This window comes from Coregonus lavaretus (genome assembly GCF_964263955.1).
Source record: "Coregonus lavaretus genome assembly, chromosome: 1".
Taxonomy (NCBI): domain Eukaryota; kingdom Metazoa; phylum Chordata; class Actinopteri; order Salmoniformes; family Salmonidae; genus Coregonus; species Coregonus lavaretus.
In genome coordinates this window covers 68,274,438-68,346,526 of record NC_139988.1, presented here as the reverse complement: position 1 = coordinate 68,346,526, position 72,089 = coordinate 68,274,438, and the positions used below count along the sequence as shown (strand labels likewise).

Below are 72,089 nucleotides of genomic sequence, written 5' to 3'. Positions count from 1 at the left end.
AACCTAGGCTCACCTTCAAATCGTGTCTGCAGTCCATAAAAAAGTAGGCCTAGGCTACATTATAGCATAATGCTAAAATAATGTTGCCTTTCAGATGAATTGACATGGAAAGTTTGAAGGGGGGAGATAGAGGCTATAGTAGAGATGTTGGTTATGTAATTATTATTCAAGCATTTGCCTTATTCCAGAGGAAGAGTTGCACGGGATTCATCTTTCTAAACTGTAATTCTTTATTATTTTCATTCAATTGAGTCCATGACGGAAACCTGGTGGTTTTTATTCTAGGCATGAAGATATTTCAACATCATGTCTAGATGAATAAAGGCTAATATTTAAATTGAGGACATGTGATCATAATCATTATTTTAGCGATCTACGTTAGATGTCCCTCCTAATTGAAGGGTCCCCCATCCTGCTGATGTGAGCTGCTGGGCAGAGCACTTGCACTTTATAGATGAGAAAGTTTTTTATTTATTTATTTCACCTGAAAAGTGAACTTCCCATTTGCAAAAATGAGCTCAGTGGGGAATGGGGATTCCCTTCTTTGCGATCTATTGCCTAGGCCAACAGCCAGGGTTTCATTAAATAGGCCTAGGCACTATAGGCCTACTTTTTTATTGCACATGTAATTAAACTGACGCATTTGGCGATGTTCAACTTCAATTAATTGGCACAAACCGTGCATCAGACAAAAATATGTTTTTGTCTGTGGCTTGCATAGCACAGGTGGTGGTCTCCTAAATTCCCTGTAGTAGGCTAGGCCTAATATATAGGCTAGAATACGAATGGTGGATTAATAGCCTGGCCTATGAATTAACTTTTAATTTACACATCTCTGTCTTCACTGTTCCTTTCTTGCACAATTCATGCATCTCCGCTGACATCTCCACTGGACTCTCTCTCTTCCATCCTCTGTTCCTCTCATTGCTCTTGAACCAGTATTCTAGCCCAATGCGTGTCCCAGAACTAGCTTTGCTTACTTTGCTCTTGCTTGCTGGATATAAAATAGGCTACAGTGTTCACAATGAACTGGCAGGGAAGTTTAAATGGTGAGAGCTTCTCTGGTATGGTGTGATCATATTGGCTGGTGGTAAAAATGCAATGAACGGGAATCCATTGTTCTCCCAGCACCCAATGTTTATGTTTACAATTAAATGTATTATGTCAGAATGCCCAATGTTAGAATGTTCCAATCAAATGTATGAATTAAGTTAGAACATTTTCCTATCAGTCTAATTTGCATAAACATTGTGATTGGATGATAGCTGTGAAGGTTATGGAATCAGGATCAAATCCCCTGATCTCCTCCAGCTCATTAATGATTTAATGTTCATATTTGAAGATTGCCAAAAGGCCAGTCTCTTTGGCAAGGAAAAGGAGAGGCAAGGAGTGGAACGTTAGCTAAAGAGACTGGTACCCAGGCCAATGCGGTGTCTAGTTGGAACAAAATCCTGCAGCACTCCAGGAACAGGGTTGCCTACCCTTGCAGCCTAGTCTCATAGACTAGAACTAAGATAGTAAAAGTAAATCCGGGACACTCAAATTAGTGTGATATGTTACGTTTGGTATGGTTACATAAGACAGATGGTTACTTAAGGCAAAAAGGAAAGTAGAGTGGATGGGTGGGCGTGTAACGCTAATGTCTAGCAACCCAAAGGTTGCGTGTTTGAATCTCATCACAGACAACTTTAGCTAATTAGCAACTACTTACTACTTTTTAACTATTTTGCAACTACTTAGCATGTTAAAGCGTAAAAGCGTGTCACAACGGATGCACGGTTCCATTTACGTTTGGATAAAAGAACATCAGAGTTGCTCTGCCTCTTGTAGAAAGCGCATTCTCTGATGTTTTCGGTGAATGAATAACCATGAATCGAGACTGCGTGAGAATAAAGTTAAAGATTGCAGAAGCGTTTAAGGTAAGAAGACTTTCAAATATTAAATTCCAATACTGTTATTGTTGAAGTGCAAAATTTGTAAACATATTTTACCCTTTGCCAAAATGCTGATTCATAATAACATTACCTCTAACTTCAGTTGATCCTCGGCAAGTTGTTATGGCTATAGACAAATCAGAGGTTTCTAATGATGTTTTGTGGTTTTAGCTCGGCTGCAACAGAAATAATCAGTTTCGTGCTTTGAAAGGAATTCGTACCAGGGCCCAGGAGTTACTGGTCCCCAGTATACTTTCTCATTCTCTCTGTTCTGACAGCGCACGCACACACAGACACACGCACGCACGCACACACACACACACACACACACACACACACACACACACACACACACACACACACACACACACACACACACACACACACACACACACACACACACACACACACACACACACACACACACACACACACACACACACACACACACACACACACACACACACACACACACACACACACACACACACACACACACACACACACACACACACACACTCATTTAGCTATAATATTCCCCAACAATTATCATTGTGGTGTGTTGCCCATAAATGAGAAATATGAACAGAGTGATGATGATGAGAGCTCAGCAGGTGACAACAACAGTGGCACCTCAGAGACCAACGACCAGGTAGAGACCTCCTGCTTGTTCAAGTTCAAGTTATACCCACGGGAAGTCTGTTTTAACTGTTTATGGGGGACTGGCTTACTGCCTGGTTGTGTGTAGGTGTGAGTCTCTGTTCATGAGTTGAAGATTCACACACTGGCATAGAAGTGTATTAGCTAAGCCTTTCCCTTCTCTATTTCTTAGCTGGATCAGAGAAAGAATTTTACTCTGGATGCCCAAAAAAAGGGGGTCTCGACATAAAGCGAGTGATTCCCGAGATGGCCTCTGGCGACTGGGCCACTGCAGCCAAGGAGGAGAGCCTGTGAATACTGAAGGAGGGTCTGAATCATCTGCAGAGAGAGATGGCCCTGGGCATGAAGGTTTTGACCGGTAGCCTGCGGAGAAGTATGGTGGAGAGAGACAGAGCCATGAGAAGTATGGCGGGAGAAGGAAGGAGGGAAGGAGAGAGTGGAGACGAAGAAGAAGAGGGACAAGAATCTGAAGGACTCGTGCCTTTCTCTCTCCCTGGCGATGATCGTTTTAGCGAAAACCTGCTGGATGCACGGAGGGAGATTCGCCTGATCATGGCGGGGGCAGAGTTCGCCAGGGAGAGGGACGAGCTGGACTGGAACGTGGGTGAGGCGGAACGAGATGTAGTGGAATGGGAGGACTGAGACGTGCGGATAGTCAGTATTGTAGAGGGGATTATCAAAAACAGCAGAGAGATGGAGGAAAGGATGAGGGAGGTGTGGGACTCCGTAGAGGAGAGGAGACAGACGGAAGAGATAGAGAGGAGAAGATTGATGGAATAATTGAAGTGGAGATCGAGGAGAGCAAAGAAGTGATGGAGGGAAAGCGAGAAAGGAAGATGAAGGGAAAGAGAGAACGAAAGATGGAGAAGAGCGCCAACCGACACACAGGGAGTTGAAGAGTGGGGAAGTTGAGAGGGGGTCTCCAGAATGAACTACTACAATGTTTTCATGTTATTTGCTTTGATTTCAATCATGTTATTGTGTCAATCATGTAAATCATGTTATTACAGTTTTTTTCAATTCCTAACAAGCATCGGTCAATACTGAAGCCACTTTTTCAAAACTCTTCACACAGTCTGCATTACCAACATGCATCTTGGCCAAACAGTTAACCTCACCTCCAAAACTCACTAAAACCACTTCATACGTCTCAAAATAAGCTAGTCGACCATAACACTGGCAACAATTCTCACTCAGAAAGCATACATTGTCACTCATAACACACTGACCTAAAAAACACTAACAACAGGGAGCGTTACATCAATTATGAACTTTCCTCTTTGAAGTTTGAATGATTTTTCACATAAATCAGAATTTCATTATAGAATAAGAATAACACCTTTTCACTTTATTTACCGTATTAAAGTATATGTAACAAGAATGATTCAGAAATGCAGCAATTTGCTTCAATAGCCTTTATTTGTTCTATATCTTTGCATATAGTAATTTACTTGTGAAAAATAAAAGGCTGAAACAAAAAACAAAATCCTGGAATTTCAGGATTTTGTTTTTTGTTTCAGCCTTTTATTTTTCACAATTGAAATTCCAGGGCTGCAATAATAATTTAAAAAAAACATCAACAACATGTATAGTATAATCACTCATACTGTACAGTACTGTGAGGGTTCTAGTTCTCTCCTGCATTTGGCCACAAGTTCTCATCAACATCACATCTTATTTCTTCTCTGGCGATGCATCACATTTACATTTTAGTCATTTAGCAGACGCTCTTATCCAGAGCGACTTACAGGAGCAATTAGGGTTAAGTGTCTTGCTTAAGGGCACATCGACAGATTTTTCACCTAGTCGGCTTGGGGATTAGAACCAGCGTCCTTGCGATTACTGGCACAACGCTCTTACCCACTAAGCTACCTGCCGCCCATGCATCATGGAAAGCATCTTCTGGAATGTCTAATCCAACCCTGGCAGTCTTCAGGAGAAGTGTCTCCACACCCCGCATTCATGGCCTCCAGTAAGGACATCTGGTCTTGTGGATAGTGGTCATAAACCTTCCACCTCCACGCAGAGAAAAACTCCTCTATGGAGGCAGGAATAGTACTGACATCCTGGGATGTGCAGCAAACCAGTCTGTGACTGCAGCAGAGTGGTGGAATGCCACATTCTCCCACACAACAACAAAGGTAGGGGAGTTTCTTGCCCCTCTCCTCCGCTGGCACAAGTCGATTATGCAGGTCATCCAGAAAATAAATGAGCCTCTCTGTATTGTAGGGGCCAATGAGTGGTTTGTGTAACAGCAAACCATCATTGGACAGTGCTGCACACATTGTGATGTTAGCTCCTCTCTGGCCTGGGACATCCACGATTGCTCTCTGTCCAATCACATTTCTTCCCCTGCGGCGTGTTTTTCCCAGGTTGAATCCAGCTTCATCCACAAAGATGAATGTATGTGCAGTTTACCTGGCTTCCATCTCCATTACTCTCAAAAATACAGTAAATCCACAGTTTTACAGTACTTTACATTATGCATAGCTGTGTATGTACCCTGTTTGGTTATTGAACAGACATCTTACCTGGACATATTGATACCGGAGTTCTTTCACACATTCACGGTTTCTCTCAAAGGGTACAGTGTACAACTGCTTCATCCTTATTTTATGTTTCTCTAGGACACTGGCAATTGTCGTTGGGCTGACCGTATTCACATTCCCAAAAGTGAAAGTCTACCAGCACTCTGTCCCGAATTTCCCGCAGTTTTATTGAATTGTAGCCAATTACCATGTCAACAATGGCAATTTCCTGCGCATCTGATAATATTATGTCTCTCCCTCCTGCGGGAGGCAACCTTTGGATCCTACTGAAAAACACAAAACAATCAATATATTTCAAAATGTCAGTACATGTAAAAATGTGAACATATTGTATTATACTGTAATATGTAGTTCAATCATCATTGAAGGATGCACATCTCACCTGTTGTTTTGCCGGAAAGTTCGTACTATTGATGCAACTGTTCAACGCTGCAGATTTGGTTGCACCCTTAAACCGGCCTCTCTCAAAGCGAGACCATGGTTTACAACATGGTCAATAATCGTGGCCCTTATCTCATCAGAGACCACCGCTCTTGGTCTCCCTCTCCCTGCCACTCTTCTTTCCCCACCAACCTGTCTTCCTTGATCCATGTTTCCAAACTAAATCATTCCGAAGCCGTCCTCTTTTGTCTGTTTGGTAACGAGACTAAAAACAGGACACTTGGGTACGCTTTCAGCTGAAATTGCAATCAGCTGTGTTTGGAATGAGTAAATATGCTGCTGAGATTTTCTATATGTTTCAATCTGGTTACTGCAGAAATGCACGACATTTGCCATCATTCTGTTTTGAATATGTTTTTAACAGATTTGGAAACAGTGTGTTAGCATTTGAAAACATGTGCTGCAAATATATAGTTTTGCAGGTGGTGGAGTATGAATGAGAAAAGAGCTAAATATAGATTATTTTCTGGCCTACACACAATACCCACTAATGTCAAAGTGGAATTATGTTTTTCTAAATTTTTACAAATTAATTGAAAAAGAAAAGCTGAAATGCCTTGAGTCAATAAGTATTCAACCCTTTGTTATGGCAAGCCTAAATAAGCTCAGGAGTAAACATTTGCTTAATAAGTTACATAATAAATTGCATGGACTAATAGTGTTTAACATGATTTTTGAATGACTACCTCATCTCTGTACCCCACAAATACACTACATGACCAAAAGTACAGTGCCTTCAGAAACCCCTTGACGTATTCCACATTTTGTTACGTTACAGCCTTATTCTAAAATGGAAAAATTATTTTTTCCCCTCATCAATCTACACACAATACCCAATAATGACAAAGCAAAAACAGGTTTTTAGAAATGTTTGCTAATTTATTAAAAATGAAAAACTGAAATATCTTATTAACATAAGTATTCAGACCCTTTACTCAGTACTTTGGTAGTGACTACAGCCTCAAGTCTTCTTGAGTATGACGCTACAAGCTTGGCACACCTATATTTGGGGAGTTTCTCTCATTCTTCTCTGCAGATCATCTCAAGCTCTGTCATCTTGGATGGGGAGCGTTGCTGCACAGCTATTTTCAGGTCTCTCCAGAGATGTTAGATCGGATTCAAGTCCGGGCTCTGGCTGGGCCACTCAAGGACATTCAGAGACTTGTCCCGAAGCCACTCCTGCATTGTCTTGGCTGTGCGCTTAGGGTCGTTGTCCTGTTGGAAGGTGAACCTAAGCCCTAGTCTGAGGTCCTGAGCACTCTGGAGCAGGTTTTCATCAAGGACCTCTCTGTACTTTGCTCCGTTCATCTTTCCCTCGATCCTGACTAGTCTCCAAGTCCCTGCGGCTGAAAGACATCCCCACAGCATGATGCTGCCACCACCATGCTTCACCATAGGGATGGTGCCAGGTTTCCTCCAGACGTGACGCTTGGCATTTAGGCCAAAGACTTCAATCTTGGTTTCATCAGACCAGATAATCTTGTTTCTCATGGTCTGAGAGTCTTTATGTGCTTTTTGGCAAACTCCAAGCGGGCTGTCATGTGCCTTTTACTGAGGAGTGGCTTCCGTCTGGCCACTCTACTACAGAGGCCTGATTGGTGGAGTGCTGCAGAGATGATTGTCCTTCTGGAAGGTTCTTCCATCTCCACAGAGGAACTCTAGAGCTCTGTTAGAGTGACCATCGGGTTCTTGGTCACCTCTCTGACCAAGGCCCTTCTCCCCCGATTGCTCAGTTTGGTCGGGCGGCCAGCTCTAGGAAGAGTCTTGGTGGTTCCAAACTTCTTCCATTTAAGAATGATGGAGGCAACTTTATTCAATGCAGCAGACATTTTTTGGTGCCGTTCTCTGAGCTCTACGGACAATTCCTTCAACCTCATGGCTTGGTTTTTGCTCTGACATGCACTGTCAACAGTGGGACCTTATATAGACAGGTGTGTGCAGTGGCGGTTCTAGACACATTTTACTAGGGGGGCCAAGGAGGGGCCAGTGTTTAATCAGGGGGGCACACATAAAAAAACTGGCAACACATGATATTCAAAGATTATAAACTTTATTTTACTTTAAAATCATATGACATTTATTATAACACGTATTTTGTACAAGAGTGCAGATGCAAGAGAGATAGTGCCATAAAAAAAAAAAAAAAAAAAAAAAAAAAAAAGTACAGGGTACAAATACAGGGTTCATATTCAATGTGAACAAAACTCCAGGATACAACAAAGGGTACAACAATGTGCCATTTCCTATTTATGGAAGCCCCACTACTGTGGACAGTTGATTCCACATTTTGTTTTAAGAAAGAAAACTTTCTGAGTGATTTATAAACAAAACACACTACCCTGTATCCATTTAGGTAAAATAAACCAAATCAGAAAAGAAATTCAATTCAAAGAGGCTTTACTAGCATGACCATATTGACATACAGTATTGCTAAAGCACATAAACAGGGAAACGTGTTACACATTAACATCCAGTAGTCCAATAGGATGCAGACAATAAACATTAAGTTAACATTCGTTTAAAAGCAACAATCATGTCAACACAATGTAGCAATATGAACAACACTGATGGATATCAGCAACAACATGAAAACAAGAATATTACAGGTGTCTGTGTGTGTGTGTGTGTGTGTCTGTGTCTTTGTGTACTTCACTGTCAGTTGATGAGCAGGTGTACAAAAAAAGGCTTTACAACATATATGGGCAAGTCCATTTAGGACAGCACATTTCCACCATAGTTCACATTAGGAAAAAATGACAGCATGAATGCTCACTAAACAAACATATACTACATATACCTTTTTATACACATTTTTTTTCAGTAATTTTTTAAGAGTGAAAGGGAAGTAAGCAATCGCTCATCATAGGATCATACATATTTCAGTTACAATATTAGTTACAATATCAGTGTTAGTTAGATCATCATGTCAAAGCTGGACCTGCAAAGTCTGAACGACACAAGTGTGCAATGATTGGAGTGATTTTGTTTCTTTTTTTTCTTGCTTTGCTTGTTTTCAAAAGGAAAAATCATAGTTGGTAAAAAATAAAATAAACTTTCGTTGAAAGGTATCACACTGTATAATTTACAAATATCTAAAGAGGTTTAGTGGATGCCATAAAACATCTGTGGAGCTTGAAGATTTGTAGTACATAGATGTTTGGCAGAGATAATTCAAAAGAATAAAATCATAAACTCTATCTATCTATCGAGAGAGAGAGAGAGAGAGAGAGAGAGAGAGAGAGAGAGAGAGAGAGAGAGAGAGAGAGAGAAGTGTTTCCTTAGAGCAGTACATGCAGCAATCACTTAATGGAGTGATGTCATAATGGGCCACAAAACTTTGGGGATGTGGATGGAAAGTTACAGGCAGGAGAGGGGAACCAACAGAAGCAGGTCTTGAGACATGAGTTTGCCCCTTTTTGAAAACCTCTTGAGAGAGGATTGGTGGGATATATATACATACATACAAACATACATACACTCTAGTAGTGTGTGGAACTACTGGTACTGTGAGGAAAAAAAGATAGATGATGTAAAATGAAAAATAAAACAAGCTTCAGCTTCTTAAGACACGGTGGGTTCATCTAAGTAGACACATGTAACTTCATGTGGACACCAGACTGTCTTTGTCTACACATCTAACTTCATATGGACCCCAGACCGTCTCTGTTTACACATGTAACTTCATATGGACACCAGACTCTTTGTCTACACATGTAACTTCATATGGGCACCAGACTGTCTCTGTCTACACATGTAACTTCATATGGACACCAGACTGTCTTTGTTTACACATTTAACTTCATATGGGCACCAGACTGTCTCTGTCTACACATGTAACTTCATATGGACACCAGACTGTCTTTGTTTACACATTTAACTTCATATGGGCACCAGACTGTCTCTGTCTACACATGTAACTTCATATGGACACCAGACTCTTTGTCTACACATCTAACTTCATATGGACACCAGACTGTCTCTGTCTACACATGTAACTTCATATGGACACCAGACTGTCTCTGTCTACACATGTAACTTCATGTGGACACCAGACTCTTTGTCTACACATGTAACTTCATATGTACACCAGACTCTTTGTCTACACACGTAACTTCATGTGGACACCAGACTCTTTGTCTACACACGTAACTTCATGTGGACACCAGACTCTTTGTCTACACATCTAACTTCATATGGACACCAGACTGTCTCTGTCTACACATGTAACTTCATATGGACACCAGACTGTCTCTGTCTACACATGTAACTTCATGTGGACACCAGACTCTTTGTCTACACATGTAACTTCATATGTACACCAGACTCTTTGTCTACACACATAACTTCATGTGGACACCAGACTCTTTGTCTACACATGTAACTTCATGTGGACACCAGACTCTTTTTCTACACATGTAACTTCATATGGACACCAGACTGTCTCTGTCTACACATGTAACTTCATATGGACACCAGACTGTCTCTGTCTACACATGTAACTTCATGTGGACACCAGACTGTCTCTGGAACATGTAGGCTATGTGCAAGAACAATAAGTCACTTATGATATTAAATCGTTTTGCTTACCTTCGACTCCTGCAAATCGTAGCTCCTCTCGCAAATAGTAGTTGCTGAGCTCTCATTCACCGAAGCAGCACCACACGTGGCAGGCAGGCAGATGGCAGGATACAGTTTTTGGGTGCGCCACTCTAATTTACCCGTGTAGAACGTTGCCGTGTAGAGCGTTGCATTAGTTCCGCTTTTGGCGCTCGCGTGTAAAATAGTTATAAATTCATAATTTTTTATTTGGTCAGCACGGGGGGGCCACAGGGGTGGCCAGGGACATTTCCAGGGAGGCATGGGCCTCCCCCGGCCTCCGTGTAAAACCGCCACTGGGTGTGTGCCTTTCCAAATATTGTCCAATCAATTGAATTTACCACAGGTGGACTCCAATCAAGTTGTAGAAAAATCTCAAGGATGATCAATGGAAACAGGATGCACCTGAGCTCAATTTCGAGTCTCATAGCAAAGGGTCTGAATACTTACAGTACCAGTCAACATTTTGGACACACCTACTCATTCAAGGTATTTTCTTAGTTTTTACATTGTAGAATAATAGTGAAGACATCAAAACTATTAAATAACACATATGGAATCATGCAGTAACCCAAAAAGTGTTAAAAATCAAAATGTATTTTATATTTGAGATTCTTCAAATAGCCATAAAACTTTGATGGTTTTCCATAGTTTGGGGGTATTGGAGTGAACAGATTCAACCCATAGAAGAAGAGAAGTAAGAATAGGAATGACAGAGGCAGGTCTTTATGGTGATGTACCATATTAAGTAGGTTTATATCATTTAGATAATATTTCTAGAGCAAGGTCTCAGAAACTCGGCCCTGCCCCCCGACAGACAAGTTCCTTACTTTCTCCCCCTTCCACTTTCCTCTTCCACTTTTGCGGTAAGGCTGCAATTATTTGGTCGTAATTTTGGTTAGAGCAGACAATTCCATATGTTTTTGTTAGCTGCATGTGCGACATAACTCCACCAGTCCTACCGATGATATCATTTACGAAGATTATACCTTTTTTAAACATTCTGTCAAAAAATAAAGGTTTTTTGTCAATTAGTATATTTGAATTTAACCACAATATTTGTTGCATTATTTGTTCTGTCGTTTCTGGAGGATTAAATTGAAATTGCAACCAACTTTCTATGGCTTGTTTTAGAAATAGTGATATTTGGGAGATTATTTCCTTTTCAAATAACTGAAAGTGAGAGGTTGTAATCTGAATAAAGGGAAAAAGGCCTTTCTTGAACATTGGGTGAGACAATCTTACTAATTTGCTTGAGAACCAGTTCGCATTTAAGTATAACTTTTGTATGACTGAAGCTTTTAGTGATAGGTCTAATGCTTTAATATTTAATAATTTCTGTCCTCCGAATTCATATTCATTATATAAATATGCCCTTTTAATTTTGTCTGGCTTACCGTTCCAAATAAAATTGAATATTTTTTTCTCATATAATTTAAAAAACTGTTCGCTAGGCGTAGGCAAGACCATAAGCAAATAGGTAAACTGGGATAATACTAAAGAGTTAATCAGGGTGATTTTTCCACAAATTGACAGGTATTTTCCTTTCCATGGTAGTAAGATCTTATCTATTTTTGCTAACTTTCTATAAAAATGTATTGAAGTGAGATCATTTATTTCCTTTGGGATATGTATTCCGAGTACATCCACATCACCATCAGACCATTTTATTGGTAAACTACATGGTAACGTAAAAATTGTATTTTTTAGTGATCCAATACGTAATATAGTACATTTGTCATAATTTGGTTGTAATCCAGAGAGGTTAGAAAATGTATCTAGATCCTCTATGAGGCTGTGGAGGGATTCTAGTTGTGGATTTAAAAGAAAACATGAATCATCAGCGTACAATGACACCTTTGTTTTTAAGCCCTGTATTTCTAATCCTCTGATATTATTATTGGATCTGATTTTAATAGCTAACATCTCGATGGCCACAATAAATAGATATGCCGATAGTGGACAACCTTGTTTCACTCCTCTTGACAGTTTAAAACTTTCGGAGAAATAGCCATTATTGACTATTTTACACCTAGGGTTACTATACATGATTTTGACCCATTTTATAAGAGATTCTCCAAAATTGAAATGCTCCAGGCATTTATATATAAACCCCAGTCGAACTTTATCAAATGCCTTTTCGAAGTCTGCTATGAATAGCAGGCCTGGTTTCCCATATTTTCCATAGTGTTCTATTGTTTCCAAGACTTGCCTTATATTATCTCCAATGTATCTTCCATGTAAAAAACCTACCTACCTACTTACTTTATTATGGTTTATGGCTTATAACGGCATAATACTTACATAAATATTTGAATTAAACTTCATTGTGTCTGTGTATTGAATTTGTAATGGAGTTTACGTTGACCTCTAAGGGCAATTTACTCGTTTCCTGTTCACTTGTAAAATAATGAAATTGAGAGAAAACACATGGTCATCATTTTCACCTCAATGTGAAATGTTGTGAAAAACGGGCCTATACCTACTCAGCTTAGGACCATGGACAGTTCTCAAGCATTCAGGCTGTAGTGCACTCTTCCTAAGCAGTCAGAAACTAAGGGGGAATCAGAACTCTGTGTAATAACGACAAAGGGAAACTAGAAGTCCACATTTGAAATTCTTTATTACATCAAATATTGTTATTTTAATGCTAGACTAATAGTGAGATTATCACACCATATCAACCAATTAGTTATAACTGTGTATCACTTATTAATTCACTATATACTGTATAATAAGCTCCTGAGTGGCGCAGTGGTCTAAGGCACTGCATCGCAGTGCTAACTGTGCCACTAGAGATCCTGGTTCGAATCCAGGCTCTGTCGCAGCCGTCCGCGACCGGGAGACTCATGGGCGGCGCACAATTGGCCCAGCGTTGTCCAGGGTAGGGGAGGGAATGGCTGGCAGGGATGTAGCTCAGTTGATAGAGCATGGCGTTTGCAACGCCAGGGTTGTGGGTTCGATTCCCACGGGGGGCCAGTATTAAATAAATATGTATTCACTAACTGTAAGTCGCTCTGGATAAGAGCGTCTGCTAAATGACTAAAATGTAAATGTATAATCTCAAGATGATTAACAGTCTATAAACTCATTTCAAAACATGAATAAAGTACATCTGTCTGTAAACATTTTATCCAAAGGTTTTGTATTGTCTGAACACATCCAGAATCCTGGTATATCAGGACATTTGGCCCTAAGTGGATATATTGTAGCAGCACCACAGGAGGTTGGTGGCACCTTAATTGGGGAGGACGGGCTTGTGGTAATGACTGGAGGGGAATGAGTGGAATGGTATCAAATACATCAAACACATGGTTTCCATGTGTTTGATGCCATTCCATTTACTCCGTTCCAGACATTATTATGAGACGTTCTCCCCTCAGCAGCCTCCACTGAGCTGCAGCACTCACGCTATTTCAACAGTGATAACCCGGCCTCGGACCCCAGTAATACCTCTCATTAAAGATAAATGGAGCTTTATTGTCCTTATAATCCCGATGGAGGGTGAGTCAGCGACTGACGGAACAAAACCCTCTTGGTATGTCCAATTCTTCCTCCCCCTCAATGTCATTCTGTCTGGTACGGTTTTCTCTCTATCTCACACACATCCTCTCTCTCTCCCTCTCTCTCTTTCTCCTTCTGTCTCTCTCTCACACACACACACACACAGACACAGACACACACACACACACAAAGCACAGTGTTCTAAAACTCACCCACTGACACAGAACCCAAAGCCCTGCGGGCCTATCTGGACTTCAGACCAGATTTTGTTTCAAAAATAGATTTTCACACATTGTTTCTTCCTCGCTTCAAAAGCATTTAAGGTGTAAATGGGGTTTCTGAATAATTCACACGAGGTGAGAGGGAGTTGCTGTAGCCAAGATAAGACAGATAGCTAAGCCAGAGAGACATTTCATAGAGTGAGCAGAATACGCAAGCATGCATGCAACACACACACATACACACAAACACACACACACTTGATTTGTATCCACAATGATACATTGTAGCACAGAGCAATTTTTAGAGGAGAACGCTGAGTCCCAATCCCAAGACAGCAGTATTATTCTCCCACTAACATCCGTAACCAGCAGAGAGCAGCCACATCGACGCGTACAACTAAGAATAGACTGGCTGTCAGATTTGTTGAGCAAACATATTTCCATGCTGGCTCTGCTATCTGGCTTCCTCTGTTTCCCTGGCACTATGGCTGGCTTTGTCATTGAAGGCCGCCCCCTCTCGCTCTCTCTTAATCACACATACTCTCTCTTTTATTCGATGATTCAATAAATGAAATCGAATCCCCAATTTTCAATTTTGAACTAAAAGTATAATCGTTTTTTCGTAATTGTTTATTTTTTAAATGAAGGATTAAATGGAGGATCTCTCTCGCTCTCTCCATCTCTCTTTCTCTCTCTTTCCCTGGGAAAGGAAAGGAAAGGGGGATACCTAGTCAGTTGTACAACTGAATGCATTCAACTGAAATGTGTCTTCCGCATTTAACCCAACCCCTCTGAATCAGAGGAGGTTATTACCAAGATATCACATCACTCCTTATTTTTAATTCACACTCAGCACAGATGTCAGTGGACACTGGAATGCTAATGTACTCATTGTCCAGGCTAAATATCTTTGTACATGCACATTTATACATATATTAAGTTATAAATATATCATACCAGAGTTATTACATTTACATTTACATTTACGTCATTTAGCAGACGCTCTTATCCAGAGCGACTTACAAATTGGTGCATTCACCTTATGATAGCCAGTGGGACAACCACTTTACAATGTATTTTTTTGTTAGTTTTTTAATATTCTTTTAATTTTTGAAATTTAATTTTTTGAAATTTATTTAATAATTTTTTTTTAGAGTATGTTTGTAATTTTCATTTGTTTTATATATATATACAGTGGGGAGAACAAGTATTTGATACACTGCCGATTTTGCAGGTTTTCCTACTTACAAAGCATGTAGAGGTCTGTAATTTTTATCATAGGTACACTTCAACTGTGAGAGACGGAATCTAAAACAAAATTCCAGAAAATCACATTGTATGATTTTTAAATAATTAATTTGCATTTTATTGCATGACAGAAGTATTTGATCACCTACCAACCAGTAAGAATTCCGGCTCTCACAGACCTGTTAGTTTTTATTTAAGAAGCCCTCCTGTTCTCCACTCATTACCTGTATTAACTGCACCTGTTTGAACTTGTTACCTGTATAAAAGACACCTGTCCACACACTCAATCAAACAGACTCCAACCTCTCCACAATGGCCAAGACCAGAGAGCTGTGTAAGGACATCAGGGATAAAATTGTAGACCTGCACAAGGCTGGGATGGGCTACAGGACAATAGGCAAGCAGCTTGGTGAGAAGGCAACAACTTTTGGTGCAATTATTAGAAAATGGAAGAAGTTCAAGATGACGGTCAATCACCCTCGGTCTGGGGCTCCATGCAAGATCTCACCTCGTGGGGCATCAATGATCATGAGGAAGGTGAGGGATCAGCCCAGAACTACACGGCAGGACCTGATCAATGACCTGAAGAGAGCTGGGACCACAGTCTCAAAGAAAACCATTAGTAACACACTACGCCGTCATGGATTAAAATCCTGCAGCGCACGCAAGGTCCCCCTGCTCAAGCCAGCACATGTCCAGGCCCGTCTAAAGTTTGCCAATGACCATCTGGATGATCCAGAGGAGGAATGGGAGAAGGTCATGTGGTCTGATGAGACAAAAATAGAGCTTTTTGGTCTATACTCCACTCGCCGTGTTTGGAGGAAGAAGAAGGATGAGTACAACCCCAAGAACACCATCCCAACCGTGAAGCATGGAGGTGGAAACATCATTCTTTGGGGATGCTTTTCTGCAAAGGGGACAGGACGACTGCACCGTATTGAGGGGAGGATGGATGGGGCCATGTATTGCGAGATCTTGGCCAACAACCTCCTTCCCTCAGTAAGAGCATTGAAGATGGGTCGTGGCTGGTTCTTCCAGCATGACAACGACCCGAAAATCACAGCCAGGGCAACTAAGGAGTGGCTCCGTAAGAAGCATCTCAAGGTCCTGGAGTGGCCTAGCCAGTCTCCAGACCTGAACCCAATAGAAAATCTTTGGAGGAAGCTGAAAGTCCGTATTACCCAGCGACAGCCCCGAAACCTGAAGGATCTGGAGAAGGTCTGTATGGAGGAGTGGGCCAAAATCCCTGCTGCAGTGTGTGCAAACCTGGTCAAGACCTACAGGAAACGTATGATCTCTGTAATTGGTTTCTGTACCAAATATTAAGTTCTGCTTTTCTGATGTATCAAATACTTATGTCATGCAATAAAATGATAATTAATTACTTAAAAATCATACAATGTGATTTTCTGGATTTTTGTTTTAGATTCCGTCTCTCACAGTTGAAGTGTACCTATGATAAAAATTACAGACCTCTACATGCTTTGTAAGTAGGAATACCTGCAAAATCGGCAGTGTATCAAATACTTGTTCTCCCCACTGTATATACATATATATATATATATATATAAATATATATATATACTTTTTTTATATGTGTTTTTTAATTTATTATTATTATTATTATTAATATTATTATTATTATTTTTATTTATTTTTTATATATATTTTTGGGTGGGGTAGGGGGGGGATAGAAGGATTACTTGTATACTATCCCAGGTATTCCTTAAAGAGGTAGGGTTTCAAGTGTCTCCGGAAGGTGGTCAGTGACTCCGCTATTGTAATGCATGTAGTGGTATAATTGACAATGTATAAACTCTCTAATCAAGACCCGTATATTATTCTAAATTCATGGTAATCCAATCAATATTCAGGGATTCAAATGAGAAATGCCACTTACGTGTTCATTTTGTGTGCCACATATGTGACTGCTTATATCAATCTGCAGTAGCTAAGCATTGACCTTTAGGTGTTTGGATTTTTCAACATCTGTTGTAAAAAAAAAAGTTTTCAAACGGATACACATACAGTACGTGAGTGCATACGCACACATACTTGATGTAAACAGAGGTCCAAACACGCACACTGCCTTTACCACACACACACACAGCACTTTTGCACACACACACGCACACGCACACACACACACACACACACACACACACACACACACACACACACACACACACACACACACACATACATACACACACTTCATGTCAACAGAGGTCCAAACACACAAACAGATATTTTGCACACACACACACACAAACCCACAGCTCTTTTGCACACACAATAGAAGTGGGACATGAAATCCCACCTGGAGAAAAACACTTCAAAGCAATAGAAGAAAGAAAATCGCCCACTTCGCACATGAACAAAGTCTGCGTGTGTGTGTGTTATATCATAAAAGGGATTTGTCTTATTTTATGTGTTAGTAGGTGAATCTTTGACCGAGATAGAGCAGGTAATTGGGGACTTTCGTAACAACAGAGGGTACAAATAAAGCTTTTCCACTGACTTCACTCCTCCTAAACTAACAATGGCCAAAAGCTGAAGGCTTGTATCTTAATGTGTTGTAAATACATATATACAGCAGTGGATGTAAGGACTGACCGTTTTACTTGGTTCATACGGAATTACAAGTTATATTATTCAAAATAGGAAAAGCGATCACACATTTGCGGTTGCTTGTTGCAGGGGATTGGTAATAATGAAATGATATCCCTCTTAGATGTAAAGTCCCCTCTTTTGGGGACCTGCGTGATTCTGGTACCGGTTCCGACCGACATTTTTGCTTATAAATCGTTATGTTGACACCATAGATTGAAATGGCTTGCATTGAGCGGTAGCCCTGATTCTCACGAACACAGGAGTATGTCTCTTATGCCTGTGTGAAGCAGGATGTGAAATCTGACACCACTTGAAGCTGGGATGTCCCTCCTACCATTTCATTTGCTCTTCTGACTGTCCATCAACTCCTGGCTGAACCCTACGTCACAGCCACTAACAACGCATATGCCTGGAATCCTTACATCGTAACACATCAGGAGAGAGTGGTTTCGTCGCTGTAGCACATTCAAATCGATTTATAGCCAGTAATAAAAAATAATTCATAGATTTTAAACAAAAAACACTTTCTGTTTGTCATAGACTGAAAATATTACTGTGAGATGAAAGGCGAGTTCCTAACGAGTTCAGGAAGCCAGGCTAGAGCTCTGTGAGATGTTCACAGCTGTGGGGGCAGACATTTCAATCAAGAGAGACCTTTAGAAAATATGCACTAAATATACAGATATGTATTTTACAGTTATAATAAGGAAGGTGAAATCTAATAGCTTATTCGTTTTATAAATTGATTATACTATATTTAGAAAAAATATAAGTAATTTCAAGCTTTATTGATACAGTTTTGTTGAATAGGAAATACATCATATAAAATATTTCATATTTTTACTGTGTACTTGAGCTTGTTTCCTCAAAAGGGACTATACCTTAGCAATTTATTTTTAAACAATACCAGAAAGGTGAGATTCTAACCTTTCTTGGAGTATGCAGCGTTACTAGTTATTGTTTATGGCCCTCTCATGATAAATAATTACTTTTGGGGATTACGTAGATTACATTTTCAATTACATTTAGTTACATTTAGGTTTTAAATGCTCTATATCAGCCTCATATTGTTCTCTTGGCCGCAGAGCTCTGATACGTAAGCTTAATAAACTAAAGTGATACTGACGAGCCGTGTGAGTTTTTCTTGTTATCAAGGTATATTCTTCAAGAATCAATTAGCTTTATCACATACAAATATAATAAGATGATTCTATTTAACCTCTTAAGGATCGGACCCCTTTTTTCAATTTTTGCCTAAAATGACATACCCAAATCTAACTGCATGTAGCTCAGGACTTGAAAGGAAACACTTTGAAGTTTGTGGAAATGTGAAATTAATGTAGGAGAATATAACACATTAGATCTGGTAAAAGATAATACAAACAAGAAAAGTTTTTGTTTTTGTTTCATCATCTTTGAAATGCAAGAGAAAGGCCACAATATAATATTGCAGTTTAGGCGCAATTTAGAGCAGTGTGTGCACATTTTCAGATTGATCCAGTGAAGCGTTGCAATACTGGACTATTTTGTATCAAGTCTGCCCAAATGTGCCGAATTGGTCAATTTATCTATTTAACTATAGTACGTAACTATAGAGAACATAGAAAAATGATATGGTAATACAAAATGTAAGTTCACACATTCCCAGGAATGTCATACATGATGGATCATTAGCTTATACACTAACCTTCACACATCTAGATGGCCGGGCGGGGTGGGTGTGGAGCCAGAGAAAGCAAGGGTTCAAACTGTAGAACCCAGTTCCTATATTTGAATATAAAAATTGATTTTATCAAACAAAACTATGCTACATTTTATCTCTGGAACCCTCAGGATGACAAATCAGAGCAAGATTACTGAATGTATTTACCTTCAGAGGTGAATGTATCAAACCAGTTGCCGTGATTCGTTTTTTGTTGTTGTGCACTCTCTTCAAACAATAGCATGGCATTTTTTTCACTGTAATAGCTACTGTAAATTGGACAGTGCAGTTAGATTAACAAGAATTTAAGTTTCTGCCCATATAAGACATGTCTATGTCCTGGAAAGTTTGCTGTTACTTACAACAGTCATGCTAATCACATTAGCGTACGTTAGCTCAACCGTCCCGTATACATGACACCGATCCCGTAGAGGTTAAAGTAACTTACGTGGCTCATGCACATCCTATCTAATGATGTGAGGAACCAATCACTCTCTGATTGCTACCGCCCAGCTGTTCTTGGCAATGTGGCGCATCATAACACACCCCACAGCGTTATCCTCAAAATCACGCCGAAAAGTTTGCTTTTTTTTTGCGATAATAATGAACACGGTGGTGAAATGAGGTCACTCATCAGAAGCGCTTGTAAATAACACGCCACAGAGCTGAGTCTAAAAAGACACCAGAGCAGACAGCCCCCCCACCCCCCCCCCTGCAGAGCGAGAAGGCTGAAAGCACTATTTGCTCGCAGGCCTCCAGTTACAAGACGGCTTCTTTTGTACCAAAATAGATTTAAGAAAGGAAAAGTTGGCACTCAGTAGAAAAGACTGAGCAGCAGAAGGGAATAAGTGTGAGAGAGAGAGAGAGAGAGAGAGAGAGAGAGAGAGAGAGAGAGAGAGAGAGAGAGAGAGAGAGAGAGAGAGAGAGAGAGAAGCTGTAAAGAACGAGGTGAAGACAAAGGGAGAGAGTGAAATAGAGAGGTGGAAAGAAAGAAAGGTGAAGAGAAGAGAAGGGGCGAGAGAGAGAGTGACAGTGCAGTGTTATGCTAATTAGGGGGGAGGAAGAGGAGGAGGCAGACTTTCAGCCTACTTATGTTCCTGAGCCAGGAGACTGATCCCCTTGCTCTCTCCCTACTGTGGAAGAGCTTCTGGATCTTATAAAGTGACACACACATACTCGGGAACACTCTAGCTTGCATGCACACATGCTCACATACACACACACACACACACGCTTGCCTCTAATGCTACTTCTGTGTCCCTGCTGTGTGCTATGAATGTTGTAACCTTTACACTGTGGGATGAATGTTTGTGGAGGCAGAGTCAGGAAACAAAAACACAGAGGAGAGGGTCGCACGTGCACTGTCAGGAGTGGAAGGGGAAGAGAGAGAAATAGATGTGGACATTTGTCCGAATTTTAGATGTCGCCCCCACCATGCCTGATAACAGCAAGAGCGTCTTTCTCTCAAGCCACATGTCTCCATTCTACCTGATTCCTCTGGATGAGGCAAAGAGACAGAGAAAGAGAAAGAGAGCGAGAAACACTATAGCAAGGATGAGTACGGGCTAAAAATGCTCTTACACACAATTGAGATGTTTCTACAACTTGATTGGAGTCCACCTGTGGTAAATCCAATTGATTGGACATGATTTGGAAAGGCACACACCTGTCTATATAAGGTCCCACAGTTGACAGTTCATGTCAGAGCAAAAACCAAGCCATGAGGTCAAAGGAATTGTCCGTAGAGCTCCGAGACAGGATTGTGTCAAGGCACAGGTTTGGGGAAGGGTACCAAAACATTTTTGCAGCATTGAAGGTCTCCAAGAACACAGTGGCCTCCATCATTCTTAAATGGAAGAAGTTTGGAACCACCAAGACTCTTCCTAGAGCTGTCCGCCCGGCCAAACTGACCAATCAGGGGAGAAGGGCCTTAGTCAGGGAGGTGAACAAGAACCCAATGGTCACCCTGACAGAGCTCTAGAGTTCCTCTGTGGAGATGGGAGAACCTTCCAGAAGGACAGCCATCTCTGTAGCACTCCACCAGCCGGAGCCCGGACTTGAACCCGATCAAACATCTCTGGAGAGACCTGAAAATAGCTGTGCAGCAACGCTCCCCATCCAACCTGACAGAGCTTGTGAGGATCTGCAGAGAAGAATGGGAGAAACTCCCCAAGAAGACTCAAGGCTGTAATCGCTGCCAATGGTGCTTCAACATAGTACTGAGTAAAGGGTAAATATGATATTTAAGTTTTTATTTTAAATAAATTAGCAAACATTTATAAAATCCTGTTTTTGCTTTGTCATTATTGGGTATTGTGTGCAGATTGATGGGGGGGGGGGGGGGGGGGGGGGGGGGGGGGGGGTTGGGGGGGGGGGGACAATTTAATACATTTTAGAATAAGGCTGTAACCTAACAAAATGTGGAAAAAGTCAAGGGGTCTGAATACTTTCCGTCGCTGGCCCAAATGGCACACTATTCCCTATATAGTGGACTTTCATTTCACCAGAGCCCTATGGGAACAGAGTGCCATTTGAGATGCAGCCTACATGATCATGGCAAACATAAATGCCCTGTATGAAGCTTAGGTTAGAGAGTGGCTAATATACTTTATATAAATTTTGTATGACACACACAATTAAGTTATACTATGCCACTCAAAAGCTAGGCTTCAATGTGCCTCTGGAATGTAATGTGGAAATGCAAGCTAGGTAGCGAAACAATCAACCAACCTTTGATCATGTATTATAGCCTAATATTTTCCCCTGTGATACTGTTTTTAGTCCTGTAACAGAATATGCAAGACGTGACTAAGAACCCATGGGAATGAGTAATGAATACATATGCATGAACTGCGGTGCCAATTACAACTTCAAGGACATTATCATAAAAGTGATCAGCTATTATCTGTGTTTTAGATAAATGAGGAATTGTTGTGGTTATGTAGCCATTGCCTGTACCATCTGAGTTTTCAGCATTGCAGTGTTATGAGTGAATAATATTATATGGCTCTCTATCTTCCTTGTTCAATTCAATAGCTTCTATACTTAGCTCGGCGTCATGGGGTGGGTGCATATTTAAAAACTCGATGAGGGGGGTCATGGGGTGGGTGCATATTTAAAAACTCGAAGAGGAGGGGATGCTTGCGTTTGCAAGTAAGAAGTACTGCTTTTTAACAACACCTGTGATTCTTACAGTAGATTGACTAGGTAAAGTTGACTATGAGAAAGTATATTTGATGTTTAAATAAAAAAATTGTGTTTCACCCCCTTTTAAAAGTGATTTGGCTATTCTAAGGATCAGGCTCTGTCCATGGCATATGGTGCTGAAACAGGTACCGGCACTGTTCAGGCCTTTTGTGCTGAAACATAGGGTCTGAGTGCTGTCAAAAGTATGGTTTTGAAACATGGAGAAAGAACCAGGCGCTGTCCAGACCAATGGTGCTGAAACATGAGACTGGGTGCCTTCAAGACTTACATTGGACTGAGCGCTGTCCAGCTATAATATGGTTCTGAACCGTGAGGAAAGAGTCAGGCCCTGTCCAGGCATATGGTGCTGAAACACAACGTTCCACCTTGCCTCCCTACGACACCTAGCCTCCCTACGACTGGTTGCATCTGCCACCAATATCTTCAGAGGTACACCTGCGCCCTGGCACCGCCCAGGTCTACTAACGTCATCAACTCCCAGCCAGTCCTGACGTGGTACTACACAAACATTTGCATAGTGTAAGGAGGTTAGGCCAATCAGGTTGAGCCAACCTTGTCACTAAATCAAAGTTTTAGTAAAGGCGCGTGTGGCAGAAGCAGAGAGAAACGGTGGACAGTGCTCATCAATAGATACACGGATAAAAACAAGGCTATATGTTATACGCTCTGGCTACTGGATATTTACAATTGTTTTAAAGTAGCCTAACGTGATACGAGGATTTTTTATTTGGAAGAGAGAGGATATTGTTTTTGCGACGGAGTGGCCTTGCGCATCAAGATACCATATCCACTGGAATGTTATCGAGTAAATGACTTCGATTTGACTTGTGAAAAAGTGAAAAGTATCAGCCTACATAGCCTACTTATGCTTTCAAGTGGATAGCCTACAAATAACGGTCGCGTTAGACGTTTGTCGTATTTCACTAGAGCGAATTTAACCACGTTATCCAATTTTGGCAGTATACTGTAAAAGCTGCTGTTTGTCTGCCAAAATATGACGGAAAACAGCGAGAAGGAGAATGAACCGCAACACCGGGACCTCCATCGTTGCCCGAGCACTGTGCCTATTCAGCCCGAATCAAAGGTAAGACATTCGACTTTACTTTGAAGCCTTGCAGGTGCGCACGCAAAGACTTTGATTCCAGTTGCCTGAATATTTGTTGTTGTCTCAATTTAACACTGTTTTGTTTTTATTGCCAAAACGATATTAGTTTAAATGCAATATATTTTAATGGTCTGAATCGAATGATGAGGACTTATAGCCATACCTATCAATTTTTAGACTACATTTTCCCTTTATATGCAAGGCATTTATATTTGTTTTTGATTGAGAAAAACTGGGATGTGACACCACATGCGGCAAAAGTGACAGTATGTATCGAAAGTGACAGCTAGCCTTAAATTACAGTGTTATGGTGCTTTCAAGACAACTGGGAACTCGGGGAAAAAACGAGGTAAAATCATGACATCATGTCGGAAAGGTGGAGCTCTAGAAAGAGGTCGAAGTTCCCGACTTGCAATTCCGAGTTGGATGACTGTTCAAAATAATCTTTACCAGTCAGAGCTCGTTTTTTTCCGAGTTCCCAGTTGTGTTGAACACACTGAAGTCGGAAGTCAGAGAGTTGTTTAGAAAATACTATAGCTTAAGGAGGGATGAACCTGCATGTCACCAGATGAAATCTACAAGATCCAAATTATACATTTTATTTATAAAGCAGCATTGTTTTTGTTATCCCAAAATGCATAGACATATTAAAACGTATTACAAAATGTTATTTCGTACGCCCATCTAGTATCGGGTTGGACCCCCCTTTGCCTCCAGAACCGCCTGAATTCTTCTGGTCATGGATTCTAAAACGTGTTGCTCAATTGGTATCAAGGGACCTAACGTGTGCCAGGAATACATTCCCCACACCAGTACACCACCGCCATGAGCCTGTACCATTGACACCAGGCAGGATGGGTCCATGGACTCATGCTGCTTACGCCAAATGCTGACTCTGCCATCAGCATGACGCAACAGCATTCGTCGGACCAGGCAATGTTTTTTCATTCCTCAATTGTCTAGTATTGGTGAATGCGCCCCCCACTAGAGCCGCTTCTTCTTGTTTTTAGCTGATAGGAGTGGAACCCGGTGTGGTCGTCTGATGTGCCATTCTGCACACCACTGTTCTACTGCGCCGTTATTTGTCTGTCTGTGGCCCGCCCGTTAGCGTGCATGATTCTTGCCATTTTCCTCCGAATTCTGTCATCAACAAGCTGTTTTCGCCCACAGGATTCCCACAGACTGGATGTTTTTTGTTTGCCGCACCATTCACGGTAAACCCTAGACACTGTCGTGCGTGAAAAGCCCAGGAGGGCGACCATTTCTGAGATATTGGATCCGACGTGCCTGGCGCCGACGATCATTCCACGCTCAAAGTCGCTTAGGTTACTTGTTTTGCGCATTCTAACGTTCAATCGAACAGTAACTGAATGCCTCGATGCCTGTGTGGTGTGTGTATGTGTGTGTATGTGTGTGAGTGTTGTTTGTCTGTTTCTGTATGTACACTGAGTGTACAAAACATTAGGAACTTTCCATGACATAGACTGATGAGTTGAATCCAGGTGAAAGCTATTTATTGATGTCACTTATTAAATCCACTTCAAGCAGTGTAGATGAAGGGGAGGAGACAGGTTAAATAAGGATTTTAAGCCTTGAGACAATTGAGAGATGGATTGTGTATGTGTGCCATTTAGAGGTTGTGTGGGCAAGACAAAATATTTAAGTGCCTTTGAACGGGGCATGGTAGTTGGTGCCAGGCGCACCGGTTTGAGTGTGTCAAGAACTGTAATGCTGCTGGGTTTTTCACGCTCAACAGTTTCTCTTGTGTATCAAGAATGGTCCACCACCCAAAGGACATCTATTTGTCAATAACAACTGGTGTGCGATGTCTAATATTAAGGTAGTCTCGAGGTATTGCTGGCCTAAGGCAGAGTACCTCATGATAAGCTGTGCACCACACAATCTACCAAGAGAGTTTTCATCTATATTTTCGTAGCCGTCTATTTACCAATACAAACCGACGCTGGCACTAAGAACGCACTCAACGAGCTGTATAAGGCCATACAAATTTTCATCCAGAAGTGGCGCTCCTAGTGGCTGGGGACTTTAATGCAAGCAAACTTAAATCCGTTTTACCTAATTTCTACCAGCATGTCACATGTTCAATTTGGCAAATCTGACCATAATTCTATCCTCCTGATTCCTGCTTACAAGCAAAAACTAAAGCAGGAAGTACCAGTGACTCACTCAATATGGAAGTGGTCAGATGACGCGCCTGCTACGCTACAGGACTGTTTTGCTAGCACAGACTGGAATATATTCCGGGATTCATCCAATGACATTGAGGAGTATACCACCTCAGTCACCGGCTTCATCAATAAGTGCACCAATGACGTCGTCCCCACAGTGACCGTATGTACATATCCCAACCAGAAGCCATGGATTATAGGCAACATCCACACCGAGCTAAAGGCTTGAGCTGCCGCTTTCAAGGAGCGGGACACTAATCCGGATGCTTATAAGAAATCCCACTATGCCCTCAGACGAACCATCAAACAGGCAATGCGTCAATACAGGACTAAGATTGAATCCTACTACACCGGCTCTGATGCTCGTCGGATGTGGCCGGGCTTGCAAACTATTACGGACTACAAGGGAAACCCAGCCGCGAGCTGCCAAGTTACGCGAGCCTCCCAGACGGGATAAATGCCTTTTATGCTTGCTTCGAGGCAAGCAACACTGAAGCATGCATGAGAGCACCAGCTGTTCCGGAGGACTGTGTGATCACGCTCTCCGTAGCCAATGTGAGCAAGACCTTTAAACAGGTCAACATTCACAAGGCCGTGGGGCCAGACAGATTACCAGGACATGTATTGGCAAGTGTCTTCACTGACATTTTCAACCTCTCCCTGACCGAGTCTGTAATACCTACATGTTTCAAGCAGACCACCATAGTCCCTGTGCCCAAGAAAGCAAAGGTAACCTGCCTAAATGACTACCGCCCTGTAGCACTCACGTCGGTAGCCATGAAGTGCATTGAAAGGCTGGTCATGGCTCACATCAACACCATCATCCCGGAAAGCCTAAACCCACTCCAATTCGCATACCGCCCCAACAGATCCACAGATGACACAATCTCAATCACACTCCACACTGCCCTTTCCCACCTGGACAAAGAAACACCTATGTGAGAATGGTGTTCATTGACTACAGCTCAGCGTTCAACACCATAGTGCCCACAAAGCTCATCACTAAGCTAAGGACCCTGGGACTAAACACCTCCCTCTGCAACTGGATCCTGGACTTCCTGACGGGCCGCCCCCAGGTGGTAAGGTTAGGCAACAACACATCTGCCACACTGATCCTCAACACGGGGGCCCCTCAGGGGTGCATGCTTAGTCCCCTCCTGTACTCCCTGTTCACCCATGACTGCATGGCAAGCGCGACCCCAACACCATCATTAAGTTTGCTGACGACACAATGGTGGTAGGCCTGATCACCGACAACGATGAGACAGCCAATAGGGAGGAGGTCAGAGACCTGGCAGTGTGGTGCCAGGACAACAACCTCTCCCTCAATGTGAGCAAGACAAATGAGATGATCGTGGAGTACATAAAAAGGAGGGCCGAACACACCTCCATTCACATCGACGGGGCTGGAGTGGAGCGGGTTGGGAGCTTCAAGTTCCTTGGTGTCCACATCACCAACAAACGATCATGGGCCAAACACACCAAGAAAGTTGTGAAGAAGGCACCACAACGCCTTTTCACCCTCAGGAGACTGAAAAGATTTGGCATGGGTCCCCAGATCCTCAAAATGTTCTACAGCTGCACCATCGATAGCATCCTGACCGGTTGCATCACTGCCTGGTATGGCAACTGCTCGGCATCCGACCGTAAGGCGCTACAGAGGGTAGTGCGTACGGCCAAGTACCTCACTGGGGCCAAACTTCCTGCCATCCATGACGTATATACTAGGCGGTGTCAGAGGAAGGCCCAGAAAATTGTCAAAGACTCCAGTCACCCAAGTTATAGACTGTTCTCTCTGCTACCGCACGGCAAGCGGTACCGGAGCGCCAAGTCTAGGTACAAAAGGCTCCTTAACATCTTCTACCCCTAAGCCATAAGACTCCTGAACAATTAATCAAATGGCCACCCCTTGTTTTTACCCTGCTGCTACTTGCTGTTTATAATCTATGCATAATCACTTTACCCCTACTTACATGGACAAATTACCTCAACTAACCTGTACCCCCGCACATTGACTCGGTACCGGTACCCCCTGTATATAGCCTAATTATTGTTATTTTATTGTGTAACCTTTTTATTTTCTTACTTTAGTTTACTTAGTAAATATTTTCTTAACTCTATTTCCTTAAAATTGCATTGTTGGTTAAGAAGTAAGCATTTCACGGTAAGGCGCATGTGACAAATAACATTTGAATTTATTTAACTTGACACAACTGTAGGAAGCATTGGAGTTAACGTGGGCCAGAATCCCTGTGGAACGCTTTCAACACCTTGTAGAGTCCATGCCCCGACGAATTTAGGCTGTTCTGAGGGCTAAAGGGGGTGCAACTCAATATTAGGAAGGTATTCCTAATGTTGTGTACACTCAGTGTATGTGTGTACAGTTGAAGTCGGGAGTTTACATACACCTTAGCCAAATACATTTAAACTCAGTTTTTCACAATTCCTGATGTTTAATCCTAGTAAAAATTCCCTGTCTTAGGTCAGTTAGGATCACCACTTTATTTTAAGAATGTGAAATGTCAGAATAATAGTAGAGAGCTTTTATTTCTTTCATCACATTCCCAGTGGGTCAGAAGTTTACATACAATCAATTAGTATTTTGTAGCATTGCCTTTAAATTGTTTAACTTGGGTCAAACGTTTCGGGTAGCCTTCCACAAGCTTCCCACAATAAGTTGGGTGAATTTTGTCCCATTCCTCCTGACAGAGTTGGTGTAACTGAGTCAGGTTTGTAGGCCTCCTTGCTCGCACACGCTTTTTCAGTTCTGCCCACACATTTTCTATAGGATTGAGGTCAGGGCTTAGTGATGGCCACTCCAATACCTTGACTTTGTTGTCCTTAAGCCATTTTGCCACAACTTTGGAAGTATTCTTGGAGTCATTGTCCATTTGGAAGACCCATTTGTGACCAAGCTTTAACTTCCTGACTGATGTCTTGAGATGTTGCTTCAATATATCCACATAATTTTCCTTCCTCATGATGCCATCTATTTTGTGAAGTGCACCAGTCCCTCCTGCAGCAAAGTACCACCACAGCATGATGCTGCCACCCCCGTGCTTCACGGTTGGGATGGTGTTCTTCGGCTTGCAAGCGTACCCCTTTTTCCTCCAACAGTAACAATGGTTATTATGGCCAAACAGTTCTATTTTTGTTTCATCAGACCAGAGGACATTTCTCCAAAAAGTATGATCTTTGTCCCCATGTGCAGATGCAAACCTTAGTCTGGCTTTTCTATGGCGGTTTTGGAGCAGTGGCTTCTTCCTTGCTGAGCGGCTTTTCAGTTTATGTCGATATAGGACTATTTTTACTGTGGATATAGATACTTTTGTACCTGTTTCCTCCAGCATCTTCACAAGGTCCTTTGCTGTTGTTCTGGGATTGATTTGCACTTTTCGCACCAAAGTACGTTCATCTCTAGGAGACAGAACGCGTCACCTTCCTGAGCGGTATGACGGCTGCCTGGTCCCATGGTGTTTATACTTGCGTACTATTGTTTGTACAGATGAACGTGGTACCTTCAGGCGTTTGGAAATTGCTCCCAAGGATGAACCAGGTCTTGGCTGATTTCTTTTGATTTTCCCATGATGTCAAGCAAAGAGGCACTGAGTTTGAAGATAGGCCTTGAAATACATCCACATGTACACCTCCAATTGACTCAAATTATGTCAATTAGCCTATCAGAATCTTCTAAAGCCATGACATCATTTTCTGGAATTTTCCGAACTGTTTAAAGGCACAGTCAACTTAGTGTATGTAAACTTCTGACCCACTGGAATTGTGATATAGTGAATTATAAGTGAAATAATCTGTCTCTAAACAGTTGTTGGGAAAATTACTTGTGTCATGCACAAAGTAGATATCCTAACCGACTTGCCAAAACTATAGTTTGTTAACAAGACATTTGTGGAGTGGTTGAAAAACGAGTTTTATTGACTCCAGCCTAAGTGTATGTACACTTCCGACTTCAACTGTATGTTGTGTTAGAATGTGTGTGTGTGTGTGTGTGTGTGTGTGTGATGGAATGTGCACTGACAGGGACAGAGCTCCAGAGACAGTCTGGGAATGGTTCCCTGAGAATCTGTTGTTAGCCTAGTGGAGGAACTTTGTGCCTGGGCACATGTGAGCACCAGCTCCCATTACTCTCCAGAACTCTAGACAGGCACCTCATGTACTGGAAGTTGTATGGATGGAGTGGTTTGCTGAATCCCACTTGTGTGATGAGTAACATTGTTTTATACTTGAATACTTGCGTAGGCTTTAGCTCAGTGGGTCACACCCAGGGTCACACCCAGCATTAGGTTGTCAATGAGCTATATACAAACTGAGACTGCCCTCAAAAAGTGTTTGTTAAACAAAATGTTAGTATTAAAGATGTTTTTGGACATCCGCTTTCCCATGGGCCCCAATTAATACAACCAAAAGTATCTTTGCGCAATGTACCTTTTTTGATTGATCATGGACACACACACACCAGTCACATAGCATACACACACAAGGGTTAAAAGGGATGAGCTACGCTACATTTCGACCAGGGAGGGCGGACTCGTCCTCGACCGTCACCTGAGAATTTATGACTCAATCAGGTAACAGATGTTTTCTTTGTCTTGCCACCAGCTGGGTCATAACTCAGTGGGTCGCTGGCTCAACAAGACATGGGGGAAACAAAGGGTGTCCCATGTTTCACTTCCCGCCAAGCCAAAGTCCCGGCCGGCAGCCACGGGCCCATTTCCAACCGGTTAGAGGAGTCTCAGCGAATCATCCCTCTTTCTCGTATTGCGTCTCTCTCTCTCTCTCTCTCTCTCTCTCTCTCTCTCTCTCTCTCTCTCTCTCTCTCTCTCTCTCTCTCTCTCTCTCTCTCTCTCTCTCTCTCTCTCTCTCTCTCTCTCTCTCTCTCCCTCTCTCTCCACTCTCGCTCTCGCTCTCCCTCTCCACTCCAAATTCAGAATTTGTCATAGTCTTAAGTGGGACTGCTGGCCTCAGCGCTCTGCTAAGTGACCCTCTCCTCCTGTGACAGCTATGTTCTCTGAAACAAATGATTTTGGCCCTTTTTACCCCCTCTACCTCCCTGCTGGGGGGAGGGTCTAACGGGGAGGTAAGACTAATTGGTGAGGTTGATAGTGATTCCACTCAAGGGGTTTGAGTTCTATTCAAAGGGGTATGGAGCAGTGATTCCCCTACCATTGTATAGGTGGGATGGGCAACCTTTGCCTACAGCTCGGAAATAGAACTCTGCCTAAATCACTTTTACATTGATCGGTTTCATTTGCCCCAAAAATTGTTAAAGAGCCCCTAGATGTTGATTTTGGGGGCCTTTGTGCTTCATCTTGGAAATGAATCAATAGGGAAAACACTGGATATAAAGAGGTGGTGTTGAATTAAAACTCCCCATCAGTTCTTCAACTGACACACAACCCACTGGGCACAGACGTCAATTCAACGTCTTTTCCACGTTGGTTCAACGTCATTTCATTTAAATGATGTCGAAACTACGTTGATTCAACCAGTGTGTGCCTAGTGGGAACGCACTTTTACGAGGGGGAAATTATGATACTGTGCTCTCTCTATCAGTGGAGGCTGCTGAGGGGAGGATGGCTCATAATAATGGCTGGAACGGCGCAAATGGAATGCATCAAACACATAGAAACCATGTGTTTGATACCATTCCACTTATTCTGCTCCAGCCATTATCAAGAGCCCATCCTCCCCAATTAAGGTGCCACCAACCTCCTGTGCTCTCTATCTCTATCCTGCACGCATGCTTCATCTGTCTCTCCCTTCGCTTCCTCTTTAATGTTGCACTCCTCTCTTTCCCTCTCTCCCTCTGTTCGCTTTCGTTTGAACATTTTCTCTGCACTCTCTCCTCACCCACTCTGTTTTCTCTTCGCTTCATTCTTGTCTCCTTCTCTATACACTTCTCCACATTTGATGTCCCCTCTCCTTTGAATGTCTCACTCCATCTCCATCCCCTCCCTCTCCCAATCCACCTTCTCTCTCTCACAATTTAATTTAATAAAAAAATGCTTTATAGGCATGATATAAGTATCCATATCTGTATTGCTATCCCCCCACCCCCGGGAAGGGTAGCATGCCAGGGGCAGTGCACGTGCCAAGATGGGGGGATAGAGAGAGAGAAGATAGCAAGGAAGCAAGAGGGACAAAAATAGAGAGATAGGACAGAGAGAGGAGAGTAAAGACTAGAGAGAGATGTAAGAGAGAGAAGAGAAGGAAGAGTGAAAGAAGAGAGCAAGGAAGTGAGGGAGACGTGTCATCTATGTGTTTTTGTTTCCTGACTCTGCCTCCACAAACAGTCATTATACAGTGTAAAGGTTACATAATTTACAGCAATGTATACTACTATAGAGACACTACAGAAGTAGCAATCAAAGCAAATGTGTGTGTGTTTGCATGTGTGTGTTTGTGTGTGTGTGTGTGTGTGTGCATGTCTGTCTGTGTGTGTGAGTGTGTGTTTCTGTGTGTGTGAGCATGACTGTATATATTTGTGTGTTAACTTTGGTTTGGGTAAGTGTTTGTGAGAGTATGTGCGTCCATGTTTGTTTACACACACACAGCTTGCCAAACTGAGTGACCTGCTGACCTTTAAATACAAATGTTGTCTGCACAGAGAACAGATGGAGAGAGAGAGAAAGCAAGGTTAGAGAAAGAGATGTAGAGAGAGAGAGCAAGGGTAGAAAGAGAAAGAAAGAGAGAGAGCAAGAGATGGAAAAGCGACAAGAGAAGACAGAGGGATGAAGGAGGAGGAGGCAACGCTAACCGTTAGCTATACCAACCCTGGGCCATGAACTGATCATTTATAATACTCTGAATGATGATCCTTCTAATAGCCTTGATTGAGCTCCACAAAGTGCTGACCCAGAAAAGTCAAAGTTGGAGAACAAGAGAAGATTGGGATAACATTGATGACCTTTTACTGTTGCAATTATATTCTTGATATATGAATCTTGATGTCATTTAGGATTACCACATGCACACGCACACACACATGCACACACACGCACACACACGTACACACACGTACACACACACACGTACACACACACACTCACACCCCTGATATTTGGAATATTTAAGAAATCAAGGCCTTTCTGAGATATGGGAGAGTAATTGCAAAGAGTTTGCTATGGATCAAGGTAAACTATGTATCTGCATAGCATAACATTATCAAGATAACCTATTAATAGTCTGCTTTAAGAACATATAATGGAATCTGATTCAAATGGATAGTTCACCCAAATTACAAACTGCCATATTGGTTTTCTTACCCTGTTAGCAGTCTATCGACAAGGTAATAGTAAGACAGCAATTCATCCTTTGATTTTGTTTAGCTGGACAACTTTTCTTGTCCAAAAAACAAGTCAAGTCAATATCCTTGATATAAGCATTTTTCGCACTTTATGTCCCAAAAACTTTAATTTGGGTGAAACTATCACTTTAAAGACACTAGAGCTGATGATGTTGTGATCTAAGAGGGTAGAGAGTAACCATGTGACTTTTCTGGGTCAGCACTTTGTGGAACTCAATCAAGGCTATTAGAAGGATCATCATTCAGAGTATTATAAATGATCAGTTCATGGCCCAGGGTTGGTATAGCTAACGGTGACTAATGATGTATGCTGATACAGTATTCTTATTAAATATGTGTTTTTTGTGCGTCAGGAATGCATAAACAGCCAAAGACCTTAAGGTGTGTGTGTGTGTGTGTGTGTATGTGTGTGTGTGTGTGTGTTTGTGTGTGTGTGTGTGTGTGTGTGTGTAAAATCACCTCCCTTCTAAAACAATACATTTTCAAGGTATTTGATCGTACAGTGTTTGGTGACATATGCATTTAGGGAAAGTAAAAGTGTCAGGTTGTCCATACAAAATATTTCTTAACCCAAACGTCAGTCTCACAAAGCCTCAGTGTGACCGCCGTAGATTGCCTCTAAGTTGTGTTTTGATTGGCTTACATATAACCATAGGACCAGGGTTGGTGTTGATCTTTTTTTCTCTGATAATGACAGGACAAACTTCTATAAACAAATGCTGTGATGCCCTTATACGTTAACTCCTCTCTTCCATATGGGTACAGTAGAAAGGGCCCATATAACAATCATCTCGTTTCACATAACAGTACAATAGAAATGTACAGTATAGCCTATGGGTCTAGGCTAGCCAACTTTCTCAATGACAGTGCATTTGCGAGCAGCTAACAGTCAGTAGAATATTGTCAAAATATCTTAAAAAACAAAACACATGACATACCTGATAATGACAGGAGAAACGTCCATGAACAAATGCTGTGATACCATTATACGCCAACTCCTGTGCAAAGTACAAATTAACAATGAAAGGGGACATGAATAGTAGTGATGGGGGAAAAAATTGCTACAGTTACATATCTAAATATTATTTTTGATTATATATCGTATTGTATCAGTTTGACCATTGCAATATTATTTTTGCACTAGTTGGTTGTACCTGCACCAAAACTCCAATATAAAATAGTTTTCGATCTTCTTTTTAAATAGGGAACCAATTTGTTTTCAGCACTTTTATTTCCCTGACTGATCAAAACTAGTTTTCTCATGGCTCTCTCTTGTCCCACTGCAGCAGACATATGGTGAGCAATATGTTTGGAACATCGAATCGCAATAAAATCACAGTATCGAATCTCAAAACATATAGAATAGTGAGAGTCGTGAGAATCACAGTACCTATCGTATCGGCACCTAAGTATCGTGATAATATAAAATCATGAGAGCCCTGGCAATTACCAGCCCTAATGAATAGACATGCTAGCCCAATGACGACATGTACAGACATCTAACACCTCATGTTAATTGCTAAAGCTGCTTAGGCAGGATTTAGAGATGCTACATATAGCTAGCTCCTCTTCACACATACTGGACATACACTCAGACCAAACCACGCAAGCACGTGGAATGTTGGCTAGTTAGGCTAAAATAGGCTAAAAATACCTACCACCCCCAGAAAAGCCAGACAGTTTACGCACAAAGCTAAAAGTGAGGCCTGAGAGAAACCGATTAAACTAAGACAGTGGGTGGCCATTGATTTCTTTCACTTCTATTGCAATGATATCTTCACCCTTAGCTCTTGTATAATACATACATTTGCATAATACATAATATGACAATATTCTCTCCCCTAAAATACGTATACGGCTCCAGTGTTACTAAACAACACCACTGTTGGCATTTTTTTGCCATGTTTTCTGTTTCTGTGAGAGTTTCTTGGTGCACTGTAAATACTGACAAGCGTCCTAACTTAAATGTATTGTGTACACTGTACTGAAATGTTTTACATTTGCTGACAGGACTATGGCTTAGTTCTCTGTACTTTTAGGATAAAACATTTAGTCAACTCAGTGTAATAAGTTGAGTGTACTTAAAGGGGCAATCTGCAGTTTGCACAATAAGGCTGGAGTTACACAAAGCAAACTTCACGCAATTTTAGTTGCAGGTTGCAAGTGACATCATCTCAAGCAATTTTGCTGTTACATAAAGCAACTCAATCGCGATTAGAATTGCATGCAACAGACAATCAAATGGAAGCAGATTCTGTCATATTGTTTGAGAATTCTATACCCCATGTCATCTGCTGCATTACATAATGGTTTTACAAATTCTTAGTTTTTCCAACCGTTTGGTTATTGTAACAGCATGGATATAAACACAATGCAGCCTGTACAATTTAGCTAGCTAGCCAAAATGACATAGCAAACACCAACACAGCAAGCTAGCTAGCAATGAGCTAACCAAGCTAGCAACTAATTAAGCTAGTTCATGGTGAATAATTTCAGTTGAAAGGTTTAGGTTCACTTCGAACATTACATTTATTGTCTGCCAAACCATGTACATTTAACGATTCTATCCATCATCGTGGTTTCCGCAGCACTGACAGCTGTGTTGACATGACAACTGGGTCTGAGATCTGAACCTTCAAATGGATCATGTGACAAAAGCATTAGTTTTGATTGGCTGTTGCTTGCAACTAATTGCACAAAGTTGACATTTTTGCAACTGGATGCAATCAAGTTGCAGATGAGTTGCTTATTAGTTGCTGTGGGTGTTCCAGGAAGCAATCAAGAAGCAACTCAGTTGCAAGCAACCAAGCTGTTTTGGGAAAAAGCTGAGAGATGGGGCAGGAGAAAAGTACCCACTCTCAAATTCATGGATAGAGCTATGGATACAAGGGGTGCATTCAGTTCGATTGAATGTTTGCTACATTGCGGAACGGTTTGTATGGAACTACATGTTTCCCCAAAACGTTCTAGTATGCTCTTGAACAGACTTTGAGGTACGTTTGATCAGTTTGGTGGTGTGGCTTGAAGCAATGAGTGACGCATTTAAAGGGCAGCGGCCATGCTGACAGCGTTCCACAACCCAACCCCTCCCCGTTTTTCAACTGGTCGTTCAGTACAACACTGTTTCTGTTTAATTTAACGTTCCAGTACGTTTTTTCGTACTGAACGCAGCCCAGGACTGACCATCCATGTCATCAAAATGATAGTTTAACCATGTTTTGAGGCCATACAGTGTTGGTTTACAATTGTATTGTTTACAAACAAAGGAGCAAAACAAACTTATATTTTGTGTTTTGATGGGTGTACGACAGTTGAACTAAGTAGTGTGAGAAACAAGAAGTAGACAAGAAAGCTGATATGTACTGTAGGCCTACCAGCAGCAGATTGTTTTTTTGTGCTCGATACCTTACCGTTCTTCCGAGGCATGCCGTGTGAACGCCTCCCTAAACCTAATCATTAATTTATCTACGCATCTCACAACATGCTATTTTTAGCTTGCCGCCAAACAACCCTCTGTGTACTGCTCATCTTCAAACAGCCGAAGAAGAACAAGGCCACAGCGCCTTCTCTGCCTCTGCCTCTGTCTTTACCGTCTGTCTATCTGCCTATCTGTCTATCTGTCTGTCAGAGGAAGGAAAAAAGGCTCTGTGCATTGTTTGCGGTTTCAAAAGCAAGGGTTTCTCTCTGTCTCTCCCTCCTCTCCGTCTCTCTCTCTCTCTCTCTCTCTCTCTCTCTCTCTCTCTCTCTCTCTCTCTCGCTCTCTCTCTCGCACTCTGTCCTGCGATCTCTATTTCTCTTTTTTCGCTCGCTGTCTCACTCTCACGCTGTCCTTCCTCTTTTGCTCCCTCTTTCTTTTTTTTACGCTAATTGAGTAGCCAGTTGTTCAGAGAGAGAGCGGTCTGTGTTTTTTGGAGCTATGAATAGATGCAACAGCACCTGAGGGAGAAACAGTGGAACAGGGGAGCGCTGCTATACGGGGGGCCAGTATGAAAATGTATGCACTCACTAACTGTAAGTCGCTCTGGATAAGAGCGTCTGCTAAATGACTAAAATGTAAAATGTAAATGTAAGAGGGTAGGCATCCCACAAGGGTCTGCTTTTGTTCCTTTTAAATTCGGGGAGACATGTGGTAAGAGACAAGGAGCAGAGGAGCACATTTGGGAAGTCGCCATTTACCCTCCTCGCATGTAAATAGGCTACTCACAAACACCCTCATATGCAAACAGTCACACACACACATACAGTGAGGGAAAAAAGTATTTGATCCCCTGCTGATTTTGTACATTTGCCCACTGACAAAGAAATTATCAGTCTATAATTTTAATGGTAGGTTTATTTGAACAGTGAGAGACAGAATAACAACAAAAAAATCCAGAAAAACGCATGTCAAAAATGTTATAAATTGATTTGCATTTTAATGAGGGAAATAAGTATTTGACCCCCTCTCAATCAGAAAGATTTATGGCTCCCAGGTGTCTTTTATACAGGTAATGAGCTGAGATTAGGAGCACACTCTTAAAGGGAGTGCTCCTAATCTCAACTTGTTAACTGTATAAAAGACACCTGTCCACAGAAGCAATCAATCAATCAGATTCCAAACTCTCCACCATGGCCAAGACCAAAGAGCTCTCCAAGGATGTCAGGGACAAGATTTTAGACCTACACAAGGTTGGAATGGGCTACAAGACCATCGCCAAGCAGCTTGGTGAGAAGGTGACAACAGTTGGTGCGATTATTCGCAAATGGAAGAAACACAAAATAACTGTCAATCTCCCTCTGTCTGGGGCTCCATGCAAGATCTCACCTCGTGCAATGATCATGAGAACAGTGAGGAATCAGCCCAAAACTACACGGGAGGATATTGTCAATGATTTTAAAGGCAGCTGGGACCATAGTCACCAAGAAAACAATTGGTAACACACTACGCCGGGAAGGACTGAAATCCTGCAGCGCCCGCAAGGTCCCCCTGCTCAAGAAAGCACATATACATGCCCGTCTGAAGTTTGCCAATGAACATCTGAATGTTTCAGAGGAGAACTGGGTGAAAGTGTTGTGGTCAGATGAGACCAAAATGGAGCTCTTTGGCATCAACTCAACTCGCCGTGTTTGGAGGAGGAGGAATGCTGCCTATGACCCCAAGAACACCATCCCCACCGTCAAACATGGAGGTGGAAACATTATGCTTTGGGGGTGTTTTTCTGCTAAGGGGACAGGACAACTTCACCGCATCAAAGGGACGATGGACGGGGCCATGTACCGTCAAATCTTGGGTGAGAACCTCCTTCCCTCAGCCAGGGCATTGAAAATGGGTCGTGGATGGGTATTCCAGCATGACAATGACCCAAAACACACGGCCAAGGCAACAAAGGAGTGGCTCAAGAAGAAGCACATTAAGGTCCTGGAGTGGCCTAGCCAGTCTCCAGACCTTAATCCCATAGAAAATCTGTGGAGGGAGCTGAAGGTTCGAGTTGCCAAACGTCAGCCTCAAAACCTTAATGACTTGGAGAAGATCTGCAAAGAGGAGCGGGACAAAATCCCCCCTGAGATGTGTGCAAACCTGGTGGCCAACTATAAGAAACGTCTGACCTCTGTGATTGCCAACAAGGGTTTTGCCACCAAGTACTAAGTCATGTTTTGCAGAGGGGTCAAATACTTATTTCCCTCATTAAAATGCAAATAAATTTATAACATTTTTGACATGCGTTTTTCTGGATTTTTTTGTAGTTCTTCTGTCTCTCACTGTTCAAATAAACCTACCATTAAAATTATAGACTGATCATTTCTTTGTCAGTGGGCAAACGTACAAAATCAGCAGGGGATCAAATACTTTTTCCCCTCACTGTACACCCAGTCAAATACACACACATACAAACAGTCTCACACTTACACACAGTCCTAATCACACACAAAAAAGTTCACACATATACACGCTCAGTCTCACACTATACACACACACAGTCACCCCTCTGACACACACACACACACACATACACACCCCTACCACTACACTCACACATTTCAGCCCCTGATGTGTGAGTGGTGAATAAAACAGTTATGAGTCAGATGCTTCATGCAGTCACTTTGGTGGGACTAATGGTGTAAGGTGTGAAAAGCACCCATGGGACCCAAACCTGTCACAGGGCCCTTCTGTTCACAGCTGGCACCCACTGCGGCAGTGCCGGAAAATGGGAGAAGCCAAGGCACTTTACCTGGCCTTTGCATATTGATATGAGATCCATGTAGCCCGAACCTAAGAGGCGTGGAATTAAATTGAGATTGCTGAATAATGCAAACCTACTGTATAGTGATTAGCCCAGTGGGATGCGCTCACAAGTGTGTCGACTGAGGTACTTAGGTGTGCTGTCAGTGGTGCATAATGGCGGATATTCACATAGGCCAGCGGAAATATGCAGATTTGCTACTATAACGAGAGGATGCAGGGAAGGTTTAATTAACATGATTGTACATATGCAAACACATATATAAAAAATGTGATGTCATACAATACTTTAAAAAACGGTTAAAAGTATATAAATGCTGGTTAGCGTTTTTCATCATGAATCTTGTTCTGCAGAGTGGTCATTTACATTTTTAGTCATTTAGCAGACACTCTTATCCAGAGCGACTTACAGTTAGTGAGTGCATACATTATATATTTTTTCATACTGGCCAACCATGGGAATCGAACCCACAACCCTGGCATTGCAAACGCCATGCTCTACCAACATCCCTGCCGGCCATTCCCTCCCCTACCCTGGACCAATTGCGCGCCACCCCATGGGTCTCCCGGTCACGGCAGAGCCTGGATTTGAACCAGGATCTCTAGTGGCACAGCTAGCACTGCAATGCAGTGCCTTAGACCACTGCGCCACTCAGGAGTACTAGCTGGCACAGCCACAAAGTCATAAAAACAGATTTTAAACCTAACCCTAATGTTAACCACCCTGCTAACCCTAATGCCTAACCCAAACCTTAAATACATTTTTGTTTCCATTAATTTTTACAATATAGCCAATTTGGACTTTGCAGCTGGCCTATCTAAGGGGAAATCGCTCAGTTCTGCCTCCAGGACAAGACTCATGCCATTAAACGTCAACCTGCGATATATATACAGTGAGGGAAAAAAAGTATTTGATACCCTGCTAATTTTGTACGTTTGCCCACTGACAAAGAAATTATCAGTCTATGATTTTAATGGTAGATTTATTTGAACAGTGAGAGACAGAATAACAACAAAAAAATCCAGAAAAACGCATGTCAAAAATATTATACATTTATTTGCATTTTAATGAGGGAAATAAGTATTTGACCCCCTCTCAATCAGAAAGATTTCTGGCTCCCAGGTGTCTTTTATACAGGTAACGAGCTGATATTAAGAGCACACTCTTAAAGGGAGTGCTCCTAATCTCAGTTTGTTACCTGTAGAAAAGACACCTGTCCATAGAAGCAATCAATCAATCAGATTCCAAACTCTCCACCATGGCCAAGTCCAAAAAGCTCTCCAAGGATGTCAGGGACAAGATTGTAGACCTACACAAGGCTGGAATGGTGACTATGGTCCCAGCTGCCTTGAGATCATTGACAAGATCCTCCCGTGTAGTTCTGGGCTAATTCCTCACCGTTCTCATGATCATTGCAACTCCACGAGGTGAGATCTTGCATGGAGCCCCAGGCAGAGGGAGATTGACAGTTATTTTGTGTTTCTTCCATTTGCGAATAATCGCACCAACTGTTGTCACCTTCTCACCAAGCTGCTTGGCGATGATCTTGTAGCCCATTCCAACCTTGTGTAGGTCTAAAATCTTGTCCCTGACATCCTTGGAGAGCTCTTTGGTCTTGGCCATGGTGGAGAGTTTGGAATCTGATTGATTGATTGCTTCTGTGGACAGGTGTCTTTTATACAGTTAACAAGCTGAGATTAAGAGCACTCCCTTTAAGAGTGTGCTCCTAATCTCAGCTCATTACCTGTATAAAAGACACCTGGGAGCCAGAAATCTTTCTGATTGTCACGCCCTGGCTCTGGGACTCTTACATGTTGAGCCAGGGTGTGTAGTTTCTATGTGTTTGTGTTCTGTGGTTAAGTTCTAGTGCTTGTGTTTCTATGTTGGCCGGGGTGGTTCTCAATCAGAGGCAACGTGAATCAGCTGTTGCTTGTTGTCTCTGATTGGGAACCATACTTAGGCAGCCGTTTGGGCATTGTCATTGGTGGGATCATGTTCCGTATGGTGTGTATTGTAACTGTCACACCCTGGCTCGGGGACTCAATATGTTGAGCCAGGGTGTGTTCATTCTATGTTTTCTGTTTCTCTGGTGGGTGTTCTAGGTGGTTTATTTTCTATGTTTGCCGGTGTGACTCCCAATCAGAGGCAAACGAGTGTCAGCTGTCGGCTGTTTGTCTCTGATTGGGAGCCATATTTAATCTATCTGTTTTTCTTTCGGGTTGTGGGATTTTGTTTGTGTGTGTTCGTGTTGTACACTGGACGTCACGCTTTCGTTGTTTATTGTTTTTGTTCTTGTGAGCATTTAATAAATATAATATGTTCACTCGCAACGCTGCGCCTTGGTCTCCTGTTCTAGACGATCGTGACAGAAAATCCCACCAAGACCAGACCAAGCAGCGTGTCCAAGGGCCATCGCCAAATGATCTCCGTGGCAGCTTCGACTGGGTCAAGCCCATTGAGGAGTTGAGTGAGGAGGGTTGGAGACAGAGGAGCGAAAGGTGGGAGAGAATGTTGGAGGCCTGGAGAGACCCCCAGAAAATTTTTAGGGGGGGGCTCACGACATCGGGGCAGCAGGAGGCCGCTATGGAGCGGTCCAGCGGGGTTGCAGAGGAGGCCGCCAGGTTACGGGGGCTACTGGTAGAAGAGGAGATGGAAGGTGTAGAGGCACGGCGAGAGGTACTGGCGGGTGTTGCCAGTCCGGTCCGGCCCGTTCCAGATCCCGGTGTGGAGCCAGTGGTGTGTGTGCCCAGTACGGTCCGGTCTATTCCTGCTCCCCGCACCAAACCTACGGTGTGCGTCGACAGCCCAGCCCGGCCCGTTCCTGCGATCCGCACCGAGTCTGTGGTGCGCGTCGCCAGCCCAGCCCTGCCTGTCCTTGCTCTACGCACAAAGCCTACGGTGTGCGTCGCCAGCCCAGCCCGGCCTGTTCCTGCTCCACGCACAGAGCCTACGGTGTGCGTCGCCAGCCCGACCCGGCCTGTTCCTGCCACTCGCATCAAGCCAGGGGTGCGAGTCGTCAGCCTGGTTCAGCCCGTTCCTGCTACTCGCACCAAGCCAGGTGTACGAGTCGTCAGCCTGGTCCAGCCCGTTCCTGCTACTCGCACCAAGCCAGGGATGCGAGTCGTCAGCCCTGTCCGGCTCGTTCCTGCTCTCCGCACCAAGTCTGTGGTGCGCGTCGCCAGCCCATTCCGGTCCATTCCTGCTCCACGCACCAAGCCAGGGGTGTGTATCGTCAGCCCGGTCCGATCCGTTCCTGTTCCACGCACCAGGCCAGGGGCGCGTGTCGTCAGTCCGGCTCCGGCCAGCGGGGCTAGACAGGACCAGGGGTACTTTGGGGGGTTGGAGAGGAAGTGGGGATCTAGCCCAGAGCCGGAGCCGCCGCCGAGGAATGCCCACCCAGCCCTCCCCTGTTTTCGCTCGTATTTAGGCGCGGTCGCAGTCCGCGCCTTTAGGGGGGGGTACTGTCACACCCTGGCTTGGGGACTCAATATGTTGAGCCAGGGTGTGTTCATTCTATGTTTTCTGTTTCTCTGGTGGGTGTTCTAGGTGGTTTATTTTCTATGTTTGCCGGTGTGACTCCCAATCAGAGGCAAACGAGTGTCAGCTGTCGGCTGTTTGTCTCTGATTGGGAGCCATATTTAATCTATCTGTTTTTCTTTCGGGTTGTGGGATTTTGTTCGTGTGTGTTCGTGTTGTACACTGGACGTCACGCTTTCGTTGTTTATTGTTTTTGTTCTTGTGAGCATTTAATAAATATAATATGTTCACTCGCAACGCTGCGCCTTGGTCTCCTGTTCTAGTCGATCGTGACAGTAACCAAGGACTTCACGTTTCGTATCGTTTGTTGTTTTGTTCGTTCAATAAATAAGTATGTTCACTTATCACGCTGCGCATTGGTCCACTTCCTCCGACGATTGTGACACTGATTGAGAGGGGGTCAAATACTTATTTCCCTCATTAAAATGCAAATCAATTCATAACATTTTTGACATGCGTTTTTTTCTGGATTTTTTTGTTGTTATTCTGTCTCTCACTGTTCAAATAAACCTAGACTGATCATGTCTTTGTCAGTGGGCAAACGTACAAAATCAGCAGGGGATCAAATACTTTTTTCCCTCACTGTAGTTAGAATTCTCTGTTGCTAGGCAGGAACTTAATTGGGTCATTTCACTGTGTGTGGGTGAAGAGGGAATCTGACCTAGGGTCAAAGTGCTTGCTCTTACTTAAATCCATGGCTGTCCTACCTTATCAGAGACTGAAACCAGACTGTGGCCTTTTGCCTCTCTCCTCAAACAAAGTGGAGGGAGAGCCGGGGTTGAACAGAGTTTAAACTAAACATGAGTGTTTTTGCAAGATAAGGGATTGATTGTATTACTATTGATTCTGAACTGAATGAAAGTCGGATTTAGCCGCCATCATAGACAAAGGAAGTGGGCGGAGCGATAAAGAGCGGGAAACTGAAGAGGGAGGGATTTTAAGATAGGATGTGGGTGTGAAGGAGACTATATAGAGGGAGACAGAAAGAGAGAGGGGGGCTAATCTGCAGACTAGCCTGGCTTTATTGAAATTGTAAATAAAGTCAATCTCAATTCTACAAAAACTCTGGAAGAACTTTGATTTTTAATAAAGTATAGTGATGATTAAAATGATAGACTGATCATGTCTTTGTCAGTGGCCAAGCATACAAAATCAGCAGGGGATCAAATACTTTTTTCCCTCACTGTATATGTTCGTGTATATGTTCGTGATTAACTCAGATTTATCTCATAGTCCACTAAAAAATCTCCCTCAACAGTATTCCAAGTCACAAGTCAGGACATTAATTTGACACGCTATTGAATTTGATTAAACTTACAGGGTTTACTCTCCAGCTTTGAAATAGGTGTAGCAAAATATATTTGTAAATGATATAATAATTAATATTATTAATATAATATCTTACAGATTTCACAGAAGAAGTTGTCTTTAAGAAGGCTTTTAAGTGTTTCAATATCTAACATGAACTGAGATTGAGATCCGAGACTGGTGACTGAGACGGCCATTGCATATGGTTTACATCGTTTTCATTCTCATCAAATCATTCAGTGACCATTCGTGCCCTGTGGATGGGGGCATTGTCATTTGATGTGGACATAGCCATCGTAGCCAAAATAATGGCCTTAAATAATTGCTTAATTAACTCAGGAACCATACCTATCTGGAAGCACCTGCTTTCAATATACTTTTTTTCCCCTAATTTACTAGTGTTTCTATTATTTTGGCAGTTACCTGTACATTAAATACAAAAACAAGGTCAAATGTGTAAACAATGTGGTGGAAAGAGAAGAAATCAAATAGGCTATTTGAATGATCCACCAGTAAACCCTATAAAAGTCCATTAAAAATGAGCCTGGATGCGGCTCTGGGTAGAAAAACACTTGCAAGAGGCGCTCGCTAATGGGTCAACAGAGAGTGCGCTTATTTCATCACTCAAGGTAATTGGCGTCAGTGGAGCCATGGCTTAAGGGAGGAAAAGAGGAACCCACTCAACGTTATTGATGGCCGTTTCTCAGAGAGAGCACAGGCTCCAATAAGCTTTCGCAGATGGAGAGGGAAATGATGTGAAGGCTACAAACACTCAGTGACACACACATACGGAGACACGAATGCATGCATGCACGCATGCACACACACACACACACACCAACAAGGCCTTGATAATGATATACACACACACAGTTGTGCCATATTTTTTTTTAATCTTCAGGCTACTGCAGTGCAGTTGCAAACAGACACAAACAAGCTGTAACCTGTAGACAAAATAAACACTAAAGCATATACAAAACAGCTATACACCACAGACAAAACCAACACAGACAGACACAAACAAGCTGTAAAGCGTAGACTTAACACACAATTGTACTGCACTAAAACTCATACAAAAAGGCCATACTAGTCAGATAGGCAGCTAATAGCTAAGAGCCTTCTTCCTGTATACTCAACAGTTTCGCCTCAATCTTTGTGACTATCGCTGCGTGTGTGTGTTTTTGGTTTTACTATATAAAAAATATATACAAACAAGGACAATTTGGACAAGTGGGGACATTTCGCTGATACCCACAAGGAAAAAGGCTATTTTAGGCTTAGGGGTTAGGTTTAGGGTTACAATTAAGTTTAGGGTTAGAATTAGAGTTAGGGTTAGAGTTAGGGGTTAGGTTCAGGGTTAGGGTTATGGTTAGGACAGGGTTCTCCAACCCTGTTCCTGGAACGTTACCGTCCTGTAGGTTTTCGCTCCAATTCTAATCTAGCGCACCTGATTCTAATAATTAGCTGGTTGATAAACTGAATCAGGTTAGTTACAATTGAGGTTGGAGGGAAAACCTACAGGAGGGTAGCTCTCCAGGAACAGGGTTGGAGAACCCTTGGTTAGGAGTTAGGTTTAGGGTTAGGGGTTTGGGGTTAAGGTTAGGGTTAAGTTAAGGGGTTAGGGTTAAGTTTAGGATTAGGGTTAGGGGTTAGGGAATATAGGATTTTGAATGGGAATCAATAGTGTGGTCCCCACAAGGGTAGTAAAACAAACGTGTGTGTGTCCGTGCCTGCACATGTGCTCTCTCATTCCGTAGGCCATTCTATTGAATCAGCAGCTTATTATTATTATACCATATATAGGACCTCATTGCCTTCCACTTCCCATAATCTTATGTCATTAGCAGCATCCTAATATTGCGGCCAGGATGCCTGGGCAAGTCCACTGAAAGTGAGGCGGGGGAGTAAAATATCAACCTAGTGTTTGTTCTTTGTTGTGCATCAATACATCACAGTACGGAGGAGCAGACCGGTCAATAAACAAATTAAATCTGAATTTTAAGGGGTATTGACTTGAGTTCCCTGGATCTGCTATAATTGTGATCCAAATAAGCCAGTGTGGTGTTGTAGGACAAGGGCAGTCAGAGGGTACTGTGGGGTCTCTGTCTCGCTTCTCAGCCTCAGGCTAAAAACACTTAACGTCCCAGCACCCTTTTCACTCTTGTCACCTTATTCAAGTCAGAAGAGCTGTTGCTAGCTGCTGTTAAAATGATAACATCATTTAGACATTTGTATTTTGTCCTTCAAAGTCCGATAGCAAAATCTGTGGTCGTTTTGTTTTCATCGTCACTGAACGAATGAATGAATGAATGAATGAATGAATGAATGGATGGATGGATGAATGGAGGAATGAATGTCTTTGATCCAGTGGGTTGAACACAGGTCATGACCAGGGATCTTGTTGTGTAGATGTGTGACTGCAGTCAAACCCAGGTCTCGTGCCACAAGACTAGGTTAGCCTGCTGAGCTTTAAACTCATAGGCATTAGCTCGGGAAGTTAACACGAGTCTTCAGGTCTCTGGCAAGGTTACTCATTACTCGAGAGTGGTTCACCGAACCACCTTCGTTATCGTTACATGGAGACAGTGAAGTTATAGTGCTTTGTCAAATTGTGTTCGAATTCTGGAATTGCTAGATGCGTACACAGATCTCAAGTTACGATTCAGCCCTTAATGAGTGCACCCTGCTATTCTGAAGGACCAGTGTCAGTGATTTAGTCATCCCCCAGCTCTTGTCTATCCATGCTAACCTAATGTCTCCACTCCTCTCTTTCCACAGCTTCAGCGACTAAAGCGCTCCTTGTCCTTCAAGTCACTGATGCGCAGCAAGAGTGTGGACAACTTCTTCCAGCGCCCCAGCAACGGGGAAGTCCGCCTGCCCTCTGGGATCATCCACGAGCCTCCGCTGCCCTCCTCGCCACCACCCTTCGGGGAGACGCCCCTGACCTGCGAGCGCTCACCCTCCCTCTCCCTGTCGCTCAGCCCCAACCCCTCGCTTTCGTCCCACTCGCCCTCCCTCAGTCCCTCCCTCTCCCTGACCTCCAAAGCCCAGCTCCAGGGCCAGCTCCAGGGCCAGCTCCAGGCCCGGCTAGTGAAGACCCACTGTTTCCAGGAGCACGTCTTCCGCCGGCCCACCTGCTGCCAGCAATGCAAACACGTGATCCAGGGTAGGTAAATTCAGGTCCAGTATTCCCTTAATACAATGCAGTGACATGAAATACAAATAATCTTCTGGTAGATCATGTCACATCAAAGCTATTCTCTTAGGGCAGACTACTGACTACTGAGAGACAGTATGCACATCCAACACAATCTAACAATCAGTGCAATGTTTCCATGAAAGTTTGAGCTCTTGTGGCCAAATGGCAAGTTAGGATTTTGATTGAGGGCGAGTGTGAAGTAGATGTGGCTGATAATCACACTGTCCATACACACGTTGCCAATAACATCTCTCATCAAAAGGGTCTCACTTTGACATTTTATAACCTAGTCCTAGTTGATTGATTGATTTTATTTATTTTGTTGATTGATGAATGGATTGTAGTGTGTGAGCTGAGGCTACTGTCGTGTGTGGTATGTACAGTACAGTATAGTACAGTAAAGTACAGTACTGTAGTAACCTGGCTTTCCATCTGTGCAGGGAACTCCAAGCAGGGTCTACGCTGTAAAGCCTGTAAGCTGGGTGCCCACCTCTGGTGCTCCTCTGAGCTGTCCCAACAGCCCTGCACAGGAAAGGTGAGTCAACTGTCCTAGATTCAGATTTCCCCACAGCTGTCTTGTCCTCAACCATTATAACCTAAGTAGTGAACTGATCTAGAGTTAGATATCTACCGCTTTCCGATCCTCAACAATTACGGTCTAAATATTATTTTGGGGGGCCATGGTGGACCCAATACCATCACTAAGACCAAGGTGGGCTTGCGGGGGGCTGCATTTAGTCTCAAAGTCCCAATCTTGTTAAAAGAGGACAAACGTTTTTCCGCTAGAGGAGCTAAAAAAAAGAAAAGAGGGGACAACCCGACAAAGAAAAGAGAGAAGAAGAGTGAGAGCCTTAATTAAATGATCCGCAACGATTCTGAATTTCTATATGTGGAACAAAAGCCAAGGTTAGGGCTGAGGCAGATAGCGTTATCCTGTTTTTACCCCCATCCATCCCCCTGTCACTCCCCCTCCTCACCCTCTTCATGCATGGATCCGACTTTCCTCAAGTCAGTCAGAAAAATCAACATCTCCCTGCACCATGCGCTGTGGCTAATTCAGTGTGAAATGCGGTGTGTTTGAGGCGCTCACGGTTCCCGCGGGACACGACATGGCCAGCAGTAGGAAAAATTGTGTCTGCTGCATAGTCATCAAAACCGGGATTAGGAATATTGGACGACTGGAGGAGAGACGGCAGCAACATGCTACAGTAGCTCGTACATAAGCTTAGACTCGTGTTGGGCTTCCCCCCCTTGATTAGTTTGTAATGAATTTTGGTGTCACTTTGTATGCTAATTAAATGTGGCCCCTGTGGAGTGGGATTTGAATTTGAATTAATTTTTAAACATTTAATTCATTTAATTTAGTGACGTTGTCAACGTTTTTCTTTTGTAGAGTAAATTACAATTTGTTTAAAAAACCCAAGGACCAAACACTATGAAAAGCAAAGCGAGGGTTTGGAAAATATGGTTATACTGGTAATCAACCTTGCCTTCAGATAGGCTGGGTGAAAATGTCCACCATATTGCTTACACCTATCCAATCCTCTCTGATCTACACAATGCCTAGGGCCTATGAGTTAGGGGCTAGGAGTTAGGGGCTAGGAGTTAGGAGTGAGAGTGTCAATACAGGATTGGACACCAGTCTCGTTTGAGGTAAAGAGAGGGGCAGTTGTGTGTTTGTCCAAAAGTGTCCAGAAATCTTAATCAGTTGGACATCTGGGAGCCACATTGAATCCAGCCAGTGGGATTATCTTCCAAGGTGCATTAGTAATCTAGCCCAATGCCCAGCCTAGACCAAGGATTATAATGAAGGCCCGATTGGGATGGGGATAAGGGATGATTAGGGAAGTTTGGTTCGTAATTCCACCTCGCTCAGCTTCACCCCCAAATAATACAAAATAGTAGTTGGCCAAGATTAACTAACAAGAGTTTTGTAAACACTACTAGTTTAGTGTTCTATTCTCTCTAGTGCTTTCTCGTTCTCTCTCTCTCTCTCTCTCTCTCTCTCTCTCTCTCTCTCTCTCTCTCTCTCTCTCTCTCTCTCTCTCTCTCTCTCTCTCTCTCTCTCTCTCTCTCTCCCTCCCTCCCTCTCTTTCTCATCATCGTTTGACCCTATCAGAGGTGAAGCTGTAATTTGGACAGGGATGAGGAGGGCCCCAAGATAAGCAATAAGAGAAGCAATAAGCGTTAAATTGACTTTAGATCACTCCAGAGAAAGTAGAAAGTCACCCCTCCAATTCCCCACATGCCCTGCTGAGTGCCTTGGGCCATCGTTGACAGCCAATAGGAACCTCTCGTCTCATTTATCAAAATCTCACAGTGGCGCTCACACATCTGTTATAATATATCAGGTGCTTGGTGAGAAATAAGACAAATCCAATCAAATGCAGAGAGGATACCCTGACCACATAATGATTTATGATTTATGCTCCCAAAAAGCTATATTTGGAAGAAGCGAGAATGATCTACCAGTTATTGCCACAAGACCATGTTAGCACGCCAAACTAAAGCCAAGGCATTAGCTCAGGGAGCTAACGCAAGTCTTCCCGCCTTGGGTAAGGTTACTCATCACGGTTCATGGTTCACCTTACATGAGCATGGTTGAGAATATTTTGTCGATGACACTGCCCAGTCCTATCTTATGCTTTCGGTTATCAGTTCTCATCAAAAGACTGTGTTAGCCCACTGAACTAAAGCCAAGGCATTACCTCGGAAGCTAACACAAGTATTGGGTAAGGTTGCTTATCACATTAGCATGGCCCTGACACCTTATCTTCTCCTCGATGTATAAGCTCTCATCTAACCACTGATGACAGCTATTGATACAGTGTATTCGGAAAGTATTCAGACCCCTTCCCATTTTCCACATTTTGTTACGTTACAGCCTTATTCTAAAATGGATTAAATTACTTTGCTTTCTTCATCAATCACAGGTTTGTGGAATCTTTGCAAATGTATTAAAAATAAAAAACAGAAATACCTTATTTACAATAAGTATTCAGACCCTTTGCTATGAGAATTGAAATTGAGCTCAGGTGCATCATGTTTCCATTGATCATCCTTGAGATGTTTCTACAACTTGAATGGAGTTCACTTGTGCTAAATTCAATGGATTGGACATGATTTGGAAAGGCACACACCTGTCTATATAAGGTCCTGAGCTGGCCGCCCCCAGCCAAACTGAGCAATCGAGGGAGAAGGGCCTTGGTCAGGGAGGTGACCAAGAACCCGATGGTCACTCTGACAGAGCTCCAGAGTTCCTCTGTGGAGATGGGAGAACCTCCCAGAAGGACAACCATCTCTGCAGCACCACCAGTCAGGCCTTTATGGTAGAGTGGCCAGACGGAAGCCACTCCTCAGTAAAAGGCACACGACAGCCTCTTGGAGTTTGCCAAAAGGCACCTAAAGGACTCTCAGACCATGAGAAACAAGATTCTATGGTCTGATGAAACCAAGATTGAACTCTTTGGCCTGAATGCCAAGTGTCAGGTCTGGAGGAAACCTGGCACCATCCCTACGGTGAAGCACGGTGGTGGCAGCATCATGCTGTGGGGATGTTTTTCAGCGGCAGGCACTGGCAGACTAGTCAGGATCGAGGGAAAGATGAATGGAGCAAAGTACAAACAGATCCTTGATGAAAACCTGCTCTAGAGCGCTCAGGACCTCAGACTGGGGAGAAAGTTCACCTTCCAACAGGAAAACAACCCTAAGCACACAGCCAAGACAACGCAGGAGTGGTTTTGGGACAATTCACTGAATGTCCTTGAGTGGCCCAGCCAGAGCCTGGACTTAATTGAACATCTCTGTAGAGACCTGAAAATAGCTGTGCAGCGACACTACCCATCCAACCTGACAGAGCTTGAGAGGAACTGCAGAGAAGAATGGGAGAAACACACCAAATACAGGTGTGCCAAGCTTGTAGCGTAATACCCAAGAAAACTTGAGGCTGTAATAGCTGCCAAAGGTGCTTCAACAAAGTACTAAGTAAAGGGTCTGAATACTTATGTAAATGTAATATTTCCATTTTTTCTAAAAACCTGTTTTTGCTTTGTCATTATGAGGTAATATGTGTAGATTTTTTATTTATTTTTTTAGATTGATGGGGGGGGGGGGACAATTTAACAAAATGTGAAAAAGGTCAAGGGGTCTGAATACTTTCCGAATGCACTGTATATGGATATAATTTACGCCATGATGCAGCAAAGATGAAAGTAGAGCTATGCTGCACCTAGGACGGGATCGTACAGGAAACAACAACGACACAACACTGCTCCCTCTGTCAAACACAAAGCTTTCAATAGCTCAGATCGACCTTTGAGTTGTATTCCGTTCCTATTCCTAAATCAGAATCCGTGATTCATCGTCTCACACGTCCGTGGACTATTTTAATCCCAACGGCTTGGGAATTACTGTGGCGAATGTTGGTTTTCTGTCAAACGACAATGCTGAGGCTTTGTTGTGCTTGTCTAGCTGTCATGTGAACAATGCTGTACACATAGACATGATAAGAGAGTGCAGGTATAGTTCATTGCAAATGCATAAGGCTAAGAATTGAGTTCCACCTGTCTCCATGTTCAACTCATAGGGACCCACAAGCCACAGTCTGCAGAAGGACTATCACACACAGTCAGCATCCCCTCTACACACACGTACGCACGCACAGTCACACACACACACACACGCACACATGCACACACACATACATTTTGAGCTTCCTTTGTAAGCCACAAGACTATCCGTTTACGGTGGGAAAGTCTCTGACCTTTGTGTTTGTCCGCTTTTAGCTGCTCAAATAACATTCAGCTGATAGGGACAGTTATGTATCTCCTCTCTGTCTCTTTCTCATCCCCCTCTCCTTCTCTCTATCTCGCCTGCTAGACGGGGGCCTTTAAACGAAACTTCAGCTCCCCTCTCTTGACTAACGATATGTTAGGGGTGGTCAAGGAAGCTCTACCATCGCAAGGTGAGTGTGTGTGTGTGTGTGCGTGCGTGTGTGTGTGTTGCTTGAGTGATCAGTGTTGATGCCACAGATACATAGACCTTTTGTTCATTCCAAGATCTGATCTGTAGTATGACATGTTGTTTTTGCTCTGTGTGTGTGTGTTTCTAGAGTCTGATAAAGGGGGAGTTGACCCTGTGTATGAGGCCCTGCGTTACGGGACGTCGCTGGCACAGATGAGTCGCTCTAGCTTCGGAAGCATCACTGAGTCCCCCATTCATGAGGTACACTGCTTACACACACACTTGAGTTCATAGATACAAATAGTAGATTTCAAATGTTTTCTCACTAAACTTTTTAAAGCAATGTGTTTTGATATACAAATGCTACCAATAACAGTTAAAACTGAGCATTTTTTTTCCCACTTCTTTCCTTTTTGCACCCTGTCTTCTTCCCTCTCTGACTTGGCCCCTGTTCTTGTCTGCTATAGGTGGAGAGTGTATGGGAGGGACTGGAAACACAACCAATCATTGAGGAGGAGTTTGTCCCAGAGACTGAGAGTGAGTTGGATCAAATGTCCCACAATTTACTCACCCCTAACCTATTACCTGACATCTCACCCCAACATCTCACCTCTAACCTATCACTCCCTAACCTCTCACTCCTAACCTATTATCAGAGATGGAAGAGGAAGTGAGACATCCCACTCTCAGTTTTTTTTTTGTTCATATACATTCAATGAACTAAGCAGACCAGACCCAACATTGGTGTCTATGGGAGAGCCACCTCGTTAAGCAGACCTGAACTGACCATTCATTTCAATGGTAAACGGCCTGAGTGAACTATCTTCATTTATCCACCATCTTTGCTATTATCCCTAACCCCTCCCCAATGTTTCCTCTAATATTTTTCGTCACTGAACGAAGTCACTGAAGTTTTGCTGAGCGCAAACTTGAACCTTGTGAATTTCTGTGCAACTTCCGGCGCACGTTTACTGTGAGCACTGAGGCTGTACACACTTTAATTTACTGTTTTAACTGTGGCCATGTAGGCTACTGTGGCTATTTGATCATAATGTAGGCCTACTAGAGTGGCCTACCATAAAAAACTATGGAGAAAATGCATCACATAACATTTTAACATGGAAATAGTGGTTAAATCATTCAGCCTACAGTAGCAGCCAATGTGTGGTGTTCAATGTAGGCCTACATTCCATGAGACTTTAGAAAAAAACATGCAGGGCTTGACATTAACCTGTTTATCCACTTGTCCTTCAGACAAGGAGGTGACTGAACACATTGTTTTGTTGTTTGATGCAAGAAACCACTTTTCAAAATAAAATGTATTATTATTCCCATACCATTATTACAGAGAATCAGACAAATTATGCTACCCTCTGCCTATTGGCTACTTAGTTTATTCAAGCCTGTCTAAAAATACAACACTGCCCCTTTAAGACATTAAAAAAAGCTCTTTACCTGACTCGCTTTTCAAAGATGGCTAGAAATACACGTTTTGTGCTCTTGTAGGAAGCAATCACTCCCGCATTGCTAACTACAAATTAGCTAAAACTGGGCTAATAACTCATTAACTAGCAAAGAAAATGAACAAATGTGCACACGTGGCTAAATGCAGCTTTCACTTTGATCTCAAAAGAAGCGCATAATAATCGCAACCGCTCATGTTGTAAAACAGTCCAGTTCAAAGTGAATGGTACAAATCCATATATGGCAATGGTCTATTTGCATATAGGCCTACTGCAGCTCTGATTGGTTATGGCACACCAGTCTGTGTAGAGAACGGGCAATAGAATCCTATTCCGATGCGTTCTGCCTACAGCAAAATATTTTGCATAGTTAGTTTTGCATACTAAGGCGTGCATAATTTGTTTTGTTTCGGTATGTTCCATTGAAAGTGGCTAATATTGCATTGATTCGATTATAATTCCCACAGTAAAGGGAAACATTGCTAGTGTTAACTAACGGGGAAAACTCTACAACTTCGTGCTTCTCTGCGCGGCTTGATATTTATTCTGTGCGGCAGTCCCTGTGAAGCTGTGCCCGCACACGAGCGTAGCTTAGAGGGAACATTGCCCCTCCCTATCCTTTCACCACAATGCACACTCACTCCAAACCCCCAACATTCTGGGCTTTAAATGGTTGATTCAACATATTTCCTAATTATTTCAAACTCCTTTATCAATGTCATGTAATTTAAATGTAATCAATGTAACATTAAAATCTAATGTAATGTTATAAATGTAATGTTGCATCAACATGACTAGTTGGTTGAACTTGCAGAAAGTCTTGCAACTTGCAAAAAGCCAAGCCTGGACTGTCAACCGTTGTCCTCTCTCCTGAAATCATGTATTTCATTATAGACTATCATTATACCCATCCATTACACTGAGAAGGCCTTCCATTGACATAACTAGGTGATGTGTGTGTGTGTGTGTGTGTCTATCTGTGTGTGTGTGTATGTGCGTGTTTATGAATGCATACACCTGTGTGTGTTGTAACTTCACCAGTATTTTCCATCTTCTCTAAATTCGATGAGATAAGATGAAGTACTGTGTATGCTTTAACTAACTGACCTTGTCTTTGTCCTATACTGCAAAGTGACAAGACCCCCTCCCTTTCTCTCTCGCTCTCTTTCTGTCTCTCTCTTTCTGCTACCTCTCTCTTGCTCTCTCTCCTCTCTCTCTGTCCCTGCTCTCTCCCTCTATCTCTCTCTCTCTCTCTCTCTCTCTCTCTCTCTCTCTCTCTCTCTCTCTCTCTCTCTCTCTCTCTCTCTCTCTCTCTCTCTCTCTCTCTCTCTCCCCCCCCCCCCCCCCCCCTCTCTCTCTCTCCCTCTAGCTGTCAATCCTTCTGAAAGTGAGAAGGCCGATTCGGAGGACAGGGTCAGTCTGAAGGTGTGTAGTCAGCATCTCTTTCTCAAGTGTTTCCTCTCTCCTTTCATGCTCATCCGTCCCTTTTCACTTCCATGAAACATCAAGTGCTGTAGGCCTTTATCTATCCACCCCTTCATCCCTCCATCCCTCTTCACCTCTAACGCTAAACCCTCCCTCTCTTTATCTCTCCTTCTTTCAAACTCTGCTCACAACCTCCATGCGACTTTCTGTTCACCCCTGCTTTACTAAAATTGCATTGGCCAATGCAGTACTGTAATACTGTAGTATATGCCATTTATGTATGATTGCCATCCCCATGAGTGTACCACCCTCCCTCAGGCCATGGATGAGGCATGCAATGAGTTCAGTCCAGACATGCTGTACGTCAGGCTTGCATTCGCTATGCCAAAATGTTTTTCCCCAGGCGCATGAACAATGAGGATATTTACTGCGATTTCTATGGCCAAATGCTCAAGACAGGCTTGATGCAAACTAGTGCCTTCTAAACATTGTTTCTTTCATTTCTTTCATTTGATTACATTGTAGCTCAATTGATAGAGCATGGCACTTGCAACGCCAGGGTTGTGGGTTCAATTCCCATGGGGGGCCAGTATGACAAATGTATTCACTCACTAACTGTAAGTCGCTCTGGATAAGAGCGTCTGCTGAATGACTAAAATGTAAATGTAAATGATAGATGTCTTCAATGATCACACATGGGATAGAAATTACGGAAATGTTATGTTCAGTAAATTGTAATGGGTAGAGCAAGTGTATTGCCTAACGTGAAAACAGTGTAATATACTGTAATTTACAGTACTGTAGCATACTACATTCAGTGGGCAATTTTTTTACATTTTGCTATTGGATTAACTGGTGGTTAAAATAACTGAATTGAGAAGATATCATTAAGTTGTGTTTTGGTGAACCAATGTACTCATTATATTTCTCAGTAAACTTACACTACCGTTCAAAAGTTTGGGGTCACTTAGAAATGTCCTTGTTTCTTTGTCCATTAAAATAACATCAAATTGATCAGAAATACAGTGTAGACATTGTTAATGTTGTAAATGGCTATTGTAGCTGGAAACGGCTGTTTTTTAATGGAATATCTACATAGGTGTACAGAGGCCCATTATCAGCAACCATCAGTCCTGTGTTCCAATGGCACGTTGTGTTTGCTAATCCAAGTTTATTATTTTAAAAGGCTAATTGTTCATTAGAAAACCCTTTTGCAATTATGTTAGCACAGCTGAAAACTGTTGTGCTGATTAAAGACGCAATACAACTGGCCTTCCTGAGACTAGTTGAGTATCTGTAGCATCAGCAATTGTGGGTTCGATTACAGGCTCAAAATGGCCAAAAACAAAGGACTTTCTTCTGAAACTCATCAGTCTATTCTTGTTTTGAGAAATGAAGGCTATTCCATGCGAGAAATTGCCAAGAAACTGAAGATCTTGTACAACGCTGTGTACTACTCCCTTCATAGAACAGTACAAACTGTCTCTAACCAGAATAGAAAGAGGAGTGGGAGGCCCCGGTGCACAACTGAGCAAGAAGACAAATACATTAGAGTGTCTAGTTTAATGAACAGACGCCTCACAGGTCCTCAACTGGCAGCTTCATTAAATAGTACCCACAAAACACCAGTCTCAACGTCAACAGTGAAGAGGCTACTCCGGGATGCTGAACTTCTAGGCAGAGTTGCAAAGAAAAAGCCATATCTCAGACTGGCCAATACAAAGAAAAGATTAAGATTGGCAAAAGAACACAGACACTGGACAGAGGAAGATTGGAAAAAAAGTGTTATGGACAGACTAATCGAAGTTGTAGGTGTTCGGATCACAAAGAAGAACATTTGTGAGACGCATACCAAATTAAAAGATGCTGGAGGAGTGCTTGATGCCATCTGTCAAGCATGGTGGAGGCAATGTGATGGTCTGGGGGTGCTTTGGTGGTGGTAAAGTGGGAGATTTGTACAGGGTAAAAGGGATCTTGAAGAAGGAAGGCTATCTCTCCATTTTGCAACGCCATGCCATACCCTGTGGACGGCGCTTGATTGGAGCCAATTTCCTCCTACAACAGGACAACGACCCAAAACACAGCTCCAAACTATGCATGAACTATTTAGGGAAGAAGCAGTCAGCTGGTATTCTGTCTATAATGGTGTGGCCAGCACAGTCACCGGATCTCAACCCTATTGAGCTGTTTTGGGAGCAGCTTGACCGTATGGTATGTAAGAAGTGCCCATCAAGCCAATCCAACTTGTGGGAGGTGCTTCAGGAAGCATGGGGTGAAATCTCTTCAGATTACCTCAACAAATTGACAACTAGAATGCCAAAGGTCTGCAAGGCTGTAATTGCTGCAAATGGAGGATTCTTTGACGAAAGCAAAGTTTGAAGGACACAATTATTATTTCAATTAAAATCAGTATTTCTAACCTTGTCAATGAATACATTTCCTTTGCATTTTGCTATATTTACTATTCAAACTCATTTCATATATGTTTTCATGGAAAACAAGGACATTTCTAAGTGACCCCAAACTTTTGAACGGTAGTGTATATTTTGGATCAATGGTGAAAGATGTCTACAAACAAAATGAATGCACAATGAAAGGTTTTGAATGCAAGACTGGCTGCATTACAAATGTTACCAGTTTGGAGTTTTGTACTAGGAGTTTAGAAAATTCTCCACAAACATACTGTACTTGTGAAAATAATACCAAAGAGATAACAAAAAAAACTGTACGTGTGTATTAGACTAATTTGGTGTGTGCGTGTGTCCAGACTCCAAAGCGCATCGACGTCCACTCCGTACACACCTACGTGGCTCTGTACAAGTTCATCCCTCAGGAGAAGAATGATCTGGAGTTACAGTGAGTTAAATACATAGTACCTTTATGTGTGTGTGCGTGTGTGTGTGCACGCATGTGCTTGTGTGTGTGTGTGTGTGTGTGTCTGCACACGTGTTCTGTCATATTCAGACAGAAAGTCAGACTTCACATTACCACATGAAAGGTAAAAAGGGAGAGAGGTGTGTGTGTATGGGGAGGGGGTATTGTCGTAGTGGGCAGGTGAGAAAAACAGGAAGGACGTGTGCAGTGCCAACACATCTCTCAGACCATCTGCCTTCTCACTGGGGGTCTGAGACGTAGCTGGCAACGCTGTTGGAACTACAGACTGAGAAGGACAGGCAGCCGGGGATGTGTGTGTGTGCGTGTGTTTGTGTGTTTAATCAGTACCTGTTGTTTCCCTCTCAGACCTGGCGATCGAGTGCAAGTAACTGATGACTCCAATGAGGACTGGTGGAAGGTGGGTAAAAAATACAGTTTTTGTTTTGTTACTCGGGCCCAGAATACTCATACTTTCGATATCCATCCTTCCTTCCTTCCGTTCTTCCTTCCTTCCGTTCTTCCTTCCTTCCGTTCTTCCTTGCTTCCATTCTTCCTTCCTTCCTTTCTTTCCTTCTGTTCTTCCTTCCTTCCTTCCTTCCTTCCTTCCGTTCTTCCTTCCGTTCTTCCTTCCGTTCTTCCGTTCTTCCGTTCTTCCTTCCTTCCTTCCGTTCTTCCTTCCTTCCTTCCTTCCTTCCTTCCTTCCTTCCTTCCTTCCTTCCTTCCTTCCTTCCTTCCTTCCTTCCTTCCTTCCTTCCTTCCTTCCTTCCTTCCTTCCTTCCTTCCTTCCTTCCTTCCTTCCTTCCTTCCTTCTGTTCTTCCTTCCTTCCTTCCTTCCTTCCTTCCTTCCTTCCTTCCTTCCTTCCTTCCTTCTGTTCTTCCTTCCTTCCTTCCTTCCTTCTGTTCTTCCTTCCTTCCGTTCTTCCTTGCTGCCTCTTCCTTGAGAAAAATGCAACACATTTGGATAGGTATAGCCAAGGGCTCCATTACATTTACATTTACATTTACGTCATTTAGCAGACGCTCTTATCAAGAGCGACTTACAAATAGGTGCATTCACCTTATAGCCAGTGGGATAACCACTTTACAATGTTTTTTTTACATAGCTTTCACCCTTCCAGTCATGTCAATATCAGAAAAGTCATGAAAGCATTCAAGTATTCAAACAGGACCTACTATACTATATAAAGTAGTGATGCGCGGGTAAGCTATTTCTTCACCTGCACCTGCCCGCACTTGCTAATAACCCATCTGCAACCGCCTGACTATATGTGATAACGTGAAAATCTGAGGCCCGCACCCGACCCTAACCCGCAAATATAGAAAATGCGCTGGTTCTAGATAGCACCTTTCGTAGAAGACTAAATAACATGGAGTGTTCTTAGACAATGGAGAGAGTAGTGACTTTATCAAGGTAAAAGTTGCCCATAAGCACAGATCTAGGATCAGCTTAACTTCCCCCAATTCTACCTGTAACCATTAGGTGGGGAAAAGCAAAACTGACCTTAAATCAGTTTCTTTGGGCAACTTCGGTTTAGCAGAGCTAGTAGTCAGTAAGTGGAGCAGGCTGTAATGAAAGTTTTATGTGCTTTGCCTTTTGGTTTGGCCTAATGGAGATAAGCTGAGCGCAGAGGGAAAAGCAATCGTCAGCTCACACTGTGATGAGTGTGATGGAAGGAGTCAGGCACAGGAGGGTAATCACCGAATACAAAGTTTATTCCTTCGTTACACAAAATACGCTGGAATAACAACAAACGAAACAGGCACAGGGGAAACTATCTACCCTGGCAATACACTGTAACGTATCTCCATACAATACATAGGCACAGGGGAAATATCTACCCTGGCAACAAAATGGTACGAGTAGCTCCACTACTCTCACATTCAAACAATCACCCACAAGGACAAGGGGGCAGAGGGAACACTTATACACGGACTAATGAGGGGATTAGAACCAGGTGTGTGTGATTGACAAGACAAGACAAATGTGATGATGATGATTGGGGCGGCAGTGGTTAGTAAGCCGGTGACGACTAACGCCGAAGCCTGCCCGAACAAGGAGGGGAGGCAGCCTCGTTTTGCACGCAAACACGTTGGGACACGCGTGCATGCAGACACACCATTTCTTCAAACAATAAAAAAGTGCTGTACCTACATGGATGTGCCATTTGTCTATTGGCATTTGGCGTTTACCCACCTTTTTATCACTACATCCCTGGGAATATACTAGCATAGTGGAATTAATTGTCTTAACTATGTTCTGCTGTGTGTGTTCATAGGGGAAAAGTAAAGACAAGCTGGGTTTCTTCCCCGCCAACTTTGTACAGAGAGTGCGCCCAGGTGAGCGTGTGTGGAAGGTCACAGGTGGTTTCCATGGTGACCGTGACAGAGGGCAGATGACTGTGAAAGAGTCTCAGGTACACTGACACACACACACACACACACATTTTAGTCATTTAGCAGACGCACACACACACACAAGCCCCTGTACTAAACACCTTTATTTTCTCAAACTAGATCTGTGTGGGGAAGAACGAAGAGCTGGACGGTTTCTTAAAGCTGAGCAGTGGGAAGAAGAGAGGTCTAGTCCCTTCCAAGTACCTTGTGGAGATATGACTTCCGTAAAAGAGGGGAACTCTCTGTTTCCCGACCCTCGTTCTGCCCTGAAGACCACCCTCTATCAGGAGTGCTTCCCTAACACCTCACCGACTGCCAACTCTCTGGATGTGGAAATGGACCCTCCCACCACCACCAGAAAACATAGAGAGGGAGGGAGAATATGGTGGACGCTGGCCAGGATAGATTTGATTTCACTGCTTTGCTTGGAGTGGTGGAATATTTTTGAGAGAAAGGAGGGGGAGGGCTTCTGTTGAGCTAGCTGCTTTACCTGTGGTGTATCCTCACACTCTTTCACCTGTTCACGCACACACACACACACACATACACTGCACAAAGACACTGACGCTAACAATGGCCCTGGAGCTTGGGGGGCGTGACTGTAGCAGGCAGTGCTTGTCTGAAAAATTTATGGAGACTTTACAATCTACACAGGCTTCTGCTTGAGCCAAGGGGGAGAAGACTGGCAGTTTTTCGCTGTGTGGTCGTGTGACCTTTTGGATTTCATGTGAAAGTGAAATTTGGACGTTTTTGTGAGTCCAAGTTCTGTAGCATTTTATTGTAGCAGCTTGTTGCGACAAAGCTCTTTTCCTTTGAGGTTGTCCTCCAAGCCAGATATGGTATAGCCGCATTCCCTGTGGCACCGATTATTTAGCACATTGGGGAAAACCAAAGTGGGTAGGTGGTGGGGGTAGAAGGGAGCCTCAAGGGCCTTATGCTTGATTTGTGGATTTTAGATTGGACAATGTAATTGAAAGTGTACTGTTGAGTTGAGTAAAATGTATTGATGCATGCTTCACTCACTCCCTGACTGGTGGGAGGTTCAGGTCCTAACATTTCATCTTTGCTAAACCCCTTCTTTGCTTTACATTGGTCTACCCTGTTTCACAATTTGTTTAGCTAAAGGGCTAACAGGTTTTTTGGTGCAAAATGGCTGCCGTGGCATCATCCAGGTGTGTGCTAGACATACCTGTAGGTGGTGGAGGAGGTTTAAAGTGCTCTGAGCATCTGGAAAAGCGCTATATAAATCCAATCCATTATCATTAATTATCTTTACTATTAGGAAGGGTTTAGCCAGGAAAGTGAGGGAGACAGACACACATGCTAATCCTGCTGTGATGTCCCTGTACACTCCCCAGTCCTCAGATCACATTTCAAATCAAATGTTAATTGCCACATGCGCCGAATACAGCTGGTGTAGACTTTAACGTGAAATGCTTGCTTACGAGCCCTTCCTAACAATGCAGAGTGCTTAGTGTGTGATTATTTGGGACCTCTCTCCCTCTCCCCCTCTTTCTTTCCCCCACCTCTTTGTCTGTCACACATTCTCTCTGTCTAGCACTCTCTCCCTCTCTGTGATCACTAAAGGCTTAGAGCTCTGTGACTGCAGCAGAGGTCACAGCGGTCACAGCACTGAGACAGTGTAGCATGATAAGACACTCAGACACAAGGCTTAACCTAAACATCAGATTTCTCCCTCTATATGGGCTCCTCCATAGGCCTCTGGATGTCAGCCATTTTCATAGCATTTTATAGTAAGTTAGTAAAACATTATTGTCATGGAATGTGTTGGGATGCAACGACCCGACAAACATTTTTTTCACATGTATGACGTCCTCAGCCCTTTGGGTGATGCTTGTTTCCATGTTGTGTTTTTTTTTCTCCAGAGAGATAGTCTACATGTAGTGTTGAAATATACCATTGTAACACACTTACGTAACTGCCTAGGCCGGACAAATTATGTTTTTGTGTATCCCGCTGAATTGAGAGTGGAATGTCTATGAAATCACTGGATAAAACGTCCTGTTGATGTCATTACTTCATTTGCTGATTCACTCTAGGGCAGTAGCAGTCAGAAGCTGTCTTGGCAATAACCACTCGTTCGTATGAATATATGTAAATAGAACTATGGAGAAACTGTTGTATGTATTCAGTTATCATGGCATTAACCATATGGTATCCAGCTATCAAAGAGTTCACTGTTTTTGGTAATGGCATTTATTCCATACCTAATATATCAGCATCAAGACTGAACAGCACAACCCAACCACAGGACTTTGCACTCTACCCGTTCTAGTCACTATATCTGTACATCTGATTACCCCTCAGTATAGTCTCAATCTTTACTAACAGTTATAAGGTGTATATTGCAATTAAAGCCACATTTCTTGGCCATCAAGGAGTGGGTCCACCAAGCATTGGAGCAATACGATCCATTCCAGTACAGTTTCACATGCATATAACACTTGAATTATATGATATTTCTGTGGTGCTCAAGGGATGACATTTCATGAGAGCAACAGTACTTTTTTATACATGATTTAAAGCTATACATACAGTACATTCGGAAAGTATTCATACCCCTTGACTTTTTCCACATTTTGTTACGTTATAGCCTTATTCTAAAATGGATTAAACAAAGGTTTTTCCTTATCAATCTACACACAATCCACCATAATGACCAAGTGAAAACAGGTTTTTAGAAAATGTTGCACATTTATTGAAAATGAAAAACAGAAATCACTTATTTACATAAATATTCAGACCCTTTGCTATGAGACTCAAATTGAGCTCCGGTGCATCCTGTTTCCATTGATCATCCTTATGATGTTTCTACAACTTGATTGGAGTCCACCTGTGGTAAATTCAATTGATTGGACATGATTTGGAAAGGCACACACCTGTCTATGTAAGGTCCCGCAGTGGACAGTGCATGTCAGAGCAATAACCAAGCCATGAGGTTGAAGGAATTGTCCGTAGAGCTCCGAGACAGGATTGTGTCGAGGCACAGATCTGGGGAAGGGTACCAAAAACATGTCTGCAGCATTGAAGGTCCCCAAGAACACAGTAGCCTCCATCATTCTTAAAAGGAACACTGTAGGGATGGTGCAGCACTCCACCAAACAGGCCTTTATGGTAGAGTGGCCAGATGGAATTCACTCCTCAGTAAAAGGTACATGAAAGCCCGCTTGGAGTTTGCCAAAAGGTACCTAAAGGACTCTCAGACCATGAGACACAAGATTCTCTGGTCTGATGAAACCAAGATTGAATTCTTTGGCCTGAATGCCAAGCGTCACGTCTGGAGGAAACCTGGCACCATCCCTACGGTGAAGCATGGTGGTGGCAGCATCATGCTGTGGGGATGTTTTTCAGTGGCAGGGACTGGGAGACTAGTCAGGATCGAGGGAAAGATGAACGGAGCAAAGAGACAGATCCTTGATGAAAACCTGCTCCAGAGCGCTCAGGACCTCAGACTGGGGCGAAGGTTCACCTTCCAGCAGGACAACGACCCTAAGCACACAGCCAAGACAACGCAGGAGTAGCTTCGGGACAAGTCTCTGAATGTCCTTGAGTGGCCCAGGCAGATCCCGGACTTGAACCCGATCAAACATCTCTGGAGAGACCTGAAAATAGCAGTGCAGCGATGCTCCGCATCCGACCTGACCGAGCTTGAGAGGATCTGCAGAGAAGAATGGGAGAAACTCCCCAAATACAGGTGTACCAAGCTTTTAGCGTCAAAAAAACAATTTCATCAATTTTAGAATAAGGCTGTAACGTAACAACGTGGAAAAAGTCAAGGGGTCTGAATACTTTCCGAATGCACTGCAATTTGTTTACAAAGTCCTATATACCTATAAAAGACAATGGAGTAATAGGTATGGTATAAGAATATATTCTCCTAATCAATGGGTGTATTTTAGTAGTTTATTGAAATCTTACAGCATGTAGCTTTAAAGAATAGCTGCATAATAAAGGTTTTAGAGGCATGACAAGTATAGTAGCCTTTAAGGGCTGGTCTTGGATCTGTTTATTTGAGACTGACTAACCAAGCCTGGCTCTGGACCAGTACTCCAAGGTCATTTCCCCCCATCCACCTGGCATTAGCACACACGGTCTCCCTTCCTGCATGGCTACCTGGACTGTGACCTGTACACATGTCAATAAAGTTCCATCAAATCAATCAACAGCTCTTTGATGTGGTCTTTTTATTCCTATAGATAGAAAACCATCACACTCTCCTGCCCAGCTGTCCTTATTGGCTTTAGCTTCAGCTTAGACCCATTTGGTTGGCAGTCAGGTAATATTTTATTAGATGTACAGTAGTATTTTATTAGTACAGTAATATTTTATTAGATGAACTGAAACTATGACCTTGTGATGATGAAGGCCTCTGGTTTACAGAGGCTCACTTAGGCTGCATCTCAAATGACATACTGTACATACTGTATTGTAGTTCACTCCTTATGGCGAGAGCCGTATGTTTTTATACAGTACATGACACCGGTCATATTGCAGTGCTTGAAGTGGAATGAAAAAAGTGCTGTTACTAATATGTCTGTACAAAGGTTTGTATTAGAGCCAGTATTTGATAAGAGATGCACAGGAAGAAGAAAATTATGGTGCCGGTTCTCCATACGGGTCAGGACTGGCTAACTTCAATCACTTACTATATGGGGAATAGGGTGTCATTTTAGATTTGGCCTTGGAGCTGTGTAGTTGTATAAGAACCCTATGGCTGGTTGTGTAAGCTCACTTCAATCACATACTATATGGGGAATAGGGTGCCATTTTAGATTTGGCCTGGGAGTTGTGTAGTTGCATGACAACCCTATTGCTGGCTGTGTAAGTCATGGGCCACAGAATGTTGTGGTGACAGTGAAACTCCTTGGGGACTCTTTAGTTTAAAAACCACTTCGATGTAAAGTCCCCTGTTTAGGGGACCTGCGTGGTTCTGGTACCGCTTCCGACCGACATTTTAGGTTATAGAGTTCAACGTGTCAAATCGGAGGGCCTGTTGTCTGGACCTCTGGCCGTCTCTATGGGTGTGCCACAGGGTTCAATTCTCGGGCCGACTCTATTCTCTGTGTATATCAATGATGTTGCTCTTGCTGCTGGTGACGCTCGGATCCACCTCTACGCAGACGACACCATTTTGTATACATCTGGCCCTACATTGGACACTGTGTTAACAAACCTCCAAACGAGCTTCAACGCCATACAACACTCCTTCCGTAGCCTCCAACTGCTCTTAAACACTAGTAAAACTAAATGCATGCTCTTCAACCGAACGCTGCTTGCACCCGCCCACCCGACTAGAATCACTACTCTCGGCGGGTCTGACCTAGAGTATGTGGACAACTACAAATACCTAGGTTTCTGGTTAGACTGTAAACTCTCCTTCCAGACTCACATTAAGCATCTCCAATCAAAAGTTAGATTTAGAATCGGCTTCCTATTTCGCGACAAAGCCTCCTTCACTCATGCTGCCAAACATGCCCTTGTAAAACTGACTATCCTACCGATCCTTGACTTCGGCGATGTCATTTACAAAATAGCCTCCAACACTCTACTCAGCAAATTGGATGTAGTCTATCACATCCGTTTTGTCACCAAAGCCCCATATACTACCCACCACTGTGACCTGTACGCTCTTGTTGGCTGGCCCTCACTACATATTTGTCGCCAAACCCACTGGCGGCAGGTAGTTTGTGGTAAAGAGCGTTGTGCCAGTAACCGAAAGGTCGCTGGTTCTAATCTCCGAGCCGACTAAGTGAAATCTGTCTGTGCCCTTGAGCAAGGCACTTAACCCTAATTGCTCCTGTAAGTCGTTCTGGATAAGAGCGTCTGCTAAATGACTAAAATGTAAAATGTAAATGTAAATCTATAAATCACTGCTAGGCAAATCCCCGTCTTATCTTAGCTCACTGGTCACCATAGCAACACCCACCCGTAGTCTGCGCTCCAGCAGGTATATCTCACTGGTCATCCCCAAAGTCAACACCTCCTTTGGCCGCCATTCCTTCCAGTTCTCTGCTGCCAATGACTGGAACTAACTGCAAAAATCTCTGAAGCTGGAGACTCTTATCTCCCTCACTAACTTTAAGCGTCAGTTGTCAGAGCAGCTTAAAGATTAATGCACCTGTACACAGCCATTCTGAAATTAGTCCACCCAACTACCTCATCCCCATATTGTTATTTATTTTGCTAATTTGCACCCCAGTATCTCTATTTGCACATCATCTTTTGCACATCTATCATTCCAGTGTTAATACGAAATTGTAACTATTTTGCACTATGGCCTATTTATTGCCTTACCTCCATAACTTACTACATTCGCACACACTGTATATATATATTTTTTTGTATTTTTGCCTTTATGTTTTGTTTACCCCATATGTAACTCTGTGTTGTTGTTTTTATCGCACTGCTTTGCTTTATCTTGGCCAGGTCACAGTTGTAAATGAGAACTTGTTCTCAACTGGCTTACCTGGTTAAATAAAGGTGAAATAAAAATTAAAAAAATTAATCGATCTGTGGACACCGTAGATTGAAATGGCTTGCATTGAGCGGTAGCCCTGATTCTCAACGACACAGGAGTATACTGTTTTGCCTATGTGAAGCAGGATGTGAAATCTGACACCACTTGAAGTTGGGATGTCCCTCCTACCATTTTATTCGCTCTTCCGACTGTCCATCAACTTCTGGCTGAACCCTACGTCACAGCCACTAACATATGCCTGGAATCCTTACATCGTAACGCAGCAGGAGAGAGCGGTTTCGTCGCTGTAGCACATTCAGAGATCAATTTATAGCCAGTAATATAAAAGATGGACAAGATTAATGAGATGAAAGGTGAGTTCCGAAGAAGTACAGGAAGCCAAGCTAGAGCTCGTTGAGACATTCACAGCGATGATCAAGAGAGGCCTTATAATATTCACACTAAATCTACAAATATATATACTGAGTATACCAAACATTAGGAACACCTTCCTAATATTGAGTTGCACCCCCTGTTGCCCTCAGAACAACCTCAGTTCGTCGGGGCATGGACTCTACAAGGTGTCGAAAGCGTTCCACAGGGATGCTGGCCCATGTTGACTCCAATACTTCCCATAGTCGTGTCAAGTTGGCTGGATGTCCTGTGTGTGGTGGACCATTCTTGATACACATGGGAATCTGTTGAGCATGAAAAACCGTTGCAGTTCTTGACCCCGTTCAAAGGCACTTAAATATTTTGTCTTGCCCATTCACCCTCTGAATGGCACACATACACAATCCATGTCTCAATTGTCTCAAGGCTTAAACATCCTTCTTTAACCTGTCTCCTCCCTTTCATCTAAACTGATTGAAGGGGATTTAACAAGTGACATCAATAAGGGATCATAGCTTTCACCTGGATTCACTTGCTCAGTCCATGTCATGGAAAGAGCAGGTGTTCTTAATATTTTGTACACTCAGTGTCTTTTACAGTTATAAGGGAGGTGAAATCGTATAGGTAGTCATTTTATAACTTGATTATACTATATTTAAAAGAAAATGTGTCATTTCAAGCCTTATTCATACAGTTTTGTTGAATAGGAATACATGGTATAAAATATTTCATATTTTCATATTTTATCATATTTGTACTGTGTACTTGAGCTTGTGTCCTCAAAAGTGAGTACACCTCAACAATTTATAACTTTTTTTACCAGAAAGGTGAGATTTTAACCTTTCTTGGAGTATGCAGCATTACTAGTTATTGTTTTATCTCATGATAAATAATTACTTTTGGAGATTACGTAGATTAAATTTTCGATTACATTTAGTTACATTTAAGAGGTTTAAACTTTTACTGCAGTGGGCTAAATCAGGGTCACACAGAGTGTTTCTTGGTAGTCTTAAAAAAATCTAATTTGAAACAAAAGTATACACCTCATTACACACGGTTATGGGCTTTAAAAAAGGAAGACACCTATACAATGTCAGATACTGTATATACAGTAGTTGAAATGTATTCCATTTTGAGTTTGCATCCCAATATACCAAAACCGTTTGACATAGAAACACTGAATTTTCAGCGTAAAAAAATAATAACATGTTTATTAATTATGAAATTATGAAAAATATTAATAGTATTCCACCCATGAGGCCACTAGAGGGCAATTTGGTCAGGAAAGGGCTACGGTGACATGGCAGAGCTCAGGAAGTTTGCTCCGACTTAATGAGCACAAATAACACAATGAGTTCTAATTCAACTAATTGGCATTGAAGGGGAGCTGCTGGTAGGCGAGACTGTGAGCTGGCAGAGTGGAACGTTGCGTGTGTATACACATTGTGTGTGTGTGTGTGTGTGTGTGTGTGTGTGTGTGTGTGTGTGTGTGTGTGTGTGTGTGTGTGTGTGTGTGTGTGTGTGTGTGCGAATGTCAGGTCTTTTGAGAATGTTTTGTTGGTTAATACATTAGACAGACACTTCATTATCGTTACAGGGAGCATGTGAGCATGTGAGCCAGGGGAGACCATAGTACTGTAATATATATCATTATAAACAGGTGCCTCTTTACATTTTTATTTAAGAAACAAATAATGTTTCATATTACTGTCATTCTACAAATGTGTGGCTGTAGACTAGAATAGCAACAACTCTAAATAATGCTGTAATTTAGAATTGCTGTATTAATATTACATTTTGATGGACACTCATAAACATACAATTATGACTAGAACTACTGTTCCATGAAGGAGGGAACAAGGTATAACATACTATGGGGAGTCAACGACCAATCATATTCACCTGAAGAAAACTGAAATCACGCCCAACGGGCCAATGGATGCCAAGCCCGCTCTCAGAAGCCCCACCTCCCTGGGTATAATACCGGGCTCACATCCATTTCCTCAATTCAGTATCGCTCTTCAGCGAGCCCAAATCCCCTGACGGCGCGGGGCCAAAATATGTTATACCTCGCTCCCTTCTTCAGGGAACATAACGGTACGTCCCCTTAACTGTACGTCCATAACTGTACGTCCCCTTTCAGTCGGTCACTCGGTATAGCATACTATGGGGACATACAATCACGTGCCAAGCCGGCTCAGAGAGTACCAAACTAGGAGGCCCACAGCAGCCCAAGCACTCAGGTTCCACCAGCTCCAAAAAGGGGTTACAGAAGCCAAATGTTTCCCTAATACTTACTCGAGAAGCCTGAACTGTCAGAGCCTCATGAGGCCTGAACTGTCAGAGCACCATATAGGGAACCAGAACTTGCTGCAACTTCGCTATGCGCACTGACTCGCTGCCACTGAAGCCCAAGTCCATAGACCCTATGGTTCCAAGAACAATACTTACCTTGCAAGCCTGAAATGTCAGAACTCGTACAAGGAACTTTAAGTCCAAAACAACAGAACATCTGTTGTGACTTGGTAAAGCGCACACGCGCTCTGCATAGCATCGACCAGAGTCCATGAACCACGGCAGCCTGAGGCACAAACCCACAGGAATCCTGCAGTAACCTGGAAACTGTGAACTTGCACACTACCACAGCAGCCCAAGGCTCAAACCCACAGGAAACTGTGGTAACCCTGATAATGCGCACTTTACACACTTCCACACCCCAAGGCAGCTCAAGGTTCAAACCCAAAGGGAATAGCCCGGATAAATGCGCAATCTGCACGCTGCCTAACACCCACTCCCGGACCCAAACATAAGAACACTACAAGCCTCAATGGAAGCAGTTACATCCAAATGATTAAACCTCACAAAGGTATGTAGGGAACTCCAACTTTCTGCAGCACATATATCACCAATCGTCATGCCCCTGAACAATGCCCAAGCAGCCACCACATCCCTAGTGGAGTGAGCACGCACACAGCTAGGCAACCCTTGTACTTTGCTGTCATACGCCAGGGAGATTGCCTCCACAATCCAATGAGAAAGATGCTGCTTAGAAAGTGCCCTACCCCTGCGTAGATATCCTTGTTCCTATCCATACACATGTGTAAATCGAGCACCGGACACAGGCTATGCAACCTCCGTTGTTCACTGGAAGCAAACGGAAGAGGTGAGAAAGGGAACAGCTCGAAAGCCAGGGACCTGTAAGACATCGGCATAACCTTGGGAGCAAAAGCTGCATTAGGACGTAACATCACTTTGGAGTCGCCAGGCGTGAACTTCAAACAGGAAGGGTGCATTGATAGCGCGCGGAGATCCCCAACACGTTTGGCCGATGCCAAGGCCATGAGCAGGGCAGTCTGGTCAGAAAATACCTTCAGGTCCACAGACTCCAATGGTTAAAACGGAGGCTCACACAGTGTCCAGGACCAAAGCCAGGTCACAGGTCAGTGACATAGGCTTAGACACTAGTCTGTGCCGATGCATGCCTTTCAGGAACCGCACCACCAGAGGATGAAACCCCGGAGTAGAGCCGTCAATCCCTACATGACACGTCGAGATGGCTGTCATATAAACCTTCAATGTGAAAAAAAAGGCCCAGCTCAAAAAGCTCTTGCAAGAACATCAAAATGTCCACCGAAGAGCACTGAAAAGGAGAAACTCCTTTAACCTGACACCAACACTCAAATGCATGCCACTTACATGTATACAACTCTCTCGTAGAGGGCGCACGCGCCGACTGTATAGTCGTAATCACATTTGAGGGTAAACCCCTAACCGTCAAATTCAACCTTTCAGTGGCCAAACCCACAGATCCCATTTCTGTGGTCATGGGTGCCAAACTCTCACGTGCGCCTGGGACAATAGATCCCGATGACACGGAATCCTCCACAGGTCCCCGCCCAACAGACGGATGATCTCCGGGAACCAGGGTGTCTGGGAAAACGGGGAGCCACCAGAATCAACAACAGGAAACGCATAGAGCAGGGTCCAAGGCCACTGATACGCCAAAGCCGTTCCCAACGGAGCGGCCAGATCCCTCATAAAGATGAACAGATGACAATTAGCATTTTCTCGAGATCTACGTCGGCCCTGCAGAACTGGTCCCATATCTGGGCAACCACCGAGGGTTGCAGTCTCCACTCCGTAGAGATAGGACCCCCTGGAAAGTAGACCCACACCCACATTGAGAGATCCGGGAAGATACGTCACCCTGAGCGACAGGAAATGCGCACTGCTTCATACGAGCAGATAACGGGCCAGGGTTTAGGAGAGCGAGAGAGCGAGAGAGCGTGTTTCCCCCTACATGTTGATGTACATCACCGCCATCCTGTTGTTGGACCTTACCAACACATGCTGGCCCTCCAACATTGGAAGAAAATGTCTCAGTGCCAGCAAAACAGTCAGTAGCTCTAGGTAATTGATATGCAGCATCCTTTGTGCTGTTGACCAAATCCCTCTTTCCAAGTAGCCCACACACAGCGCTCCCCATTCCAGTAAGGATGTGTCTGTCGTGATCACCCTACGGGACACTACCAGCTTGGCAGT

General features: G+C 43.0%; 1 protein-coding gene across 1 annotated transcript; it reads left to right on the top strand.

Moving 5' to 3' along the window:
* Positions 1-23,669: 23,669 nt before the first annotated feature.
* On the top strand, positions 23,670-60,895 carry LOC311149022 (SH3 and cysteine-rich domain-containing protein 2-like; the record flags this gene model as incomplete). Its single annotated transcript, XM_084186110.1, has 11 exons — positions 23,670-23,759; positions 47,138-47,525; positions 47,999-48,093; positions 52,437-52,521; positions 52,669-52,781; positions 52,988-53,057; positions 55,353-55,408; positions 58,176-58,264; positions 58,649-58,700; positions 60,559-60,696; positions 60,797-60,895. 11 exons carry the CDS (start codon positions 23,670-23,672, stop codon positions 60,893-60,895), a joined length of 1,275 nt encoding a protein of 424 aa, XP_084042236.1.
* Positions 60,896-72,089: the final 11,194 nt, after the last annotated feature.